Source organism: Aegilops tauschii, chromosome 7 (genome assembly GCF_002575655.3).
Source record: "Aegilops tauschii subsp. strangulata cultivar AL8/78 chromosome 7, Aet v6.0, whole genome shotgun sequence".
Taxonomy (NCBI): Eukaryota; Viridiplantae; Streptophyta; class Magnoliopsida; order Poales; family Poaceae; genus Aegilops; species Aegilops tauschii.
In genome coordinates this window covers 271,810,493-271,882,581 of record NC_053041.3, presented here as the reverse complement: position 1 = coordinate 271,882,581, position 72,089 = coordinate 271,810,493, and the positions used below count along the sequence as shown (strand labels likewise).

The 72,089-nt window shown below is 48.0% G+C and overlaps 3 protein-coding genes and 1 pseudogene across 3 annotated transcripts; all 4 read right to left on the bottom strand.

Moving 5' to 3' along the window:
• Window positions 1–39,253: 39,253 nt before the first annotated feature.
• Window positions 39,254–45,716, bottom strand: LOC120969388 (uncharacterized). Its single transcript, XM_045231765.2, has one exon. The coding sequence runs from the start codon at window positions 43,371–43,373 to the stop codon at window positions 42,666–42,668; it is 708 nt and encodes a 235-aa protein (XP_045087700.1). The 5' UTR covers window positions 43,374–45,716; the 3' UTR covers window positions 39,254–42,665.
• Window positions 45,717–45,755: 39 nt separating this feature from the next.
• On the bottom strand, window positions 45,756–48,092 carry LOC109771200 (uncharacterized; annotated as a pseudogene).
• Window positions 48,093–51,808: 3,716 nt separating this feature from the next.
• LOC109771201 (uncharacterized) lies at window positions 51,809–54,729 on the bottom strand. The gene has a single exon (XM_040396572.3). It carries the CDS (start codon window positions 53,151–53,153, stop codon window positions 52,446–52,448), a length of 708 nt encoding a protein of 235 aa, XP_040252506.1. The 5' UTR covers window positions 53,154–54,729; the 3' UTR covers window positions 51,809–52,445.
• Window positions 54,730–55,964: 1,235 nt separating this feature from the next.
• LOC109771205 (uncharacterized) lies at window positions 55,965–56,602 on the bottom strand. Its single transcript, XM_020329900.2, has one exon. It carries the CDS (start codon window positions 56,600–56,602, stop codon window positions 56,003–56,005), a length of 600 nt encoding a protein of 199 aa, XP_020185489.1. The 3' UTR covers window positions 55,965–56,002.
• Window positions 56,603–72,089: the final 15,487 nt, after the last annotated feature.

The window sequence follows — 72,089 nt, the reverse complement described above, 5'->3', positions numbered from 1 at the left end:
ATGTGGGAATTTTTTTTGAATTCTGTTTTGAGCGGTTGTTTGAAATTATTAATCGTTGTCCTAGCTAGAAGTTGGGTTGTACTTTTAACAAACTGTAAATGGGCTGTAGTAAATTCCATTAGAATTAAAAAATGGGTTGTACATTCTTACAAATCGTAAATGGGCTATATGTTCTCTGCCAAATCCGAGCTGTGAGCCTACTAAGTTGACGCGTACCAAGGGCTTTGTCAACTTAGTCAATATAAACGATTCTAGCTGCAGTGATCGTACGATGTCCATCCAACGGCCGTAGTGCTTCTTCAACCTCTGGTCTTCTTGCTCCAGCCGCCCAAAGCAGCGCCGGTCGTGTCGCGTGCTCCTGCCTCCCGTGGTCGGCTGTGATGCCGCGGAGGCCTCACCGCCCCGTACTACTCCCACCGCTGGCCAGGCCATCCCTCTACTCACCCACACCCCCTGTTATTCTGCGGCGACGACAACCTCACACCGCAGCCGAACCAGTGAACCCTCGTACTCCTCTCCGCGCGGGCTTCCACTGCTGCGTCTTCCCCGGCTCCGCGTCGTCCCCTTCCTAGGCCTCGCCGTCGTCCAGACCACCGCCCTGGTGCTCTCGGCGCGGCGTGGTCAACGTGGTCAACGACCGACTTCCATCGGAAGAGTACTGTACGTGGAGAGGCTGACAGCTAGGTCCAGGCGGCCGCAAGGAAGTGCCTCCTTATTACGCGCAAAATAATTATTCCTCCACCTGACAGCAGGGACCCACCGGACGGGCCACCTTATTTCATGAAAAAAAGTTTCCCCCCTGACTGTTGGGACCCACCGGACGGGCCAGCGTATTTTGTGAAAAAACGTTCCCCCCGCTGTCAGCTCGGACCCACCGGAAGTGCCTCCTTATTACGCACAAAAAAATGAATACTCCCCCTGCTAGCTGGGACCCACCATGGCGGGAGGCTGACTTGTGGGCCTATTAAGTTGACTGGGACGGGGGCCTTTGTCAACTTTAGTCAATATGAACGATTCTAGCTCCAGTGACCGTACGATGTCCATCCAACGGCCGTAGTGCTTCTTCAACCTCTGGTCTTCTTGCTCCAGCCGCCCAAAGCAGCGCCGGTCGTGCCGCATGCTCCTGCCTCTAGTGGCCGGCTGTGCTGCCGCGGAGGCCTCACCGCCCCCTACTATTCCCACCGCTGGCCAGGCCCTGCGGCGACGGCAGCCTCACACCGCAGCCGAACCAGTGAACCCTCGTACTCCTCTCCGCGCGGGCTTCCACTGCCGCGTCTTCCTCGGCTCCCCGTCATCCCCTTCCTAGGCCTCGCCGTCGTCCATCGCCCTGGTGCTCTCGGCGTGGCACGGTCAACGTGGTCAAGGAACGACTTCCATCGGACGTGGACTGTACGTGGAGAGGCTGACAGCTGGGTCCACGGCCGCAGCAAGGAAGTGCCTCCTTATCACGCGGAAAATAATGATTCCTCCACCTGACAGCTGGGACCCACCGGACGGGCCACTGTATTTCGCGAAAAAAACGTTTCCCCCTGACTGCTGGGACCCACCAGCTACATCTTCGCACGCAAGGAAGTGCGTCGGGCAAAAAAAAATGATTCGCCCCCCTGACTGCTGGGACCCACCAGCTACATCTTCGCAGGCAAGGAAGTGCCTGACAGTCGGGACCCACCTGGTCGAAGCGTACGTAGCGTTGTCATTCTGGTTGCGAACGTGTATGTACATATATACTGGTGGATGTAGAGGCGCGCACGTGTCGTAGTAGAGGCGCGTACGTGTCGTAGTAGAGGCGCGCACGTAGCATGTACACATACGTACAGCGGCCAGGGTGCAAGAAAGAAAATACGGCCACGTATGTGTACATACGGGCGGGGTCTCGAACGCCTACTCGCGCATACGTATGGCCAGGGCTCGTGTACATGGCTGGGTCGGAACGGAGAAACAGTGTCGTCGTCGTGTTCATGGGGAGGCAACGAAATGCGTTGTGTTCATGGGGAGGCAACGGAATGCGTCGTGTTCATCGGGAGGCAACGGACCGCGTGGGAGCCAACCGGCTGGGTCGGAACGGAATGCGTGGTCGTGTTCATCGGGAGGGCTTGGACGGAACAGGCGATGGAAACGAGGCCTGGCGTACCGCACAACGGAGGAAACGGACCTCCTACGTTCGGAACGGGGTCCTGTTGATCGGGAGGGGTCTGGCGTACCGCAAAACGGAGGAAACGGACCTCCTACGGTCAAAACGGGGTCCTGTTGATCGGGAGGGGTGTGGCGTACCGCAAAACGGACGAAACGGACCTCCTACGGTCGAAACGGGGGTCCTGTTGATCGGGAGGGGTGTGGCGTACCGCAAAACGGACGAAACGGGGGTCCTGTTCATCGGGAGGGGTGTGGCGTACCGCAAAACGGGACTCCACGGGATACTGTTCATCTCCATCGTCGACCTCCTCCAGCCTCCACGGGCTACCGTCGACCTCCTCCAGCCTCCACGGGCTCCTGTTCATCCAGCCTCCACCGCGTGCTACTCCACCGGCTACTGTTCAACCACCCCTCCACGGGCACCCCTCCACCATCTACTGTTCATCTAGCCCTCCACACCACGGGGTCCTGTTCAACCACCCCTCCACGGGCACCCCTCCACCATCTACTGTTCATCCAGCCCTCCACCACACCACGGGGTCCTGTTCATCCAGAGGCAACGCCACCGCTCACTGTTCATCCAACCCCCCCCCCCCCGCAACGCTCACTGTTCATCCAATCGATCGGCTTCAGTTAGCAGCAGTAGCGAAGGAATCGCTCGATCGGGTTCAGTTAACAGCCATCGATCGATCGCTCGGGTTCAGTAACGCGTAGCCTGCAGTGCAATCGCTCGGGTTCAGTTAGAGCCCAACGCCTCGCTCGGGTTCAGTTAGAGCCAACGCCTCGCACACACGCGCGTACATGTACGAGAGAAACGCGCATCGCTCGGCCCCCGACCTCCCACCGTAACCGGGAACTCCCCGAAATTTTCCTCCCCCTCGCTTCTACCACGGTTTTTTCCGTAATGGACGGCCAAAAGAATGTCATGCAGCTCCGTCTCCGGCCCGCCCAGGACGAAAAGCCCATTTTCTGTCATGATTTTTTGTCATAGAAGTAGGAGCCCACCACATCTATGATGATACCGGGTTTTGTCACAATTATCGTCATAGAAGTGTCATATGTATGACAGAAAAAAATTTCGTTCGGCCCAAAATGTCACGGATGTGTCTTTTTTTTGTAGTGGAAGACCTAGGGCACTTGAGGAGGCCCATTGTTGGAATATACAAGCCAAGTTCTATAATGAAAAATTCCCACTAGTATATGAAAGTGACGAAACAAGAGACTCTCTATCATGAAGATTATAGTGCTACTTTGAAGCACAAGTGTGGTAAAAGGATAGTAACATTGTCCCTTCTCTCTTTTTCTCTCATTTTTTTGGGCCTTCTCTTTTTTTATGGCCTTTCTCTTTTTTTTATTCCTCACTTGGGACAATGCTCTAGAAAATGATGATCATCACACTTCTATTTATTTACAACTCAATGATTACAACTTGATACTAGAACAAAGTATGACTCTATATGAATGCCTCCGGCGGTGTACCGGGATATGCAATGAACCAAGAATGACATGTATGAAAGAATTATGAACGGTGGCTTTGCCACAAGTACTATGTCAACTACATGATCATGCGAAGCAATATGACAATGATGATCGTGTCATGATAAACTGGATGGTGGAAAGTTGCATGGCAATATATCTCGGAATGGCTATGGAAATGCCATAATAGGTAGGTATGGTGGCTGTTTTGAGGCAGATATAAGGAGGTTTATGTGTGAAAGAGTGTATCATATCACGGGGTTTGGATGCACCGGCGAAGTTTGCACCAACTCTCAATGTGAGAAAGGGCAATGCTCGGTACCGAAGAGGCTAGCAATGGTGGAAAGGTGAGAGTGCGTATAATCCATGGACTCAACATTAGTCATAAAGAACTCACATACTTATTGCAAAAATCTACAAGTCATCAAAAACCAAGCACTACGCGCATGCTCCTAGGGGGATAGATTGGTAGAAAAGACCATCGCTCGTCCCCGACCGCCACTCATAAGGAAGACAATCAAAGAACACCTCATGTTTCAAATTTGTTACATAACGTTTACCATACGTGCATGCTACGAGACTTGCAAACTTCAACACAAGTATCTCTCAAATTCACAACTACTCAACTAGCACGACTTTAATATTACTACCTCCATGTCTCAAAACAATCATCAAGCATCAAACTTCTCTTAGTATTCAAAACACTCATAAGAAAGTTTTTACTAATCTTGAATACCTAGCATATTAGGATTTAAGCAAATTACCATGCTATTTAAGACTCTCAAAATAATCTAAGTGATGCATGAGAGATCAATAGTTTCTATAAAACAAATCCACCACCGTGCTCTAAAAGATATAAGTGAAGTACTAGAGCAAAAACTATATAACTCAAAAGATATAAGTGAAGCACATAGAGTATTCTAATAATTTCCGAATCATGTGTGTCTCTCTCAAAAGGTGTGTACAGCAAGTATGATTGTGGTAAACTAAAAAGCAAAGACTCAAATCATACAAGACGCTCCAAGCAAAACACATATCATGTGGTGAATAAAAATATAGCTCCAAGTAAAGTTACCGATGGAAGTAGACGAAAGAGGGGATGCCTTCCGGGGCATCCCCAAGCTTTGCCTTTTTGGTGTCCTTAGATTATCTTGGGGGTTCCATGGGCATCCCCAAGCTTAGGCTCTTGCCACTCCTTGTTCCATAATCCATCAAATCTTTCACCCAAAACTTGAAAACTTCACAACACAAAACTCAGCAGAAAATCTCGTGAGCTCCGTTAGCGAAAGAAAACAAAAGACCACATCAAGGTACTGTAATGAACTCATTCTTTATTTATATTGGTGTTAAACCTACTGTATTCCAACTTCTCTATGGTTTATAAACTATTTTACTAGCCATAGATTCATCAAAATAAGCAAACAACACACGAAAAACAGAATCTGTCAAAAACAGAACAGTCTGTAGTAATCCGTAACTAATGCAAACTTCTGGAACTCCAAAAAATCAGCCAAAATAGGACGACCTATACAATTTTTTTATTGATCATAAGCAATTGGAATCAATATTTTATCACGTTCTGGTGATTTTTAACAATTGTTTTCGTGAACAGAAAGTTTCTGGAAATTACAGCAAGATCAAATAACTATCATCCAAGAAGATCCTATAGGTTTAACTTGGCACAAACACTAATTAAAACATAAAAACACATATAAACAGAGGCTAGATCAAATATTTATTCCTAAACATAAGCAAAAAGCAAAAAACTAAAAATAAAATTGGGTTGCCTCCCAACAAGCGCTATCGTTTAACGCCCCTAGCTAGGCATAAAAGCAAGGATAGATCTAGGTATTGCCATCTTTGGTAGGCAATCCATAAGTGGCTCTCATGATAGATTCATATGGTAACTTTATTTTCTTCCTAAGGAAGTGTTTCATGCCTTTCTTTAATGGAAATTGGAATCTAATATTCCCTTCTTTCATATCAATAATTGCACCAATCGTTCTAAGGAATGGTCTACCAAGAATAATAGGACATGAAGGATTGCAATCTATATCAAGAACAATAAAATCTACGGGCACATAGTTCCTATTTGCAACAATAAGAACATCATTAATTCTTCCCATAGGTTTCTTAATAGTGGAATCCGCAAGGTGCAAGTTTAAAGAGCAATCATCAAAATCATGGAAACCTAGCAAATCACACAAAGTTTTCGGAATCATGGAAACACTAGCACCCAAATCACACAAATCATAGCATTCATGATCTTTAATCTTAATTTTAATAGTAGGTTCCCACTCATCATAAAGTTTTCTAGGGATAGAAACTTCCAACTCAAGTTTTTCTTCATAAGATTGCATCAAAGCATCAACGATATGTTTGGTAAAAGCTTTATTTTGACTATAAGCATGAGGAGAATTTAGCACGGATTGCAACAAGGAAATACAATCTATCAAAGAGCAATTATCATAATTAAATTCCTTGAAATCCAAAATAGTAGGTTTATTAATATCTAGGGTTTTGTTCTCTTCAGTCCCACTTTTATCAAATTTAGCATCAAGATCTAAAAACTCCGAATTTTTGGAACGCCTTCTAGGTAAAGGTGGATCATATTCAGTCCCATCATTATCAAGATTCATATTGCAAAACAAAGATTTAATAGGGGACACATCAATAACTTTTAGATCTTCATCTTTATTTTCATAGAAATTTGAAGAACACACTTTTATAAAGCAATCTTTCTTAGCACGCATCCTAGCGGTTCTTTCTTTGCACTCATCAAAGGAAATTCTCATGGCTTTGAGAGACTCATTGATATCATGCTTAGGAGGAATAGATCTCAGTTTCAAAGAATCAACATCAAGAGAAATTCTATCAACATTCCTAGCCAATTCATCAACTTTAAGCAATTTTTCTTCAAGCAAGGCATTGAAATTCTTTTGCGAATTCATAAATTCCTTAACACTAATCTCAAATTTAGAGGGCATCTTATTAAAATTTCCATAAGAGTTGTTGTAGGAATTACCATAATTATGAGAGGAATTACTAGGATAAGGCCTAGGATTAAAGTTTCCTCTATACGCGTTGTTACCAAAATTATTCCTACCAACAAAATTCACATCCATAGATTCATTATTATTCTAAATCAAAGTAGACAAGGGCATATCATTAGGATCAAAAGAAACACTCTTAATAGCAAGTAATTTCATAAGTTCATCCATCTTTCCACTCAAAACATTAATTTCTTCTATCGCATGCACTTTTTTATTAGTAGATCTTTCAGTGTGCCATTGAGAATAATTAACCATAATATTATCTAGGAGTTTAGTAGCTTCTCCTAAAGTGATTTCCATAAAAGTGCCTCCCGCGGCCGAATCTAAAAGATTTCTAAAAGCAAAATTCAATTCGGCATAAATTTTTGGTATAATCATCCACAAATTCAAACCATGAGTAGGACAATTACGTATCATTAATTTCATCCTCTCCCAAGCTTGTGCAACATGTTCATGATCAAGTTGCTTAAAATTCATAATATCGTTTCTAAGAGAGATGATCTTAGCGGGAGGAAAATACTTAGAGATAAAAGCACCTTTGCACTTATTCCAAGAATCAATACTATTTTTAGGCAAAGACGAAAACCAAGCTTTAGCACGATCTAAGCGGAAAAGGAAATAGCTTCAATTTAACAATATCATTATCAACATCTTTCTTCTTTTGCATATCACACAAATCAACGAAGCTATTTAGATGAGTAGCGGCATCTTCGCTAGGAAGGCCGACGAATTGATCTTTCATGACAAGATTCAACAAAGCAGCATTGATTTCACAAGATTCAGTATCGGTAAGAGGAGCAATTGGAGTGCTAAGGAAATCATTATTGTTGGTATTGGTAAAGTCACATAATTTGGTATTATCTAGAGCCATCGTGACAAACAAGCAATCCAACACACAAGCAGACAAAAAGCAAGCGAAAAAGAGGCGAACGAAAAAGAGAGGGCGAATAAAATGGCAAGGGTGAAGTGGGGGAGAGGAAAACGAGAGGCAAATGGAAAATAATGTAATGCGGGAGATAAGGGTTTGTGATGGGTACTTGGTATGTTGACTTTTGCGTAGACCTCCCCGGCAACGGCGGCAGAAATCCTTCTTGCTACCTCTTGAGCACTGCGTTGGTTTTCCCTTGAAGAGGAAAGGGTGATGCAGCAAAGTAGCGTAAGTATTTTCCTCAGTTTTTGAGAACCAATGTATCAATCCAGTAGGAGGCTAAGTGCGAGTCCCTCGTACCTACACAAAACAAATAAATCCTCGCAACCAACGCGATAAGGGGTTGTCAATCCCTACACAGTCACTTACGAGAGTGAGATCTGATAGAAATGATAGGATAATATTTTTGGTATTTTTGTGATAAAGATGCAAAGTAAAATAAAAGCAAAGTAAAAAGCAACGGAAATAACTAAGTGTTGGAAGATTAATATGATGAAGATAGACCCGGGAGCCATAGGTTTCACTAGTGGCTTCTCTCAAGAGCATAAGTATTTTACGGTGGGTGAACAAATTACTGTTGAGCAATTGACAGAATTGAGCATAGTTATGAGAATATCTAGGTATGATCATGTATATAGGCATCACGTCCAAGGCAAGTAGACCGACTCCTGCCTGCATCTACTACTATTACTCCACACATCGACCGCTATCCAGCATGCATCTAGAGTATTAAGTTCATAAGAACAGAGTAACGCCTTAAGCAAGATGACATGATGTAGAGGGATAAATTCATGCAATATGATAAAAACCCCATCTTGTTGTCCTCGATGGCAACAATACTATACGTGCCTTGCTGCCCCTACTGTCACTGGGAAAGGACACCGCAAGATTGAACCCAAAGCTAAGCACTTCTCCCATTGCAAGAAAGATCAATCTAGTAGGCCAAACCAAACTGATAATTCGAAGAGACTTGCAAAGATAACCAATCATACATAAAAGAATTAAGAGAAGATTCAAATATTGTTCATAGATAAACTTGATCATAAACCCACAATTCATCGGTCTCAACAAACACACCGCAAAAGAAGATTACATCAAATAGATCTCCACGAGAGAGGGGGAGAACATTGTATTGAGATCCAAAAAGAGAGAGAAAGCCATCTAGCTACTAACTATGGACCCGAAGGTCTGAGGTAAACTACTCACACTTCATCGGAGAGGCTATGGTGTTGATGTAGAAGCCCTCCGTGATGGATGCCCCCTCTGGCGGAGCTCCGGAACAGGCCCCAAGGTGGGATCTCATGGGTACAGAAGGTTGCGGCGGTGGAATTAGGTTTTTGGCTCCGTATCTGATCGTTTGGGGGTATGTAGGTATATATAGGAGGAAGAAGTACGTCGGTGGAGCAACAGGGGGCCCACGAGGGTGGAGGGCGCGCCCTAGGGGGTAGGCGTGCCCCCTACCTCGTGGCTTCCCTGTTGGTTGCTTGACGTAGGGTCCAAGTCTCCTGGATCTTGTTCGTTCCAAAAATCACGTTCCTGAAGGTTTCATTCCGTTTGGACTCCGTTTGATATTCTTTTTCTGCGAAACTCTGAAATAGGCAAAAAACAGCAATTCTGGGCTGGGCCTCCGGTTAATAGGTTAGTCCCAAAAATAATATAAAAGTGAATAATAAAGCCCAACAATGTCCAAAACATAAGATAATATAGCATGGAGCAATCAAAAATTATAGATACGTTGGAGACGTATCAAGGGGAACCGACATGTATGTATCGTTGCTATTAAGGATAACAAGATGGGTCTATTTCTACATAAATAGATCTTGTCTACATCATGTCATCGTTCTTATTGCATTACTCCGTTTCTCCATGAACTTAATACACTAGATGCATGCTGGATAGCGGTCGATTTGTGGAGTAATAGTAGTAGATGCAGACAGTAACCGATCTACTAATCTTGGACGTGATGCCTATATAATGATCATTGCGTGGATATCGTCACGAGTGTTTGAAGTTGTATCAATTGCCCAACAGTAATTCGTTTACCCACCGTTTGCTATTTTTCTCGAGAGAAGCCACTAGTGAAATCTACGGGCCCCGGGTTTCTTCTTTATTATATTTGCCTTCGCGATCTATTTTTATTTGCTTTTATTTTCAGGTCTATTAAACCAAAAATACAAAATACCTTGTTGCAATTTATTGTTATTTATTTTATCTCGCGTTCCCGCGAGATCTATTTATCCAATCTACTACAATTTTATCTACCTCTTACGTCGAGTTGCAAGTATTTGTTCTTTGTGCGCATGAGCTGTTTATGTGGTGTTGCGTGGTTCTCCTACTGGTTCGATAACCTTGGTCTCATCACTGAGGGAAATACCTACCGTTGCTATGCTGCATCATCCCATCCTCTTTGGGGAAATACCGACGTAGTTCTAGCAGACATCAGAGCCGCCTCATATGATCGGTATCAACATGATGCAATCCATGTTGTGTTTGTTGGGATATGATGAATTGTCATTTATAATTAGATTGTTCATGAATTTTATTGAATATCATATGGTTTCTTTCCTGCATAATTAAGTAGTCATATATGCTTTCTGATCTATGTGTTGTTCTTTGGCCTATTTCAATGCAGAGATCTTTAGAAGAAGTTTGTATGATAGTGGGTTCAATCTTGCTGTGTTCTATATCCTAGTGACAATAAAAGACAAGACACATATTGTATTGTTTGCTACTAAGGATATAATGATGGTTTCTTTGTCACACTTGAATGATAGTTTTACCATTTACATGTTGGGAATCGTAGCATAATTTAAAATTTTCCTACGCTCACCAAGATGCATCTATGGAGTCTACTAGCAACGAGGGGAAAGGAGTGGATCTACATACCCTTGTAGATCGCGAGCGGAAGCGTTCCAATGAACGTGGATGACGGAGTCGTACTCGCCGTGATCCAAATCACCGATGACCGAGTGCCGAACGGACGGCACCTCCGCGTTCAACACACGTACGGTGCAGCGACGTCTCCTCCTTCTTGATCCAGCAAGGGGGAAGGAGAGGTTGATGGAGATCCAACAGCACGACGGCGTGGTGGTGGATGTAGCGGGTCTCCGGCAGGGCTTCGCCGAGCTTCTGCGAGAGAGAGAGAGGTGTTGCAGGGGAGGAGGGAGGCGCCCAAGGCTTAGATCTTGCTGCCCTCCCTTCCCCCCACTATATATAGGGCCAAGGGAGAGGGGGGGCGCAGCCTTGCCCCTTCCTTCAAGGAAGGGTGCGGCCAGGGGGGAGTCCTTCCCCCCCAAGGCACCTCGGAGGTGCCTTCCCCCTTTAGGACTCTCCCTTCTTTCTTATCTCTTGCGCATGGGCCTCTTGGGGCTGGTGCCCTTGGCCCATATAGGCCAAGGCGCACCCCTTACAGCCCATGTGGCCCCCCGGGGCTGGTGGACCCCCTTGGTGGACCCTCGGACCCCTTTCGGCACTCCCGGTACAATACCGATAAAGCGCGAAACTTTTCCGGCGACCAAAATAAGACTTCCCATATATAAATCTTTACCTCCGGACCATTCCGGAACCTCTCGTGACGTCCAGGATCTCATCCGGGACTCCGAACAACTTTCGGGTTTCCGCATACATATATCTCTACAACCCTAGCGTCACCGGACCTTAAGTGTGTAGACCCTACGGGTTCGGGAGACATGCAGACATGACCGAGACGCCTCTCCGGTCAATAACCAACAGCGGGATCTGGATACCCATGTTGGCTCCCACATGTTCCACGATGATATCATCGGATGAACCACGGTGTCGAGGATTCAATCAATCCGTATGCAATTCCCTTTGGCAATCGGTATGTTACTTGCCCGAGATTCGATCGTCGGTATCCCAATACCTTGTTCAATCTCGTTACCGGAAAGTCTCTTTACTCGTACCGCAATGCATGATCCCGTGACTAACGCCTTAGTCATATTGAGCTCATTATGATGATGCATTACCGAGTGGGCCCAGAGATACCTCTCCGTCACACGGAGTGACAAATCCCAGTCTCGATCCGTGCCAACCCAACAGACACTTTCGGAGATACCCGTAATGCACCTTTATAGTCACCCAGTTACGTTGTGACGTTTGGCACACCCAAAGCACTCCTACGGTATCCGGGAGTTGCACGATCTCATGGTCCAAGGAAAAGATACTTGACATTGGAAAAGCTCTAGCAAACGAAACTACACGATCTTTTATGCTATGCTTAGGATTGGGTCTTGTCCATCACATCATTCTCCTAATGATGTGATCCCGTTATCAATGACATCCAATGTCCATAGTCAGGAAACCATGACTATCTGTTGATCAACGAGCTAGTCAACTAGAGGCTTACTAGGGACAGGTTGAGGTCTATGCATTCACACATGTATCACGATTTCCGGACAATACAATTATAGCATGAATAATAGACAATTACCATGAACAAAGAAATATAATAATAACCATTTATTATTGCCTCTAGGGCATATTTCCAACAGTATCCCACTTGCACTAGAGTCAATAATCTAGTTACATTGTGATGAATCGAACACCCATTGCGTCCTGGTGTTGATCATGTTTTGCCCTAGGGAGAGGTTTAGTCAACGGATCTGCTACATTCAGGTCCGTGTGCACTTTATAAATATCTATGTCTCCATTTTGAACACTTTCACGAATGGAGTTGAAGCGACGCTTGATATGTCTGGTCTTCCTGTGAAACCTGGGCTCCTTCGCAAGGGCAATAGCTCCAGTGTTGTCACAAAAGAGAGTCATTGGGCCCGACGCATTGGGAATCACCCCTAGGTCAGTAATGAACTCCTTCATCCAGACTGCTTCCTGTGCTGCCTCCGAGGCTGCCATGTACTCCGCTTCACATGTAGATCCCGCCACGACGCTTTGCTTGCAACTGCACCAGCTTACTGCTCCTCTATTCAATATATACACGTATCCGGTCTGTGACTTCGAGTCATCCAGATCTGTGTCGAAGCTAGCGTCGACGTAACCCTTTACGACGAGCTCTTCGTCGCCTCCATAAACGAGAAACATATCCTTAGTCCTCTTCAGGTACTTCAGGATATTCTTGACCGCTGTCCAGTGTTCCTTGCCGGGATTACTTTGGTACCTTCCTACCAAACTTACGGCAAGGTTTACATCAGGTCTGGTACACAGCATGGCATACATAATAGACCCTATGGCCGAGGCATAGGGGATGACACTCATCTGTTCTATATCTTCTGCCGTGGTCGGGCATTGAGCCGTGCTCAATTGCACACCTTGCAATACAGGCAAGAACCCCTTCTTGGACTGATCCATACTGAACTTCTTCAATATCTTGTCAAGGTATGTACTCTGTGAAAGACCAATGAGGCGTCTTGATCTATCTCTATAGATTTTGATGCCTAATATATAAGCAGCTTCTCCAAGGTCCTTCATTGAAAAACACTTATTCAAATAGGCCTTTATACTTTCCAATAATTCTACATCATTTCCCATCAATAATATGTCATCCACATATAATATGAGAAATGCTACAGAGCTCCCACTCACTTTCTTGTAAACACAGGCTTCTCCATAAGTCTGTGTAAACCCAAACGCTTTGATCATCTCATCAAAGCGAATGTTCCAACTCCGAGATGCTTGCACCAGCCCATAGATTGAGCGTTGGAGCTTGCATACTTTGTTAGCATTCTTAGGATCGACAAAACCTTCCGGCTGCATCATATACAACTCTTCCTTAAGGAAGCCGTTAAGGAATGCCGTTTTGACGTCCATCTGCCATATCTCATAATCATAGTATGCGGCAATTGCTAACATGATTCGGACGGACTTCAGCTTCGCTACGGGTGAGAAAGTCTCATCGTAGTCAACCCCTTGAACTTGTCGATAACCCTTAGCGACAAGTCGAGCTTTGTAGATGGTCACATTACCATCTGCGTCCGTCTTCTTCTTAAAGATCCATTTGTTTTCTATGGCTCGCCGCTCATCGGGCAAGTCAGTCAAAGTCCATACTTTGTTTTCATACATGGATTCTATCTCGGATTTCATGGCTTCTAGCCATTTGTCGGAATCCGGGCCCGCCATCGCTTCTTCATAGTTCGAAGGTTCACCGTTGTCTAACAACATGATTTCAAGGACAGGGTTGCCGTACCACTCTGGTGCGGAACGTGTCCTTGTGGACCTACGAAGTTCAGTGGCAACTTGATCCGAAGCTTCATGATCATCATCATTAACTTCCTCCCCCGTCGGTGTAGGCACCACAGGAACATTTTCCCGCGCTGCGCTATTTTCCGACTCGGAAGGGGTGACTATCACCTCATCAAGTTCCACTTTCCTCCCACTCAATTCTTTCGAGAGAAACTCCTTCTCTAGAAAGGACCCGTTCTTGGCAACGAAGATCTTGCCTTCGGATCTGAGGTAGAAGGTGTACCCAATAGTTTCCTTAGGGTATCCTATGAAGACGCATTTTTCCGATTTGGGTTCGAGCTTTTCAGGTTGAAGTTTCTTGACATAAGCATCGCATCCCCAAACTTTTAGAAACGACAGCTTAGGTTTCTTCCCAAACCATAATTCATACGGTGTCGTCTCAACGGATTTAGACGGTGCCCTATTTAAAGTGAATGCGGCAGTCTCTAAAGCATAACCCCAAAATGAGAGCGGTAAATCGGTAAGAGACATCATAGATCGCACCATATCCAATAGAGTGCGATTACGACGTTCGGACACACCATTTCTCTGAGGTGTTCCAGGCGGCGTGAGTTGTGAAACTATTCCACATTTCCTTAAGTGTGTACCAAATTCGTGACTTAAATATTCTCCACCACGATCTGATCGTAAGAATTTTATTTTCCTGTCACGTTGATTCTCAACCTCACTCTGAAATTCCTTGAACTTTTCAAAGGTTTCATACTTGTGTTTTATTAGGTAGACATACCCATATCTACTTAAATCATCAGTGAGAGTGAGAACATAACGATATCCTCCGCGAGCCTCAACACTCATTGGACCACACACATCGGTATGTATGATTTCCAATGAGTTGGTTGCTCGCTCCATTGTTCCGGAGAACGGAGTCTTGGTCATCTTACCCATGAGGCATGGTTCGCACGTGTCAAATGATTCGTAATCAAGAGACTCCAAAAGTCCATCTGCATGGAGCTTCTTCATGCGCTTGACACCAATGTGACCAAGGCGGCAGTGCCACAAGTATGTGGGACTATCGTTATCAACTTTACATCTTTTGGTATTCATACTATGAACATGTGTAACATCACGTTCGAGATTTATCAAAAATAAACCATTGACCAGCGGGGCATGACCATAAAACATATCTCTCAAATAAATAGAACAACCATTATTCTCAGATTTAAATGAGTAGCCATCTCGAATTAAACGAGATCCAGATACAATGTTCATGCTCAAAGCTGGCACTAAATAACAATTATTGAGGTTTAAAACTAATCCCGTGGGTAGATGCAGAGGTAGCGTGCCGACGGCGATCACATCGACCTTGGAACCATTCCCGACGCGCATCGTCACCTCGTCCTTTGCCAGTCTCCGTTTATTCCGTCGTTCCTGTTTTGAGTTACAAATATGAGCAACCGCACCGGTATCAAATACCCAGGAGCTACTACGAGTACTGGTAAGGTACACATCAATTACTTGTATATCACATATACCTTGGGTGTTGCCGGCCTTCTTCTTGTCCGCTAAATATTTGGGGCAGTTCCGCTTCCAGTGACCACTTCCCTTGCAGTAAAAGCACTCAGTCTCGGGCTTGGGTCCATTCTTTGACTTCTTCCCGGTAACTGGCTTACCGGGCGCGGCAACTCCCTTGCCGTCCTTCTTGAAGTTCTTCTTACCCTTGCCCTTCTTGAACTTAGTGGTTTTATTCACCATCAACACTTGATGTTCTTTTCTGATCTCTACCTCAGCTGATTTCAACATTGAATATACCTCGGGAATGGTCTTTTCCATCCCCTGCATATTGTAGTTCATCACAAAGCTCTTGTAGCTTGGTGGAAGCGACTGGAGGATTCTGTCAATGACCGCGTCATCCGGGAGATTAACTCCCAGCTGAGACAAGCGTTGTGCAACCCAGACATTCTGAGTATGTGCTCACTAACAGAACTGTTCTCCTCCATTTTACAGCTGAAGAACTTGTCGGAGACATCATATCTCTCGACCCGGGCATGAGCTTGAAAAACCAGTTTCAGCTCCTCGAACATCTCATATGCTCCATGTTTCTCAAAACGCTTTTGGAGACCCGGTTCTAAGCTGTAAAGCATGCCGCACTGAACGAGGGAGTAATCATCAGCACGCTGCTGCCAAGCGTTCATAACGTCTTGGTTCTCAGGGATTGGTGCTTCACCTAGCGGTGCTTCTAAGACATAATCTTTCTTGGCTGCTATGAGGATGATCCTCAGGTTCCGGACCCAGTCCGTATAGTTGCTGCCATCATCTTTCAGCTTGGTTTTCTCTAGGAACGCGTTGAAATTGAGGACAACATGGGCCATTTGATCTACAATACATAGTGTAAAGATTTTAGACTAAGTTCATGATAATTAAGTTCATATAATCAAATTATTTAATGAACTCCCACTCAGATAGACATCCCTCTCGTCATCTAAGTGAAACATGATCCGAGTTCAACTAGGCCGTGTCCGATCATCACGTGAGACGGACTAGTCAAGATCGGTGAACATCTCCATGTTGATCGTATCTTCTATACGACTCATGCTCGACCTTTCGGTCCTCCGTGTTCCGAGGCCATGTCTGTACATGCTAGGCTCGTCAAGTCAACCTAAGTGTATTGCGTGTGTTCCGAGGCCATGTCTGTACATGCTAGGCTCATCAACACCCGTTGTATTCGAACGTTAGGATCTATCACACCCGATCATCACGTGGTGCTTCGAAACAACGAACCTTCGCAACGGTGCACAGTTAGGGTGAACACTTTCTTGAAATTATTATAAGGGATCATCTTACTTACTACCGTCGTTCTAAGCAAATAAGATGCAAAAACATGATAAACATCACATGCAATCATATAGTGACATGATATGGCCAATATCATCATGCTCCTTTGATCTCCATCTTCGGGGCACCATGATCATCTTCTTCACCGGCATGACACCATGATCTCCATCATCATGATCTCCATCATTGTGTCTTCATGAAGTCGTCACGCCAATGATTACTTCTACTTGTATGGCTAACGCGTTTAGCAACAAAGTAAAGTAAATTACATGGCGTTATTCAATGACACGCAGGTCATGCAAAATAATAAAGACAACTCCTATGGCTCCTGCCGGTTGTCATACTCATCGACATGCAAGTCGTGATTCCTATTACAAGAATATGATCAATCTCATACATCACATATATCATTCATCACATCTTCTGGCCATATCATATCACATATATCACTTGCTGCAAAAACAAGTTAGACGTCCTCTAATTGTTGTTGCAAGTTTTACGTGGTTTGTAGGTTTCTAACAAGAACGTTTTCTTACCTACGTATGACCACAACGTGATTTGTCAATTTCTATTTACCCTTCATAAGGACCCTTTTCATCGAATCCGTTCCGACTAAAGTAGGAGAGACAGACACCCGCTAGCCACCTTATGCAACTAGTGCATGTCAATCGGTGGAACCTGTCTCACGTAAGCGTACGTGTAAGGTCGGTCCGGGCCGCTTCATCCTACAATGCCGCCGAAACAAGAAACGACTAGTAGCGGCAAGAAGAATTGGCAACATCAACGCCCACAACTTCTTTGTGTTCTACTCGTGCATAGTAACTACGCATAGGCCTGGCTCATGATGCCACTGTTGGGAATCGTAGCATAATTTAAAATTTTCCTACGCTCACCAAGATGCATCTATGGAGTCTACTAGCAACGAGGGGAAAGGAGTGGATCTACATACCCTTGTAGATCGCGAGCGGAAGCGTTCCAATGAACGTGGATGACGGAGTCGTACTCGCCGTGATCCAAATCACCGATGACCGAGTGCCGAACGGACGGCACCTCCGCGTTCAACACACGTACGGTGCAGCGACGTCTCCTCCTTCTTGATCCAGCAAGGGGGAAGGAGAGGTTGATGGAGATCCAACAGCACGACGGCGTGGTGGTGGATGTAGCGGGTCTCCGGCAGGGCTTCGCCGAGCTTCTGCGAGAGAGAGAGAGGTGTTGCAGGGGAGGAGGGAGGCGCCCAAGGCTTAGATCTTGCTGCCCTCCCTTCCCCCCACTATATATAGGGCCAAGGGAGAGGGGGGGCGCAGCCTTGCCCCTTCCTTCAAGGAAGGGTGCGGCCAGGGGGGAGTCCTTCCCCCCCAAGGCACCTCGGAGGTGCCTTCCCCCTTTAGGACTCTCCCTTCTTTCTTATCTCTTGCGCATGGGCCTCTTGGGGCTGGTGCCCTTGGCCCATATAGGCCAAGGCGCACCCCTTACAGCCCATGTGGCCCCCCGGGGCTGGTGGACCCCCTTGGTGGACCCTCGGACCCCTTTCGGCACTCCCGGTACAATACCGATAAAGCGCGAAACTTTTCCGGCGACCAAAATAAGACTTCCCATATATAAATCTTTACCTCCGGACCATTCCGGAACCTCTCGTGACGTCCGGGATCTCATCCGGGACTCCGAACAACTTTCGGGTTTCCGCATACATATATCTCTACAACCCTAGCGTCACCGGACCTTAAGTGTGTAGACCCTACGGGTTCGGGAGACATGCAGACATGACCGAGACGCCTCTCTGGTCAATAACCAACAGCGGGATCTGGATACCCATGTTGGCTCCCACATGTTCCACGATGATATCATCGGATGAACCACGGTGTCGAGGATTCAATCAATCCGTATGCAATTCCCTTTGGCAATCGGTATGTTACTTGCCCGAGATTCGATCGTCGGTATCCCAATACCTTGTTCAATCTCGTTACCGGCAAGTCTCTTTACTCGTACCGCAATGCATGATCCCGTGACTAACGCCTTAGTCATATTGAGCTCATTATGATGATGCATTACCGAGTGGGCCCAGAGATACCTCTCCGTCACACGGAGTGACAAATCCCAGTCTCGATCCGTGCCAACCCAACAGACACTTTCGGAGATACCCGTAATGCACCTTTATAGTCACCCAGTTACGTTGTGACGTTTGGCACACCCAAAGCACTCCTACGGTATCCGGGAGTTGCACGATCTCATGGTCCAAGGAAAAGATACTTGACATTGGAAAAGCTCTAGCAAACGAAACTACACGATCTTTTATGCTATGCTTAGGATTGGGTCTTGTCTATCACATCATTCTCCTAATGATGTGATCCCGTTATCAATGACATCCAATGTCCATAGTCAGGAAACCATGACTATCTGTTGATCAACGAGCTAGTCAACTAGAGGCTTACTAGGGACAGGTTGAGGTCTATGCATTCACACATGTATCACGATTTCCGGACAATACAATTATAGCATGAATAATAGACAATTACCATGAACAAAGAAATATAATAATAACCATTTATTATTGCCTCTAGGGCATATTTCCAACATTACATTATGTCGTCATGCTTATTGCAATGCTCTATTTGTTATGAATTTAATACCTTGAGATGCATTCTGGATAGCGGTCTTTGGGTGAAGTATTAGTTGTAGATGCAGTTGGGTTAACCGCCTACATATCACAGACATAATGCTATACGAAATTGTGCCACGAATGATCATAATCTTAAATATAAATATTGCAATTTAATTACGGCTCAACTGTAATTTGTTCACCACAACATATTTACTTTGCTTGGAGAGATGTCTGTGGTGATGCTATGGCCCCCCTTCTATTTTCACATAATTGCAATCGCCGTTTATTTTATTTTATTTTATTTTTATGAGGAAAATGTCAGATCTATTCATCAATTATCATGACAGTACAAAGAACATCAAAAATAACAAAAGTTACATCTAGGTCCGTAGACCACCTAACAACGACTACATGCACTAGAACGAGCCGAAGGCGCCCCGTTGTCATCGCCCCTCTCTTACTTGAGCTGGGTAAACCTTATTGTAGTAGACAGTCAAGAAGTCGTAGTACAAGACTCCAAAGGACCACCGCACCAGAACAACAACTCCACACGCCCTCCGACAACGCTACCATTTTATTTATGTCTTCTATTTATCAATTCCTACTATACTATACAATTTACTCTTGTAATTAGTAAGACAAGAAGATTGACAACCTTCTCGAATCGCCGGGACAAGTTTGTCTTGTGTGTTGTGTGCAGATACTGATCATTAGTCATTGCAGAGATAATTCTTACTGGTTCAATAAATCTTGGTTCTCAATCGAGAGAAATATTTATTGTTAGGTTTCATAACCCTTACACCTAGGGTTACCCAACCACTCCTACGGAAGAGCAAGCACCAACGTAGTCTTGTGTAGGTTCTTTCTGTGTTTCTAATTGGCACACTTAGGTGGGTGTCAAGGGAAAAACACATACATGATGGTAACTATTACTTGACCGATAAAATTTACTATTTTTTGACAAATGAATGCTTAATTCAATTTAAAGTAGGAGAATAATATAACGACCACTCTCCCTCGTGCAACCTAAGATTTGACAAAACAACTCCAACCTATCCTTCAGTCCCTCCGTGAAGACAACACACGGGCACAGAATACAACACATCCCCAACGGAAGATCTAAGAACATCTCCAACAGCCGCGCTATATAAGCGCCGCGCCGCAAATTTATGCCTTTTAGCGCGTGCGCAATCGCTACCCGAACTCCAGTGCACGCGCAATAAGCGCGCGGTCCGAATCGCCATCGCACGCCGTTTATTTGATGCGCCCACTTTTGCGCGCCACACACTCGAGCGCTCACGCCGTACTCTCTCCGCCGCGCCACTTTCGCCCCACCCGCGCCACCGCCGGCGAATTGACCCAATGGACGGCCGCGCCAGCACCCCTCTCACCCCTTTCTACACCTGCTACCCCCCCTCCCCCGCCGCCACCGCAAACCCTAGCGCGGGGAGCTTTGGCTTTGCCTTCGCCGGTGCTCCTCCAAGCACCGGTATCGCGCGCGGCCTTTTCATGCCGCCACGGACGACCTCGGCGACGGCTGGCGTCGCACCGGCGCCCGCCGTGAAGCCACGCGCACCCCTATCGAAGCTCCCAAATGCGGCGCGGGTGAAGAAGGGCAAGGTATCCGCGTAGAAGAACAAGGCAGCGGACGGCTCCTGTAAGCCGTCGAGGAAGAAGCTTGCAGGGCGTGCAACGGACGCGGCGGCTACCGAAGCGCCGGCGAGCTCACTTGAGCCGGCGGCCGACGCGCACAAGGTGTTCGATGAAATGCCCCCAAGGTATAAAATTTCGCCAACTTTTTGTTGTTGTTGTTTTTTGAATGCATACATATGGATAGCTTATTTGCTTCGTTGTATATACTTTGTAATTTCAACGATGAGGCATATATGTCAACTATGGGTGTTGGCTCCAACAATTCTCATTGGTCTCAAACCAATGACATGCATTTCGATGACCATGAGTTCGAGATGGACGAGGATGGTGAGGGCATCGTCGACGCACCGAAAGGAAGAGGAGGCAACTACACCAATGATGAAGACATCTTGCTATGTAATACTTCGTTGCAAGTGTCGAGGGATCCCTCCGTTGGAGCTGATCAAAGTAGAGATGCATATACTGGAACCGGATGAAGGAGCACTTTGATCTACGCAATAAAAGTGGAATTGACCGCTCGGACCGATCTCTTCGCTCCCGGTGGTCGACAATCAACCGAGATTGTCAAAGGTGGGCGACCGCACTTTAGGCGGTTGCCAAGTTGAATTCAAGTGGCACTAATGATATAGATAGGGTAAGTGCCATTTCTTCCATGTTCATCATGCTTCTTCTCGGTATTTGTAGTGCTAACTTGTTTTTTTATGTACCTCAATATTGCACAAAACTTGTTCAAAGGAGTGGAGAAGAAGAGCAAGAAAGGGAAGATCAAGACACGGAGACCATTTACCTTGCCTCATTGCTATGAAGCATTGAAGGATGATGAGAAATGGACGAAGCGTGATGATATCGATGATATTGATGAGAGCAACAAACGCAAGCGAACTATTGATTTGGATGACGACGAGGAGGAGGCATCAAGTGATGACGACAAGAGAAGCCCTACACCAAACTCGGTTTCATACTCGAAGCCAAAATGACCGGATGGATGTAAGAAAGACGCAAAAGAAAAGAGGAAGAAGAAAGGAGATGACGAGCTCAAAAATGCTATGGAAGCTATTGTGAAGGCAAGAAAGGAAGCGAACGAGGTGAGGAAGATGGCAAGGAACCAAGATGCCGCGACCGAGGAGAGGAGGTTAGCGGCCGAGGAGAGGAGGGTGGCTGCCGAGGAGAGGAAGGTGGCCATGGAGGAGCAAGCTAGGTTGTTGGAATGGGAGAAGTACTTGTTCTTCATGGACACATTTACCCTCAATGAGGTGTAAAAGGAGTACGTCAATCTTGCCCGTGAAGAAGTCTTGATCCAAAAAAGAGCCATGATTCGCAATGGAATGGGCGGCATGGGTGGCGGTGGCATGGGCGACATGAGAGGCGGTGGCATTGGCGGCATGGGTGGCGGTGGCATTGGCGGCATGGGAGGCATTAGTGGCTTCGGAGCTACCATGGACGGCATGGGTGCCATGGGTGGCTTTGGAGCTACCATGGAGACCATGGAAGGCATGGTTGGCTTCGGAGCTACCATGGGAGGCATGAGTTTTGCGTCTCTCATGGGAGGCATGGGAGCACCTCCGGGCGGCATGGGCGGAATGTCTTCCGGTGTGCCTCACACACCTTCGCATGATGCCATTGAAGATCTTGCCAACACCTTTCGAGCTTCACATGATGATGCGGCGCGCGACAATGAAGAGGAAGAGGAAGAATCGTCTTCGGAGGAGGATGATGAATCGGAGGAAGACGAAGACGAGGCTTGATTGTTGATGGGCCATTCGTTGGTGTGAACTTTTGTGTCATGAACTTGGTTTGAATTTTGAACTTGGTTGGATGATGTTGTGGGCATGAACTTTTATGTCATGAACTTGTTTGGGTGATTTAAATTATGCCATGTCTTTGTTTTGATGTTTGAAATATCATCTTGTCTCCAAAATGTAACATATGGCAAGTATCGGCTGCTCGCACGCGCTGCTTTTTAGAGCGCCTGCTGAAGCTACTCGCGCGCACTAAACTTTATAGCAGCCGCTGGAGCAAGCGCTCCTCGCCGCGCAAAAACAGGCAATCGACGCGCTGCAAACACTTTTTTAGCGCGCCGCGTGTTGAGCGGTTGCTGGAGATGCTCTAACAAAATGGTTGCCATTCTCTTGTCTCCTGATAAATTTGAGGCACACCATCTTTGAGATGTGTTTGAACCCTTCGATTTTAATGTTTTCAACTCTGTTTCAGATGAAACTTATAATTTCAAAATTTCCATCATTAAAACACTTTCTAATTTGAGGGTGCTGAGAGACTGAGTTGGCATATCACGCTTCGTAGTCGACGGGATCGTCTCCTTCCATTGAACGCACATCGCCGGAATGCCTGAAATAATTTGAGGAAAATGCAAGCACCGGTGTCAAGTATAGGACTTAAATCCTGGTGAGCTGGGATACCATTATCCTCCTAACCATCCAACCACAAATTGGTTCGCTCTTTTGTCTTCTTCTATATAGGATATATGATATGATGAATTTTTATTTGTACACAATTCTATAATGTGATTAGTTCAAAATTTTGATTTAGCATTCTACTCCCTCCGTGCCAAATTACCCGTCGCAGAAATGGATATATCTAGAACTAAAATACATCTAGATACATCCATACCTTCGACAAGTAATTCGGGACGGAGGGAGTATATAGGATATTTTGAATTTCCTGCAAAAAAGAATATTTTGAATTTATTTTACTACACAATTTTTATTAATGCGATTTTTTGAAGAAAAGCCATCAAATTCTTAAAAAGGGGAACGAAATCAGATGTAGTAAATGGGCCTCAAAGAGCGGGAGGCCTCATTTGGGAAAATCTTCTGTACGAGGCAGAGAGAGAACGCAGCCCAGCAGGAGGCCCATGAATCAGTTGGCTTCCCTCGTCTTGGCCGGTTCGTTTTCCCCAGCACCCGAACGCCGGGGAGGCCGAGAGGGCACGGGCAGGCGGAGACGAGTAAACACGGAGGGGAGCCGCCCACCGGGATCGCAGACCGCGGCAGAGGATCTCTGGTTCTCCGAAATTCTACCCCTGGGGAGAGGTATTCCTCTGAACCCTAACTTTATGGAGCCATCATGTACTGTTTGATACAAAATCAGTGCGTAGTTTCTTGGGCACTCGCAAGCTTTGCATCCTGTGCGGAGCTGAAATTAGGGTTTATGGATCGACAAGTGCACTCATTAATTTCGATTTCTACGGCGCCACATTCGGAATTTCGCATGCGTTTCTCATTTCATCAGTGTGAGGAGGATACAAAGTTCTAAACCGTACCATATTATAAACCATATGAATTTGGTGGAAAAGTTACGTTATTAGACAAATACTGCCTCCTATCTTCTCAATAAACAAAAGAATACAGTAGTACATCCAGACTGAATGCAGCCAACCAACCTGTCCAGCTAATTTATTCCACTAATTACAGGTTTTGACGTTTGCAGCTTGATCTGGCATACTTCATTTCAGTGTAGAAAGATCCACCAAACAATGATCATCGGGGGTAATCCCCCTTTTTGAAAAAAAAACAAAACAATGACCATGCATTAATTGTCAGCTTAATGAAGCTGTAGAAAATACGCATTTATTGATTAGTGAAAATCTACATGACCGAGCCTGTAAAGTTTGGTGCTAGTCTCTACCCTTTTGGGTCCAGAGAAGAACATACATTGAGAATCACGTCGACTGCATCAATCAATGTGAAGAAGGAAAACATTGCTGTGAGACTAATGCGGAACTTTTTTCATATTTGCATGATGAATTTTGAACTCTGCATTCACCACAACACAGTGGCACAATCATCGGAGCGGCGGCATCCTTTCAAGTAGAGGTCAGGGCATATTGGATGGCCTGCTGCGGCTAGTCCACAAAGTTTTCTTCGACAACAGGCAGCTTGGTGGTCGACTGAATCCACAAGGTGCCCAAGAAGGAGCAATTGATTAGGTGCTGGGGCCATTGTCTCCTCCAGTTAGTCCGAAAGTAAGCACCTATGGGCATGCTGCAACCCCAGCCACACGGCCTCTATGCTGTGCAACAACGGTTTTGGTAGGCAAGCCAAATAGTTCGCTCCCTGAAAGAGGGTGTTTATTTGGAAGTTAGCAGGAGAGCTGCTAAGATTCCATTAAGAAGAACGCCGCCGGTGAGAACTGCTCGGTTTATTAGCAGGTCTGAGAAGTACACTGGCTGTTAGCCGTCCAACACCTGACCAAGACATCTAGCGATGCCAGGAGCTGCACCTCGCGGAGCACCGACAAAACTTGGATATATTACCACATTGCCAGTGGGCTAACAACCTCCCTGACATCTATAGTCCAATGTCTGTCCATGAACTCCTCCTTGATGGTGCGACACTTCTGAATGCGCCCCGAGATGAGTGAGAGAAGCTCCAGGACTCGGAAATGGCCCTACCCTAAAGCCAACTTGAAAGTGCATTTCGGCCCCCTATTGGGTTTTGTTGATTAATGACGAAGCGCATTTAGGCCCCCTTTTGGGTTTTGTTGATTAATGATGAGGTAATTAAGAGGACTAGTTCATTTCAGGAACTTCATCCATTTTGGTGAGTGGAAACATCAGTATTAACCCTTACTTTTACCTTCACAAGTGGCTGTTCTTTGGAGCTCATAGTTTGTAATTTCTAGTCTTTTAGTGGATTAAAATTTCATATTGAGTTAATGACAGCCGTACTATCAAGAGGTGCATATGCAAAGTAGCTAGGGATGAACTATGTCTCAAGATCCACAACCAAATCCCGAACTTTTCCATTTCATCACCCATTTCCAAGTTTTCCAATTTCCTGCCATCTCCGAATATTTTCTATCAGGTACTATCAAGTCCGCGAGGAGTGAATGTCTTTGCTGAGCAAACCCGTTTCTCTATAAGTTTCCCACAACTGCCGAGATTTTGTTCCAGTACAACCAAACTTTTTAACTTGCCAAGACCATCTTTGTTAGCTATGGTACCTCCGATCATAACTTTGTCCGACACTTCCGAGCATCTCTCGGTTTGCTTCAACGCAACGTCTTAGCATAGGTCCGGTAATCCGAGCCAATATTATCTGATACCTCTGAGCTCAGACTTACCGTTTCTGCACCATTCTATGCCAAGGGTTGCTCTGTTAACCCTAGTACCTTCGAGATTTGTCTTTCCGGTACCACCGAGGAAGTTGCTCCCTCACACAGAAAGCTATTCTGTTGCCCAGTACCTCCTAGTTGTTAGAATTTGTTTTTATCTCTACATTGTAATCTCAACCAACTTCTATCTGTCTCACTCGTAGCTGTTTAGGTTTCCTTGTAATAACCGAATCCTGGCAGAAACTAGCGATCGGTTCCCTCTTGTAAGCCACGACAGGGCTGTTTTGCCTCGATCAATATAAACCAATGCGGCTCCTCATTGAGGAGCAGGAATGCCTCCCAATCTTACATGGTCATCAAAGCCACCTCTTCCCTACACATCTAGCCGCAGCAAACAAACCCAAAACCACAAACCACATCAACGCCGCCGCCATTGTCTTCATCAACGGCTGTAGCTCTCAACCTTGGTGCACCGCCATCTGAGAAGCTTGCAAGAGGAAACTTCATCCTCTGGAAGGCGCAGGTCCTCCCAGCCCTGCGAGGTGCGCAGGTGACTGGTCTACTAGACACTGACGCCGCACCGCCCAAGACGGTGGAGATCACGCAGGCGGACAAAACTTCGGTCATGGCACCAAATCCTCTGTATGGGCCCGATCGCCAAAGACCAGCAGGTTCTTTCATATCTGTTGAATTCCATGTCTACAGAAATCCTTGCGCATGTCGTAGGGAAGGAGACCACCTTTGATCTATGGACAACGGTGACAACCCTCTTCGCCTCCCAGTCACAATCTCGAATTACGAATCTAAGAATTGCAATCACCACCACCAAGAAGGGCACCATGTCGAGCACTACCTACATGGCGAAGATGAAGAGTCTTGGTGATGAGCTAGCAGCCGCTGGCCGCCCGGTGTCAGACCCGGAGATGGTGGATTACATCCTCGCAGGACTAGATCGTGACTACGATCTCTGTAGTTGTGGCCGTTGGCGCTGTCAAGAGCACGATCACCGCCGACGATCTCTTTGCCCAAATCTCTGCCTTTGATCAGAGAATGGAGATGTTGGGCGACGCCTCTTCAGGTGGTTTCCATCTGCAAACGCGGCTTACAGTGGCGGTAATCAAGCTCGTGGAAGACCTTACCGTGGGCGGGGAACAAGGGGATGCGGCCGTGGAGATCGCCGGCCCTCTCCTGCCGGCGGTGGTGGCTACAGAGGACGTCCACGACAGCAACAACCGCAGCAGCTGGCACATGATCAGCAGCAGGCACGTGATCAGCAGCAGCGCGACAACCCTGAGTGCCAGATTTGCTACAAGCATCATCTAGGGGGTGCGCGAGTCTACTGGTGGCGTTATGAAGATGGCGAGCAAGAAGAAAAAGGGGCGCATGCAGCCACCTATGGAGTGGATACCAACTGGTATGCCGACACCGGAGCCACCAATCATATCACGAGAGAACTTGATAAGTTGACAATGCGAGAGAAGTACAATGGAGGCGACCAAATCCACACGGCAAGCGGTTCTGGTATGGCAATTACACATGTTGGTAGTTCAATTGTTAAAAACCCCGTAAAAGATTTACATCTGAAAAATATCTTGCATGTTCCTGAAGCATCCAAAAATCTTGTTTCCGTTCATCGATTCACTCTTGACAATCATGTTTTCATAGAATTCTATCCTTACCTTTTCTTGGTTAAAGACTTGTCACGAGGAGAATCATTCTTAGAGGACGGTGCGTGGGAGGTCTCTACCCACTCATATCATCTTCATCATCACCATGGTCCAATAAACAAGCATAAGTTGTCACCAAGCCATCTTCAGCAAAGTGGAATAGTCGCTTGGGTCATCCGTCTTCAGTCATTGTTAGATATGTCCTTCGCAAGAATAAGCTCTCATATGAGCCTAGTGTTGAGTCAGTTTGTGATCCATGTCAACAAGCCAAAAGTTATCAGTTACCTTACCCCATCTCTACTAGTGTATCCACTGCATCATTGCAACTCATATTTTCAGATGTATGGGGGCCAACTCCCACTTCAGTTGGTAGATTTTCCTATTATGTAAGCTTTATTGATGACTACCGTAAATTTACGTGGATTTACTTGTTAAAGAACCGGTCGGATGTATTCCAAGTCTAAATCAATTTTCAAGATCTTGTTGAACGCAAACTAAACTCTAAAATCATTGCCATGCAACCAGATTGGGGTGGTGAGTATGAGAAACTAAATTCTTTCTTCCAAAAACTTGGTATCTCACATCATGTTTCTTGTCCTCATGCTCACCAACAAAACGGATCTGCTGAAGGGAAGCACCGTCATATTGTTGATGTAGGGCTAGCATTGCTAGCAAATGCATCCATGCCACTTAAATTTTGGGATGAAGCCTTCTTAACTGCCACCTATCTCATCAATTTGCCTCCTAGTAAGGTCATCAAAGTTGAAACACCCATCACACGACTCCTTGGTATTACACCAAATCATACATCACTTTGTATTTTAGGTTGTGCATGTTGGCCAAATCTCAGACCCTACAATACACTCAAACTTGCATTCCGCTCAAAACGATGTGTGTTTCTAGGATATAGTCCCATGCACAAGGGAGTAAAATGCTTAGATGTTCCTACAGGAAGAGTCTACATATCCAGAGATGTTGTATTTGACGAGTCCACTTTTCCATTTGAATCCCTTCATCCGAACGCCGGTGCTCTCCTTCGGAAGGAAATCCTTCTTCCCCAAAATCTTCGAAGCTTTGATCACGGGGGAGACAATTGTACTGACCAATATGATAGTAATACTACCAGTACCAGTTCTGCTCTTATGCCTGTGCAGGTCAACGTGAACAGTGGTGAAGACGGCAGTCAAAATGGTGGTCAGAATGATCAAAACCATGTTATATTTCATGTACCGCAAGAGGACGAACTGGGCGCAGAATAGGAAGTTGATCCGGCGGTGCCAGGAACCCCTGTGCGCCAATCAGCCTCTGATCGCGGGGCAAAATCTTCCTCGGACCGGCTTCTGGACAGACGCGGGCACGATCCATCGCCAACCCAGTCTCGCGTCGCCACGTCACCAGCAGGCGCGACAGGATCCCCCTCGCGATCCGTCCGCATGCAGCCTTCGGTGGATACCGGATCGCCTGCGCCCACAGACTCGGTGGCCACCAGTGCATCCAATGCAGGCGTGGCCACACGTGACTCCATGGGATCCTATGCGCCGATGCATGCAGCAGATTCGTTCGGATCTTCTGCGGCTGATTCTCCTGTGCGCCAACCAGCTTCTGAGCGTACACAACCAGCAACATCTACACGGGTTATGGCCCGTTTACAAAAAGGTATAAGGAATCCCAGAATTCGTACTGATGGCACTATACCATATGTCATGTTGTGTATCTCAGGTGAACCAACAACGTTGAATGAGGCACTTGATGATCCGAGATGGAAGAAAGCAATGAATGAAGAATATTTTGCGCTTATGAAAAACAAGACCTGGCATCTTGTGCCTAATCAGAAAGGTAAAAATATTATTGATTGCAAATGGGCGTATAGGATAAAAAAGAAGGCAGATGGATCCATTGACAGGTACAAGGCACGTTTGGTTGCAAAAGGTTTTAAACAACGCTATGGTATAGATTATGAAGATACCTTTAGCCCTGTTGTGAAAGCTGCGACTATAAGACTTGTTTTAGCTATTGCTGTATCCAGGGGCTGGAGTTTGAGACAGCTAGATGTACAGAATGCGTCCTTGCATGGCGTTCTGGAAGAGGAAGTTTACATGAGACAACCACCCGGATATGTAAGTAAGAAAACACCACATTATGTGTGTAAGCTTGACAAGGCAGTCTATGGGTTGAAACAGGCACCTAGAGCATGGTACTCTAGGTTGTGCTCGCAGTTAAGATGTCTTGGTTTCATTGCATCAAAAGCTGACACATCTCTGTTCATTTATAACAAGGCAAAGGTAGTCATTTTTGTGCTTTTATATGTTGATGACATCATTGTTGCAAGTTCCTCACAAAATGCTACTAATGCCCTTCTGCATGACTTGAGCTCAGAATTTTCTTTGAAAGATCTAGGAGATTTACATTTCTTCTTAGGTATTGAGGTCAAGAAAACCCAAGATGGCATAGTACTGAATTAAGAAAAATATGCAAATGAGCTTCTAGCTCGTATGGGAATGAAAAACTGCAAGCCTGCATTTACACCATTATCCTCTTCAGAAAAACTCTCAGCATATGAAGGAGAGCCCCTTCAGGACGAAGAAAGTACAAGGTACAGAAAAACTGTGGGGGCATTACAATACTTGACACTCACACGTCCAGATATTTCATTTGCTGTTAACAAGGTTTGTCAGTACTTGCATTCTCCTACCACTGCTCATTGGACAACTGTCAAGAGGATTGTGAGATATGTGAAGCATACTGGGGGATTAGGACTTAATTTCAGATGTTCTAACTCCACACTTGTCAGTGCATTTTTTGATGTTGATTGGGCAGGTTGCAGTGATGACGGAAAGTCAACTCGAGGTTTTGCAGTATTTTCTGGCTCTAATCTCATTTCTTGGTGTGCAAGGAACAGACAACAATGTCAAGATCAAGCACAGAAGTTAAGTATAAATCTTTGGCAAATGCAACTGCAGAGATCATTTGGATAGAGTCACTACTTGAAGAATTGGGAATTAAGTCAAATCGTATCTCATGTTTATGGTGCGACAACTTGGGAGCAACATACTTATCTGCAAATCCGGTTTTTCATGCAAGAACCAAACATATTGAAACTGATTTTCACTTTGTGCGAGAAAGAGTTGCAGAGAAGAAACTTGAGATACAGTTCATTTCCTCCAAGGATCAAGTAGCTGATGGAGTCACCAAGGCACTACCAGCAAAACCATTCGAAGAGTTCAAGAGGAATCTAAACATAGGATAGTTGAGATTAAGGAAGGGTGTTAGAATTTGTGTTTATCTCTACAATGTAATGTCAACCAACTTCTATCTGTCTCCCTCTCGTAGCTGTTTAGGTCTCCTTGTAATAACCGAATCCTGGCAGAAACTAGCGATCGGTTCCCTCTTCTTGTAAGCCCACGGCAGGGCTGTTTTGCCTCGATCAATATAAACCAACGCGGCTCCTCATCGAGGAGTAGGAATGCTTCCCAATCTTACACTAGTCTTCTTCATCCTTTGGTTATTCGGATTTTCATGGGGGTTACTGGACAGCTTGGTACTTTATAGTGCATATTACTTCCTGGAAAGGACATTTTCTCCGCCTGGCCGTTCAAATTTTGAGCGAGTCCAGTACTTTTGGGTTTTCCTACCCGGTACTACTCGGCCAGTTGAATATGCAACGGTCAGATTTCTTGTTTTCCTATGAATAGGACCCCATACCCCTTGAGTGGGTAAGCCATTTCAAGTGAGATTTTTCAGAAGGTTTGAAGGCTGAACTCTACCCTCTCTTGGAGCCCTTGCTTAGTGCTCCATCTCTCTTTGCTCCATCTTTTGATTCTTAGCGACATCCTATGGGTTCTTGAGAGAGTTGATTGAATATCTTTTGAGGACTTCATCCAAGTGACTTTCCTTTGTTACTCTTGGAGTGTGTGCGCCTTGTACATGATTAGGACTCACTTGAGAGCCTTCAAGGTATGCAGGAATCAATAGTTTGTACAAGGCCTGATGATCTTCTTCGTGAAGATCAATCCTAATTGAGGCTTTGACCTTTGTGGTGTCAAGCCATTGTGGCATATAATTGGGCAAGATGCTTTGTGGGATCTTGGTGGTTGAACTTTCTGAGGCCTTGGTGAGCATTAGGACTTTGTGTCCAAACCTTAAAAAATGAGTAGGATTGCGCCAAGACTCTAAACCTCAGGAAAACATCATCGCGGTTGTTGTGTTTGCAATCTCTTTTCCCTTACTCTTACAGTCTTACTTGGAAGTTTGGCTTCCGCACTCGCACTTAGTTCTAGATTTGCATGTTTAGGTTCCTTTAGGAAACTCGAGTAGAGAATTCAAAACATGCCAACTAGAATTGGACTTAGATTTTGAAGTGTTTATTCACCCCACTATAGACCATAACTACGATCCTACACAACTGTCATCTTGAAAGAGAGCAGACGTTTTCTTGCCTGCTTATCTCCGGAGGAATGCATATCTAGCCCACGTTATGGACGGAAGAGGTTGGTGAGCCTCCTCTAGATCCAACACACTTAGAGGCTGATTGTCGTCTATGCAAAGTCCTGGATGCAAGGTACATAACTCGTAGGGTGACACACCTTGGCCCAATTGGCATGAGAATGTCTGTCCTTAGCAGTCACTCTGCCTTTCTAGAGGAACCCCTGGAGGACCTTATCTACCTGCTTCTAGGCCTTCAGTTGATGGAGCAAAATGACTGCTTGGACCAACTTGTCTAGGGTAAGTCGACATGCCTTTGTCGTTGTGGCTACCTTCCAAGGATGATGCCGGTTGGCAATTCGGTCGATGAGGAATTGTAAGGTCATGATAGACGTCATCCGAATGTGAGGGGGATAACGAGGTAATTGACTGGAAAGGGAGCCAATTGGTAACCCATTATAGATGCAACATCTAGGGCCTACCCAGAGCAACCGACATGGGACAAGAAACACATGAAAAAATTGGTGCGCAACCCCGATGGGTGGCTGAAGAACATGAGAAAACCGCGGACAACGAGCAACTCTGTCATGTGTGGGTGACACAAAATGACAACATTGTTTGCGTAGGGGGAGTCGTTGGCCACCGACAGGCCCCGGGGCATGAGGCATGGTTCTACGTACCTTGGCCATGAGCCAGTATAGGAGCCAGTTTAGGGCACCAGTGACCAACACAAACGACATTGGGGACAAATGGTGACCGTGGAGTAGACTCTTGTGGTAACACACCAGTGAACCCGACTCACCCTTAAGCAAAGGCAGCCATCACATTGGTGTTCAAGGTTCCCCAACAAGTATGTTGGAATTATGTCCGGCCAAGTTCCTTGCCGCGCAACACGTGTCTTGCCACTTCAAGACCTCCTTTGGAAGAGGTGCATTGAGGTCTACCAAATCCTCTTAGAAAATCTAGGCCTAATGAGAACTCACATTGCTTGCCATAGCAAGAAGCCAGTAGACATGCCCAAAGGATGTCTCCGGCATGGTTGCATGGTTTGAGACCACCACAACAACAACCATCGGGGTATGGATAACATTCTTCTGCTTCCTATAGGAGGAGTGTTGGTTGGAGAACGCCGTGTTTGTGTCCCCTTCACCCTCCTAACCAATCTTTGACTGTTCAGAGTGCGTTTGTTGTGGGCAGGAGCATCCACGATAACTTCATGTTGTTTAGCAGACCGTGCGGTAGCTTCATAATCTCAAGGTCTATCGTGTGCTCCTCAAGCTGGATATAGCGCAAGCCTTAAACTTTGTCTCCTGGCATTTTCTTCTAGACGTCTTACGTCATCTGGGGTTCGAACCTCCCTGAAGGGAGTGGATTTCCATCCTGCTTGCCACGGCTAGTACCCGTGTTCTCATCAATGGCCAGGTCTGCCTATCCTAGACGCGCGAGGGCTTCGTCAGGGCGACCCCCTGTCGACCATGCTATTCACCCTGGTCATCAACGTCCCCAACCCACATGATCCAGCGGGCTGTCCAGGTGGGGGTTCTGCAGTGCCTCACGGCACGTCACTTCGCGTGTAGCGTCTCGCTCTATGCAAACGACGTCGTCATCTTCTGCCACCCTAAGGAGCAAGACCTCATTGCCACTCGCGGCATCCTCGGCGTCTTTGGCATTGCATTGGGCTACACACTAACTTTGCCAAATGTTCAACCTCCCCTATTCAATGCTCCCCTCCCAAGCTTGCGGCCATTCTGAGCGGTATGGCATGCCCGATCGCCCCATTCCCGAAGACCTATCTCGGTCTTCCACTCTCCATCTGCAGGACCTCAACTTCAGCTCTGCGACCGCTTGTTGACAAGCTTGGGAAGAAGATTTCAACATGGTGGGCCTCCATGGTGTATAGGGGCGAGTGACTAGCTCCAGTGCGACATGTTCTCTCCGCCATGCCGGTGCACATTATGCTCGTGATGGCCCTCACCCCTCCAGTCCTTGAGCGGGTCAATAGGCTCATTCGTAGCTTCATATGGCATGGGCGCAAAGAGGCGAACGACGAACATTGCCTTGTCAATTGGCCTAAGGTGTGCGCCCCGTCTCCTTGTGGGGCCTTGGAGTGTGCGACCTTGAGCGCTCCGACGCCGCGCTCCGGAAATGATGGTTGGGGCTCAAGTGTACAGACCCCCCCCCCCCCCCCCCCCGCCCATGGTGTCATTTGCACATACCATGCGACAACGGTGTTCAGGCCATTTTCAGGGCTTCCACGACTTGGACGATTGGGGATGGCCAGACTCATCTCTTCTGGCAGGATCACTATGTTGATGGGGCTTCCATTGCCGAGGTAGCTCCGCTCATCTTCGACCTCGTACCGCAGAGGGTGCGCAAGGCACGGATGGTACATGACGTCCTTCTCAATCGCACCTGGATCAAGGATATCCGAGGGGTTGTTGGCCCCATGCCCCTCACAAAGTACGTCCATCTTTGGCGGTTGTCGCGGTAGTTCAACCTTACAGAGGCACCGAATTCCCTTACCTGGCGGTGGACCACTTTTGGTGTCTACACAATTGGTTTTGGCTACCTTGCCTTGTTTGAAGGATCTACCTCTATGCCGCACTGGAGGTTGTACTGGTGATCATGGGTTCCCCTAGAGCGGTGCTGGACCAGGGCAACCTCCTCATCTAGAGCACCACAAGCCATGGCAAGGGCACTTGGTTCCTTGGGTGTGTCGTCATCGCTGGAGAGCCGAGCGGTGAGAAGAGCTTCTTCGAAGTCACACTCAGCTTGGCAGTGTCAAAGCGGATGGCCTTAGCCCTGCGAGCACGCACAACCATGGGGACAAAGCACTAGGGCTCCTTTGCCGCTAGGCGATCGCTATGATGCACCTTGTGAGCAGTGTCAATGACGTGGCGAGCGCGGGCACAGGTTCTGTGGGCGATGACGTCGTGGGGCAAGTTGTCAGCCATGTTGGCGTTGGCGACATCAGCCGAAGGAACTGGCATAGCGAGGTCTGCAGCGCGATGGCATGGGAAGAAGGTCATGAGCTCGCGGACTTGGGGGATCGCTGGCGCCAACACATGTGCATGAGCCGCCACAAGGGATGGAGAGTCATGAGCATATTTCAATCCTTCAGGTCTCTCTTTACGGACTCCTCCCATGTCAAGTTTGGTCTCCCCCGATCTCTCTTGACATTATCAGTTGCTTTAATCTTCCGCTATGCACCAGCGCTTCAGGAGGCATGCATTGTATATGCCCAAACCATCTCAGACGATGTTGGACAAGCTTCTCTTCAATTGGTGCTACCCTAACTATCACGTATATCATCATTCCGGACCTGATCCTTTCTTGTCTGATAACATATCCATCTTAGCATGCATATCTCTACTACACCTAACTGTTGGACATGTCGCCTTCTAGTTGGCCACCATCCTGCGCCATACAACATCACAGGTTGAATCGCCGTCCTATAGAACACGCATTTTAACTTTTGTGGCACTCTTGCCACTTCGTCCATCCGGCTTTGATTCGACAGCTCGCATCTTCATGGATATCACTATCATTCTGCAGCATCGCCCCCAAATGTTGAAAGGTGTCCTTCTGAGGTACCATCAGCCCATCAAGGCTAACCTTCTCGTACCTAGTAGTACTGAAATCACACCTCATGTACTCAGTTTTAGTTCCACTAAGCCTGAAACCTTTTGATTCCGAAGTCTGTCTCCACAACTCTAATTTTCTATTAATCCTCATCCTCATCCGACTACGTGACTAGCACCACATCATCCGCAAAGAGCACACACCATGGGACATCTCCTTGTATATCCCTTGTGACCCCCAAGCACCCCTTCAAAGCTTGTGTTAGATGTACCCACATTGCCATTGAGGTCTCGTAAGAAGAGCTCCTCAACAATGATCCATCACCAAAGCGAAAAGATAATGGCTCAAAGCTGACCCTTGGTGCAGTCCTATTTTAATTGGAAAGTCATCAGTGTCGCCATTACTCATTTGAACACTTGTCACAACACTATCGTACATGTCCTTGATGAGGGTAACATACTTTGTTGGGACTTTATGCTTCTCCAAGGGCCACCACATGGCATTTCATGGTATCTTATCATAAGTCTTCTTCATGTGAATGAACATGATATGCAGGTCCTTTTACTCCCTGTATCTCCATAAGTTGTCATACCAAGAAAATAACTTCCATGGTCGACCTCCCAGGCATGAAGCCAAACCGATTTTTGGTAACGCCTATCATTTTCTTAAGCGGTGCTCAATGACTCTATCCCCTACCTTCATTGTATGGCTCATCAACTTAATTCCACTTACAACTTTGAATATCCCCCTTATTCTTGAAGATTAGTATATACTCCATGATTTGGGCACTAAAGATGAGGTTGAAAAGCATAGTTAGCCATACTATGCCTATGTCTCCAAGGCGCCACCACACCTCAATGGGGATACAATCAAGGTCCATCGCCTTGCCCCCTTTCGTCCTTTTTAATGCCTCCTTGACCTCAGACTGCTGGATCCATCTCACAAAATATCTGTGGGTATCATGAAAGGTGTTGTCCAACTCAATGGAAGAGCTCTCATTCTCTCCATTGAACTGTTTGTCAAAGTACTCTCACCATCCATTCTTGATCTCCTCGTCCTTCACCAGAAGTCGATCTGCTCCATCCTTGATGCATTTGACTTGGTTGACATCCCTCGTCTTCCTGTCTCGGATTTTGCCCATCTTATAGATGTCCCCTTTGCCTTCCATCGTGTTTAAATGCTGGTCGAGGTCCTCCAACACATTGCTTCACTCACACCTTGTTTTGCGGTCTTTGCCACCTTGTACTTCTCTATGTTGTCTGCACTTCCTATCAAGGCGTAGGTGCCTGAAATATTATTTCTTCTCCTTAATAGCATTCTGGACATCATCGTTCGACCACCAGGTTAGCTTTGCTTTTACTTCCCCTAGTCACCCCAATCTCCTCTGAAGCCACCTTCCGAACGCAAGTCGCCATCTTCATCTACTTACTGTTGCATCACCTCCTTTCTCCCAAGAGCCCCTCTTAACAATCCTCTTCTTGAAAGCCCGAGCTGCCTCTCCCTTGAGCTTCTACCACCTCGTTCTAGCGACTTTTGCGCGCTTATCCCGCTGAACTCCGAAAGCGGAAGCCAGCCACCACAAGCTTATGTTGAGGGACAACACTCTCTCCAGTTATAACCTTACAATCTAGGCAGGCACACCTGTCTTCTCTCCTTGAGAGGACGGAATCAGTCTAGCTAGAGTGTTGACCGCTACTAAAAATCACCAAACGGGATTCTCTCTTACTAAAGAGGGTGTTCCCCCACGATCATGTCGTAGGCTAAAGCAAAGCTTAAGACATTCTCTCCTTCTTGATTCTTGCTGCCATAACTAAAGCCCCCAAGCACCCCTTCAAAGCTTGTGTTAGATGTACCCACATTGCCATTGAGGTCTCGTAAGAAGAGCTCCTCAACAATAGGTACACTCCTAACCATGTCCTCCAACCTTCCGAGAGTTCCCTCTCAGTGCTCTCATTGTGGCCTACTTGCTGTGCATACGCACTGATAACATTGAGAACTGGGTCCCCAATGACCACTTGACCCCCCAAGAAGGAAAAATATTAATGTGGAGAGGAGCAGCCGTGCAGGCGCAATGCCTATCTTCAGCCCGGATGCAGACCACTGCTTCTACAAGATCAAGGCCTCCATAGTTTTTTGGCCTGTCAAAGTGGAGTATGCCTCTGTATAACCAACCATAGCTCTTTTCCTTTTTTTCTTCCTTTTAGCATCTTGTACTGTTGGTACATGAGGAAATGGATCAGTTCGTAGTTTTTGTCTTCTTGAGAACTTTACCATCCTGTTCAGAATCAAAGTTATACTTTATTGAGATACACGAGCTTTCTTGGATTTGAATCTCTGTGACACATAGCATGCTTTCTACACAATTAAAGATGCTTCAGCAAATGGTATTAAATTGTTGAGGAGACAAGGAGTTATGATTCTATAGCCTTTGCTTTAGCCATTGAGTTTTTTTTCCGATAAAGGGCACTTTTATATTAACTCAAAATGTAGCATCAAGAGGATACACCGCATGATGAGCTTACACCCGGCCTCTGCATTACTAGGATGCATGCAGCCTAACCAAGATTACAGTTTTCCTTCTGAAGCTGTTTTAAAGCTACATCGTCTCAGTGGAAAAGTTGATTTAGTGCAATGATATGTCCAGACTCTGCAACCATGCAGCTAGCCAACTCAGCCAGCTAATATGCTCTGCAAATTACTAGTTTAATGGTGGGGTTCAGCTTGATCTAGCATATTTTATTAATGTAGAGTTGTAACGCCCACGATGCGGCTATATCTCCCACGTGTCGAGGCACGACTTAAGAGGCATAACCGCATTGTAGGTTTTGTCGCAAGAAGGGTCATCTTCACACAATCCCATGTAATGAACAAGAATGGGATAAAGAGAGTTGGCTTACAATCGCCACTTCACACAATACATAAATAAATTCATACATCATTCAAGATACACACATAGACCGACTACGGTCAAATCCAAATGAAAAGAAGATAACCCCAAATGCTAGATCCCCGATCGTCCCAACTGGGCTCCACTACTGATCAACTGGAAACGAAACATAGTAACGAACAAGGTCTTCATCGAACTCCCACTTGAGCTCGGTGGCATCACCTGCACTGGTATCATCGGCACCTGCAACTGTTTTGGTAGAATCTGTGAGTCACGAGGACTCAGCAATCTCACACCCGCGAGATCAAGACTATTTAAGCTTATAGGAAGGATGAGGTAATGAGGTGGAGCTGCAGCAAGCACTAAGCATATATGGTGGCTAACATACGCAAATAAGAGCGAGAAGAGGAGCAACGCAACGGTCGCGAAGCTAGAAGTGATCAAGAAGTGATCCTGAAGCTACTTACGTTCAAGCATCACACTAGACCGTGTTCTCTTTCCGGGCTCCGCCGAAAAGAGACCATCACGGCTACACACGCGGTCGATGTATTTTAATTAAGTCAAGTGTCAAGTTCTCTACAACCGGACATTAACAAATTCCCATCTGCCACATAACCGCGGGCACGGCTTTCGAAAGATAATACCCTGCAGGGGTGTCCCAACTTAGCCCATTATAAGCTCTCACGGTCAACGAAGGATAAACCTTCTCCCGGGAAGACCCGATCAGTCTCGGAATCCCGGTTTACAAGACATTTCGACAATGGTAAAACAAGACCAGCAAAGCCGCCCGAATGTGCCGACAAATCCCGATAGGAGCTGCACATATCTCGTTCTCAGGGCACACCGGATGGGCAAGACGTCGGGTTGGCATAGACCCTGGTTGCCCAGGGGGCGCCGGACATCGCCCAGTTTGGACCAGCACTCGAAGGAGCACTGGCCCGGGGGTTGAAATAAAGATGACCCTCGGGCTCGCGAAAACCCAAGGGAAAAAGGCTTGGGTAGGCAAATGTAAAACCAAGGTTGGGCCTTGCTGGAGGAGTTTTATTCAAAGCAAACTGTCAAGGGGGTCCCATAAATCACCCAACCGCGTAAGGAACGCAAAATCAAGGAACATAACACCGGTATGACGGAAACTAGGGCGGCAAGAGTGGAACAAAACACCAGGCATAAGGCCGAGCCTTCCACCCTTTACCAAGTATATAGATGCATTAATTAAATAAGAGATATTGTGATATGCCAGAATATCCATGTTCCAACATGGAACCAACTTCAACTTCACCTGCAACTAGCAACGCTATAAGAAGGGCTGAGCAAAAGCGGTAACTTAGCCAAACAACGGTTTGCTAGGAAAGGTGGGTTAGAGGCTTGACATGGCAATATGGGAGGCATGATATAGCAAGTGGTAGGTAGCGCGGCATAGCAATAGAGCGAACAACTAGCAAGCAAAGATAGAAGTGATTTCGAGGGTATGGTCATCTTGCCTTAAATCCCGCAAGGAAGAAGAACGAGTCCATGAAGAAGACAAACCGACGTAGTCGAACGAATCCTCACAACTCCGGAACGAAACCGAAGCTAACGAGAGAAGCAAACCGGAAAGAAGCAAACAACATAGTAAACAACCATCACATAAACATGGCATGATGCACAATCAAGTATGATGCATGTCCGGTTTAAATAGGTATGGCATGGCAATAGTGCACAAACAATACTACAAGTTAAGTGGAGCTCAATATGCAACGAGTTGCATATTGACGAAACACCACATTCAAGTTATTTAGTTCGCTCTCGTTTATGTACCCAACAATGTTAAATGTCATTAAACATGGCAAGGAGTGAAGCATAAGTAAACTAACTATTTAGGCAAGTTTAAATGAGGCCGGAACAACAAACAACAATTCCAGAAAATCCTCATGTCCATATTTTTGATTTGGTACTGTTCTGCCATAAACACAATTTTAATGTTGTTAAACAGCAAAATAAAGTGCACCATGTTAAACTAGGCATTTTTCTACCCCATTTACATATAAAGTATATTTAAAATGGAGCTACGGTTATTTAGTTATGAAATAAATCATTTTAACATGGCATTTAAGCAAATTTAATCAAACAGCAAGTTTAAACATTTTAAACATGGATGAAAGTTGGATATTATGAAACTAGATGAAATTCTAAGCATTTTACATGTTTAAATCATTTTAATCCAATGCACGGTTGTGGAGTTATTATATGCATGAACATGGAGGGGTAAACTGTAAATATGCAGTTTTCTGGATAATTGGCAAATTCGCAGAACCTAAAAAAAACAAACAGGCTGAAACTGGAGGGGCTGGGGAAGCTCACCCATGGGCCAAGCCCAAGTTGGTGGAGCGGTGGGGCAGGCTGGATCTGGAGACGCGCTGCAAGGGCACGCCTTGCGGTCCACGAGATGGAGCAGGGGAGGTCGATGCGGTCAACGAGCGGGCGAGCGGGCAGCAGAGGAGGCCGAGGCGCCATGGCAGGGGAACGGCGGCAGCAGGACTGGGACGAGCACGAGGACGACGCCGACGAGCTCCACGGCCACGGCGGACGGCGGAACTGGACGGACTCGAGGGCAGGGAGGCGGCTTGGCGACGCGGGACTTGAGGCGCAGGGGCGAGGCGAGCTCGAGCAGATCCGGCGGGTGGCGCTGCTCGGAGGTCACCGGACGAAGCAGGACGACGGCGGCGAACGAGCGCGAGGCAGAGGAGGCAGGCATGGCACCGCGCTCTGTTGAAGCAGGGGAACGAGCGGGCGACGCGGTGCTCCGGCGAGGAGAAGGAGGGCGCCATTGTCTACTGCTGCTCCTGCGTGAAGAACACAGGGAAAGGGAGAGAGTTTAGCAACGGGAGAGAGAGGGATGCCGAGGGGGAGGCAAGGGACGGCGAGGCTCGGCCTGGACGTGGTCGCCGGAGGGCGCGTTGGAACGGGAGGAGGGGCGAGCACGAGGGAGCGAGAGGTTCGCGGGGCCTCTGCTTGCGGGAGGCTGGGAGCGAGGCTTCGGGCGTGAACGGCGCCGGGGATGGGGATGGCGCGGGCATAGCGAGAGACGGCCATATCCGCGGGCGCGTCCAGAGTCGGTGAGGGAGGTGGAGGGATTGGTTTGGCCGGCGCGAAAATTGCGGGAGGTGGTCGGAGGCTGCGGTGGCGACTGTGGTTGGTGGTTGGATCGGGAGGATCCCGATGAAGATGCGAGAGACTGGCGGCGGAGGAGGGATTGGATGGATGGGACTGCCTAGGCTAGGGTTTGACTGTTTATATAGGTAGAGGGCGGATTTTGGATCCTCCGTTTAAATCGGACGGTCAAGAATACAAGGTTAGGGGAGTCCAATAGAGAAACACAGATATTTTATAGATGTTTGGGGATGATCCGGACCCAACGGTGATGACTGAGCGGTTCGGGTTTGGGACAGTTCGGACGCGCACGCGAGGGGCTTGACGAAAGGCCGTGGAGACAAGGGGGGAAACGAAGAACAAGGTTGGTCTCGGAACGGTCAACGAAAGCAAGGGGGACGCCGCAACTACGAGGGGATGCAAGTTTTGAAAAATGACGGCAACGAAGTGCCGATGCAATGCGGATGATGCGATAATGAATGCAACAAACAAGTAAAACACATGGCAACAACGAAAATCATGGAAGGCGTCTGGAGCGTCGGTCTCGGGGCGTTACAAGAGTAGTTCCACCAAATAAGGATCATATACTAATTTTGAGCTTAAAGAAGGTTTGATGTTGAATACACAAGTAAATGCATTTATTAGCCAGTGTAAAATTTACATGGCTGAGCCTTAAAAGTTGGCTGCTAGTCTCTAATTATTTCTTTCCAGAGAAAAAGAATGCATAGAATTAAGAGAAGGAAGAAACTCCCATGTAACTGCTTAAAGTTAAGAAAAGGGAGAAACTACCATGGCTCATGTGTAACTTATTTCATGTGCACATTCTACATCTTGAACCGTGTATGCATCATACAAAACAGAGGCAATAATAACATCATTGCATAATATCACCATGGATCTCAGAAGCATGCGAGGGTTGAAATCACAGTATGAGTTCGATCAAAACTTTTGTTTCCTTTCTGTATGGAGTATTCTGTACATTTCTACATATATACACACACTGAGAAAGATCAGCAATCCTTTAAAAGGTGGAAGCCAATCGCACGGTGCAAGAGTAGCACATGTTGAAGAGTATCTATGAGCTAAGAATGTTTAGGAGAGTAACTCTGCTCTGGAGCAATCTCCGGAACAGAATTCCTGATCCAGCCTCAAGATCCCCGACACTGCACTCTAGGACCTGCAACTGCTCCTCCTTGCAAACAACCGAGTTCTTCTTCTGGAATGCCTTGGAGACGAGAGACCATTTTGGCACTGCGATTTGCTTGGACAAGAGGTGTACTGTTGACTCGAGGAGAGAGGTAGTGATCTCCCTAGCCTCGCTCAACAGCCTGACCATCCTGCAGTCCTCCTTGTCAGATGTAACCTTCTTCGTGGCCTTCTTGAAATGTTTCTTCGCCTTCTTCACTAGGCGGGTGTAAGACTGGATCTTGACTTGAGCAGCGGTGTCATCTCCTTTTCTGCTCGCCACTTGCAGATCTTGGATAATGGCCTTCAACTCGGTGAAGTCCTCATGCATGGCATTGCAGAGATCTAGTAGCTCAAGGGAGCTCTCGGTTTCACCTTCCAACATCTTCCTTTGCTGGGAAGAGCAAATTTGGTTGCTAGGAAGGCACAGGATCTCTTCAATGGTGCTGTAGATATCTCCAAGCCTCCTCAAACCATCAGAGATTGTCCCGATGGTCATGGAGGGTGAAGAGATGCTTGCCTCTAGGCTGTGCAGCTCCTCTTCGACCTTGGTGTGAGGCCTAGAAGGCAAACTAACTGATCTAAGATGGCAAGCCATATCTGTTGCTAAGACTCTTTCCTCTGTGTTGAGTACTTGAGGTTTGAAGGTATGAGAATGAGCGAGCGCCTTTCGGTTTGATGTGTTTAGCCTTCTTCTGAGGCCTATTTATACAGAGGAACTGTATGATACAACACCATTTGAATGGTAGACACAAGGAATCATGCCAACTCATCTCCACAGTTTTGTATATCAAGTTTGTGAGATCTGGTGCAACATTTGGAATCTTCGCCCATGTGTAGTTCAAATTCTTTAGTGCAGTAGCTATTCTTCCAATGAGATATCACATTGTCATGTTCCTTTAATTGGCGACAAGAATCAACCGGATGGTTGGCTCTATTGGTGGATCTTGACATAATTGCGTGCTAAAAAATGTTTATTTTAGTTGCATACGTGTTATCTAGGTATTGTGCTGTTTTAAATTTATTATGTAGGTATTATATGCTGCACAGCTCATGCTACCTGCGTGGCCAACTTGGAGTGTTGGAGCTGGCTTGCTTTAGCCATGGATAGCAAAATCACTGCACAATGATCCTTTGGCTGTTGTTGTGATAACAAGTAGCATCTGAATAACATGGCCATCTTGTAGTGACGCATTTCAAATTTTGATTTGAAACAGTATGCTGTTAGCTTGTATGATGGTCAGCAACGATGAGCATTTCTGAGTAATACTATTTGTATATTCTGAAGATCCGTCTGAGTTAAATGCTCCAAAGTTGTTCTTTCTTGAAGACATTGTCCAAGCTATCTTCACAGCAGCATAAACAGTAAACTGATCCTCTAAAAGGTGGGTGCCTATCACAGTGAACCGTAGGCAATTTATCATCCATGTACAAGCTTAGAGCATTCAGAAAAGAAACTCTGCTCTGGATCAATCTCCTCAACAAAGTCTAAGCACTGCCCTCAAGAACAACGAAACTCCAGTTTCAGTAATTGCTTCTTGTTGCATGGAAGTCTTTTCTTGTGGAACTTGGAGACAAGATACCACTTGTTATAACTCGGCATCACAATTTGCTTCAGTAGGAGCCGCGTGGATGACTGAAGCATCGAAGTAACGACCTCTCTTGCTCCGGCCAACAGTTTGACCAGCCTCCTTCTCAGCTGAAGGGGATTTCCATTGATCTTCTTCCACTGTTTTTGTGCCATCTTGGTCAGATGAATGAAGGACTGTATCTTGGCCTGAGAGCCAATGTAATTTCCCAAGTACCTGTCTTGAGCTTAGAAAAGCTCTCTAGGATGGCATTGCAGATGTCGATCAGTGCAAGAAAGTGCTCGAGCTCGAGCTCCACAGCTTACCTTTGTTGCTCTGCCAAAGATAATTTGGCTGCATATGATCTCCTTGATGCTATTGTACACAAGTACACACCTCCTGAAGTCATCGAACATTGTTTCAATGGTAGCCAAAGGTGAAGAGATGTTCGCCTTCAGAGAAAAGAAGTTTTGCTGGCTAGCAAATGGCTGGAATGGGTGATGGTGTGGTGTGCTTTCTATGTATCTGGAAATGGAAGAGATATTCAGAGAAAAGAAATTTTGCTGCAATGGTGGTTAACCGGTGCTGTTTGCCTCTCTATATAAGCACAAGCTGACCTTGTAGACAACAAGAATCTCGTCGCTGATGGGGTGCTATGCCGCTGCCACCCATCTCCACGACAAGCTTATTTTTCTTTTGTATGTCTGATCAGTGTAAGTAGCATCTCCAACTATTCGCCTCTGGTTGAGCTTATGAGCACCTTGTCATGTCTCCACTCTGGGCAGCAAACTCATCTGCACGAGCGTGCAGTTTGATGTCAGATCCAGATCCAGATCATGAGATTGGTGAGCTGGTGAGAGAAAGAGCTAGCTGTTGCTTATTGGTGGTGGGGAAACAGTTGACTTCACCTTTGAGCTCCAACGCGACACGATGTGTTTGTCTGGTGAGGATCGCTGGCATGTTTCCACTAGGGCTATTAACTACCTCATGTGATCCTTTGCAACCTAAGGGTGCATTAGGTGCTCCTAACTAGGCCTAACACGTTCTCGTGTCTTAAGCTACTGACAGCAATGAATGGCGCGGCAGTTTACTCAATTATTGCTTGTTATCGTCATTCGTGCATGCTCAAATAGTTTTTTAATTGGGAATCCTAATCAAGTAGTTTTGCATCCATTTCTATACTGGTTGATCAGCAAATATCAGTTCTTAAGTAGTGCTCAAATAGTTCTTTGATTGGGAATGCTAATGCAGGTCTTAACATTCAATAAGAAAACTAGTCTGTGTGAATTAGATTTTCCCTGAATTAAGAACTTAAACTGAATTCCTGATTGAGACGTTTAGACATCCTGTTTTTGTTTGAGGTGGCATTCTACTGCTGTGGTGATATGTTGGACATTCAGTTGATCTTTTCTGTGTTTTACTTGGGTGAAACCCAGTCAAGTCCCCACGGGCATTCATATAATGAGACTGGGAAGTGACCCTGTTATCAATAGAGAAACTGGAATTAAATAGCTACAATTTTTGGGTGATTGATTATTTGGTTGCGGGTTCTACAGAGCATGAAAAAAAGGCACCATGGGGCATGTGTGAAATTAAATACTCAGGTTGACAAGTTGAAATGGACAAAAGTTTTGTTTTTGAGCTGTGTGATTTTCTGTACATTATTTCTCTTAAATACATCAGAAAATTGTTTTCCATGATCCTCCAAAAGGTGGACACGAATTAGAGGGGGTTAGAGTTGTTGCACTAAGTCGATCTCTCTATAAGCTAAGATTGTTCAGAAGAGAGACCCTGTTATGGATCAATCTCCTGAAGCGAAGCTGAAGTCTACTCTCAAGATCAATGATGTGCAACTCCTGCAACTGCCCCTTGTTGCACACAAATCTCTTTTTCTGGAACGCCTTGGAGACAAGAGACCAACAACAACAACAACAACAAAGCCTTTAGTCCCAAACAAGCTGGGGTAGGTGAAACCCATAAGATCTCGCGACCAACTCATGGCTTTGGCACATGGATAGCAAGCTTCTACGCACCCCTGTCCATAGCTAGTTCTTTGGTTACGCCCCAACGAAAATCTTTTGGGTTTCATCTCCATAAGAGTGGCTGAGTTTTTACGCTGGCTCGCCAAGCCTATCACAACCCTCCTTTACCCGGGCTTGGGACCGGCTATGTTGAGACAACATAGGAGGAGTTGGAGACAAGAGACCACCTACTAGAAAATTTTGGTATTGTAATCTGCTTCAACAAGAGATGCAACATCGACTCGAGTATCACGACGGCAATGTCTCTCGCTTCAGCTGTCATCTTGATGGCGCTGCATCCCTCCATGTCTGCTGATGCTTTTGCACAGCCTCTGAGCCTTTCTGGCCAAGCGGGCGTAAGACTGAACCTTGGTGTGGACTGTCGCGCCATCCACTCTCTTGAGGGATAGTTGCACCTCCTCGACACTCGTCCTGAGCTCCGTGAAGCTCTCCTGCATGACGCTGCAGAGGTCTAGCAGCACTAAAGAGCGCTCAAGCTTGTCCTCCACAGCTTTCCTCTGCTGAGTCTGACTGCTGCTGGTCAAGCATGTGAGCTCGTCGATGCAGCTGTACATGCTCATGAGCTCTGTCAGACCACCACACACTATCTGGATTGTCACAGAGGGCGAAGACATGACCGCCTTAAGGCTCTGCAGCTGATCTTGGATGTCGGTTCCATCTGAGAGAGGGTTGGAAGGCACGCTGGCAGAACGGAGATGGCAAGCCATGGCTATGGAAATTACAGATTTGAGATTGTTTGTCCTCTCTGGAAATGGAAGAGGAGATGAAATGCTGGTGATGGAAATGAAAATCGGCTCTGCCTCTATATATGACGAAAGAAGACATGGGCGACACATTTTTCTCAACTTCCAACTGATTGCAAGAATTAACTAGTCTCCCATGAAATGAGCTTGACCTTCACGACAAGGTGCGTCGATAATTGTGAATGAAAGCCTGTGATGCTGGCTGGCATGTCTCTAACTAATCTCAGCCACTGCTGGCAGTGACGATCTGCAGCTGTGAACAAGCACATACGTTCAGTTTAATTCCAGGAGATCAAGACGATGAGATCGACGAACATGGAACGAAATGATGGAGAAGTAGTGAGATTGGTGGTTGGTGCCTTTCCCCCGAGCCGCTCCTGCGAGCGGACGGGGGAACCAGCGGCCGCCGCCTCCCACACCCTCCCCTCCGCCCCCCTCCCTCGCCGCCGCCTAGAGGCGCCGCCGGGCAAAGCCCGACCAGCTTAGGCGGTGGCGGGGCCGCTCCTTTCCCCTCCGTGTAGGACAGTTGGCCGCCGGAGGCGCTGGGCTACGGCGGGGCTCAGCGGCGCGGCGTCAGGCACGCGTGGGGGCTGTGGCGCGGCCTCTCCCTGCTGCTTGGTGGCGGCGCAGCGGCTGCTGGTGAAGCGGTCCAAGGTGGTGACGGGGCTTCTTCTCCGGGTGGTTTTGCATGCGACGGCCCGGTCAGATCCGGCCGGATCTGCTGCTGGTGACCCGTCTGGCGGCGAGGGCTGAGGCCAACAGGGGCCACAGGCGACCGGTGCTGCCGTAGTTTGTCTGGCGGTGGTGGTGTGTGCGCGTCCCGGTGTCTGGTCGGGCCCCTCTTCCCCGGCATCTGTACGATGGCGTGCGGCGCGGGAGGGCTTCCCTTGGGCCCATCCCTGGCGATGGGGGCGGCAGATCTACCCCCGTTCTTCGGCGGACAGGCGGCTGTTGGTGGTCTCTCACCGGTCCGCGCCAGTACCTGTGTTGGGGCGAAGCAGGGTGCTTCGGGGGGGGGGGGGGGGGGGGGGAAGGCCGACAGGAGGGATGGGGGCTCCGACGTGGTTGAGCCGCCCGTTGCCGGCACAGGGGGTGCCGGTCGTGGCCGTGTGCCGCTCCTCCCCCTTCCTCCTTCCCCGGCATGGTGCTTTCTGGTCGCTTTCCTGGTGATGCTTGAGGCGGGACGGTCGTTGCCAGTTCTGGCGGTGGTTGGGGTTGGCGGAGCTGTCCAAAGCCATCCCCTTTGATGGTCTTGGGGTGGTCTGGGTGCAGGGCGGCGGCCCTGGCGGTGGGAGACGTGTTGGTCTTGGGCAGGTTGCGCGGCTCGTGTGTGAGCGAGCAGACATGGCCACTCGGGCGGCATGGATGCGGGTGGTTGGCAGAACGGGGGTGCGTCGAAGGGATCAGAGCAACGGGGTACATCACTTGCCCAGTCTTTGGACTGGCCGCCGCCGGCAGTGACCGCGGTCATCATTTCCTCCTTGCAGGCACCGTCGCGGTGCTCTCACTCCCTTGTGTTGCTCCGGTTGAAAACTTGATCTGCGGGATCGGATGGTGGCGGCTTCCGTGGTCGTGCCCTTCTTGGAGGCACCGTTTTAGAGTCCCCGCTCCGACATTGGCCGTCTCGCCCTCCTCGGTGGATCGCACTTGTGGTGGTCTCCGTCGGCTCAAAGCGGTTCTTCTTTGCTCATTTGTAGTGTGCTTAGTAGTCGTTGGGGTGGTGTGTCAGTGCCCGGCACCTTTGTATCTTGCCTTGGGTGTGTGTGTTGAGTGTGGTGTTGGCGTTTCTTTGTATCGGTGCTCTCGGATGTTGCGATGTTGGTTGATTTATAATATAAAGCGGGGGAAACCCTTTTTCGTCGTTGGTGCTTGCTTTCTGGTGGAATTCATAAGTTGACTCTCTTCACTTCAGGGGCAAACGTCGAATGCGGTGTTAATGGTATCTGCTTTCCTTCTTTGCTTTGGGGGGGAGTGATTTGTCATATGTCTCTCAAGTGTCTAACAGCTACAAGCTCTTTGCAAACAAAAAAACTTCCCACTGAAAGTAAGATGCACCCTCACCAATAGGTTAACTGCCAGTGAAAAGAAAAAGGCCGTGAAATTCAGAGTTGCCCTATTTTTCTGGGGTTCTGGAGGACGGCAACGATACTGCTTTTCTTCTTCTTTTCTTTTTTTGCGATGGAAAATGGGTGGCAATTTGATATGGGGTCTTTGGACGATTCACAAACCGAATGTATAACATAAATTCCTATAGCATTCAAACGAAACCACGCGGCACAAAATTGAATATACTCCTTTTGCAGCGCCAGATAGTGTTGCTGGAGGGACTGAAGATTGATGGGCTGGTCAGGATTTTGACTGTTAACTGTTTCTCAAACCTGTGTCCCCAGCTCTTTGTACTTAACCTGTACCTTTCGTTTGTCTCTGGTGAATAGCTGCTGCTGCGACTTTGCATGATGATGGCCTCTCTGGTAGTTAGTGCCACTCATTCGTGCGGCATCGCTAGCTGGCCCTTATCGACGGCAAATCTCGAGACCATCTCTGTGCCGTGATTATTAATTCTGTTTTCTTTTGCATTTGGTGCATCCGTGTGTCTACTAACTAAGATTGATTAGCATCATGCTGTCGTGCTACTCCATTATATTGGTTCCGCACACGCCATCAATTACATGCACAAACTCCTAGCGTGAGAAGAAATATTCGCACGTACTCATTGCAACTCTGAATTAATAATATGAAGTTGGGATCTTTTAAAAAACATGAGTGCAGATCCTGCAATCGATAAAGATCATCAATATAACCTAAAAAAAACTAGAAGAGTCTGGTAGTTTTGTTCTGTAGTAATGATCTCACCTAATCAGACTAGATAATGGATGTGGATGAGCTTTACTGTCATTGAAGCAGTGTCACCTAAGACAGTCTGATAAGTTTTAACATGTGGGACTTTTGAGCAAGTACTCCACTAAAACAGGATTGGTGGGGTGTGTGCGTGTGGTGTGTGCACCCCCCTAATATGGACCACTAAAAAATGTTACTAGTACCGTATCACATGGTAAGGCCCCGTGTCGCTCCCCCTCGAGCGGCCCAGGTGACGGTGTCCCAGCTAAGGGGCCTCTCACCATGTTGACTCCCGCCCTGGTGGGCTGCGCCGGGGACCCCTTGTCGGTTTCGTCCTGGGCCGCATCAGGCAGCCCATGGTGTATACAAGGAAGATCCAGAAGACTTGACGTATGCTCCAAAACGCTGGATTCATGGAGGACTCTGCCTCCCCATACGTAGCCGACTAGGATCTTGTACCCTAGGACCTCCATGTATCTATATAAACCGAGGGGCCTGGCTCGTAAGAACACATTACAATTTCTTGGTAGTTTTACCTGTACTCTATACATACTCCGACGCCATAAATCACAAGCATGACATAGGGTTTTATCTCCTCGGAGAGCCTGAACCTGCATAAAACTTGTGTCCCTGTTATCATCGCTCCAAGACATCTAGCTTATGATCCCCTACCTAAAGATCTACCGGATTTAGCTCCGCCACGGGTGCCAAACCCTAGCCGCCGGCCATCCATCGCGGCGGCAACGGGCCCTTATCTCTCGCTCAGGCATGTATAGGGGCAGCACGGGACGTTTCAACCATGCTGAGGAGCAGAGCCGCGTGGCGCGGAGGCGCAAGGAGCCGCGGTTCATTGGTGGTTTTACCCAGGTTTAGGCCCTTCTGATGGGTAATAGCCCTAGTCTTGCTTTGTGTATATTGATACGAGCTTACCACATATATATTGGATATCCCCTACCTGGAAATTAAGGGCTCTTGAGGCCTTATATAGGCATCCTCCTATTAGTAAACTAGGAAACTATCTTCGGCTATCCCCCACAATCCGATCTCGTATAGTTACAAGGAACATATCTCCCGCAACAGTCTGATCCGAGAAATAGTGTCCCTTTACTTATCTCCTCCGAGTTTCTCCTTTGGTGCATCGTGTTGTGGGCAGGAGAGTCCATAGACACTTGCTAGTCGACTTAGTCTATCGACACTCATAGATAATCATTGACACCTAAGCAACCTTGGTAGAAAAGCTTAAAACTTGACCAGTAAAATTTGAGTAGATTTTTAATACGTCTATACAGAAGTACCTCTTTGCAGTTCAGTTGAAGCCTCCGAGCTGACCATTTGGCGACTCAAAGTTGTACAAAAGAGTGTGTAACGACCAGATTTCTGGGTCTAGCTTATATATACCCTATCCCACCAGTTCAGAGTTTCATTCCAAATATTCACTTAAGAGAAAATATTCAAGTCTTATGCTGAGCCAAATAACATTCTACTCCAACATTCATGCCAAACCTTTAAATATGTCCTCTACTTCTTGGTTCAAGCCAATCTTTCAGCCACCCAACCTCTCCAGTCCAAGGCTTCACCCCATGAGGGTTTGAGCATGGACGAGATTATCTTTTGAAGCATAAGCAAGAGATTCATCACCGCCACGATTATCTTTTGAAGCCACCGTGGTATGCATCTAGTTAGCTCTTAGTTCTCTGTCTGTTGCCATGCCTTGTGACCTAGCTGGGTTGTACCGCCTGAGCTGACGAGTGATTATATGAGCCAATGCAAAACTATTGAGTCGTCAAAGTTCACATCTTATCATGTTATTCTAAATCCACGCGCTCAGTTCAATATGTGCGCTGCATATAATTTCTCACTCACTGAACTTAATTGGTTGGTGTCAGTAATGAAGGTAGTGCGCAGCCACGCCATATTGCACTGTCATGTATGTGCTCAAATGATATGGATACCAGTACTGAGTATCATTAGAAGTACACAAGGATTCCAGAAAATTTTCAAATTGTTCTGCAACCACCACAGCCTTGCCAACAGAAAAATTGAAGTTGTTATCTCTTTCACTGCAATTGTGTTTTAAATGCTGGGTGCAAACGAAAACAATGCAATAACAGGCCAGGCTGTGTGTCCGTGAAGAAAATCTGGCCAGCATGTTATCCATTTGCAGGCTTGCCTTGTAGTTCGGACCTGGCATGTAAGGGAAAGATGCTAAAACAAAATCATGAGATTAAGCAGGTGTGAGGCAACGTGGCCACATTAATATACAAGGTACAAACAAGCAGGTAGTTATGGACCAGCGCGGAATCTCAGAAGCATGGAAAGGTTGAATTCACAGTATGAGTTCGATCAAAACTTTTGTTTCCTTTCTGTATGGAGTATTCTGTACATTTCTACATATATATACACACTGAGAAAGATCAGCAATCCTTTAAAAGGTGGAAGCCAATCGCACGGTGCAAGAGTAGCACATGTTGAAGAGTATCTATGAGCTAAGAATGTTTAGGAGAGTAACTCTGCTCTGGAGCAATCTCCGGAACAGAATTCCTGCTCCAGCCTCAAGATCTCCAACACTGCACTCTAGGACCTGCAACTGCTCCTCCTTGCAAACAACCGAATTCTTCTTCTGGAATGCCTTGGAGACGAGAGACCATTTTGGCACTGCGATTTGCTTGGACAAGAGGTGTACTGTTGACTCGAGGAGAGAGGTGGTGATCTCCCTAGCCTCGCTCAACAGCCTGACCATCCTGCAGTCCTCCTTGTCAGATGTAACCTTCTTCGCAGCCTTCTTGAAATGTTTCTTCGCCTTCTTCACTAGGCGGGTGTAAGACTGGATCTTGACTTGAGCAGCGGTGTCATCTCCTTTTCTGGTCGCCACTTGCAGATCTTGGATAATGGCCTTCAACTCGGTGAAGTCCTCATGCATGGCATTGCAGAGATCTAGTAGCTCAAGGGAGCACTCAGTTTCACCTTCCAACATCTTCCTTTGCTGGGAAGAGCAAATTTGGTTGCTAGGAAGGCACAGGATCTCTTCAATGGTGCTGTAGATGTCTCCAAGCCTCCTCAAACCATCAGAGATTGTCTCGATGGTCATGGAGGGTGAAGAGATGCTTGCCTCTAGGCTGTGCAGCTCCTCTTCGACCTTGGTGTGAGGCCTAGAAGGCAAACTAACTGATCTAAGATGGCAAGCCATATCTGTTGCTAAGACTCTTTCCTCTGTGTTGAGTACTTGAGGTTTGAAGGTATGAGAATGAGAGAGCGCCTTTCGGTTTGATGTGTTTGGCCTTCTTCTGAGGCCTATTTATACAGAGGAACTGTATGATACAACACCATTTGAATGGTAGACACAAGGAATCATGCCAACTCATCTCCACAGTTTTGTATATCAAGTTTGTGAGATCTGGTGAAAACATTTGGAATCTTCTCCCATGTGTAGTTCAAATTCTTTAGTGCAGTAGCTATTCTTCCAATGAGATATTACATTGTCATGTTCCTTTAATTGGCGACAAGAATCAACCGGATGGTTGGCTCTATTGGTGGATCTTGACATAATTGCGTGCTAAAAAATGTTTATTTTAGTTGCATACGTGTTATCTTGGTATTGTGCTGTTTTAAATTTATTATTTAGGTAGTATTATATGCTGCACAGCTCATGCTACCTGCGTGGCCAACTTGGAGTGTTGGAGCTGGCTTGCTTTAGCTATGGGTAGCAAAATCACTGCACAATGATCCTTTGGCTGTTGTTGTGATAACAAGTAGCATCTGAAAAACATGGCCATCTTGTAGTGACGCGTTTCAAATTTTGATTTGAAACAGTACGCTGTTAGCTTGTATGATGGCCAGCAACGATGAGCATTTCTCAGTAACACGAATTGTATATTCTGAAGATCCGTCGGAGTTAAATGCTCCAAAGTTGTTTTTTCTTGAAGACACTGTCCAAGCTATCAGCAGCATAATCAGTAAACTGATCCTCTAAAAGGTGGGTGCCTATCACTGTGAACCGTAGGCAATGTATCATCCATGTACAAGCTTAGAGCATTCAGAAAAGAAACTCTGCTCTGGATCAATCTCCTCAACAAAGTCTAAGCACTGCCCTCAAGAATAACGAAACTCCAGTTTCAGTAATTGCTCCTTGTTGCATGGAAGTCTGTTCTTTTGAAACTTCTTGGAGACGAGATACCACTTGTTATAACTCGGCATCACAATTTGCTTCAGTAGGAACCGCGTGGATGACTGAAGCATTGAAGCAACGACCTCTCTTGCTCCAGCCAACAGTTTGACCACCCTGCAACCCTGCTTGTCAGCTGAAGGAGATTTCTTGTTGATCTTCTTCCACTGTTTTGGCCCCATCCTGGTCAAACTGATGAAGGACTGTATCTTGGCCCGAGAGCCAATGTAATTTCCTGACTGCTTGCCTTGAGCTTAGAAAAGCTCGATAGGATGGCGTTGCAGATGCCGATCAGTGCAAGAGAGTGCTCGAGCTCGAGCTTCACAGCTTACCTTTGTTGCTCTGGCAAAGGATAATTTGGCTGCATATGATCTCCTCGATGCTATTGTACACAAGTACACACCTCCTGAAGTCATCTAACATTGTTTCAACGGTAGCCGAAGGTGAAGAGATCGTCGCCTTGAGAGAAAAGAAGTTTTGCTGGCTAGCCATGGCTTGAATGGGGGATGGTGTGGTGTGCTTTCTATGTATCTGGAAACAGAAGAGAGATTCAGAGAAAAGAAATTTTGCTGCAATGGTGCTTAACCGGTATGGTTTGCCTCTCTATATAAGCACAAGCCTTGCAAAGGCTGGCCTTGTAGACAACAGGAATCTCGTCGCTGATGGGGTGCCGCGCCGCTGCCACCCATCTCCATAACAAGTTGATTTTTCTTTTGTATGTCTGATCAGTGTAAGTAGCATCTTGAACTATTCGCCTCTGGTTGAGCTTATGGGCACCTTGTCATGTCTCCACTATGGGCAGCAAAATCATCTGCACGAGCGTGCAGTTTGATGTCAGATCTAGATCCAGATCATGGGATTGGTGAGCTAGTGGAGAGAAAGAGCTAGCTGTTTCTGATTGGTGGTGGAGGAACCTTTGAGCTCCAACGCAACATGATGTATTTGTCTGGTGAGCATCGCTGGCATGTTTCCACTAGGGCTGTCAACTACCTCATGTGATCCTTTTTGCAACTTAAGAATGCATTAGGTGCTCCTAACTAGGCCTAACACGTTCTCATGTCTTAAGCTACTGACAGCAATGAAACGCACGGCAGTTTACTCGATTTGCTTGTTCTCATTATACGTGCATGCTCAAATAGTTCTTCAAATGCGAACCTTAATCAAGTAGTTTTGCTTCCGTGTGTATTCTGGTTGATCAGCAAATATTAGTTCTTAAGTAGTGCTCAAATAGTTCTTTCATTGGGAATGCTATTGTAGGTCTTAACATTAATAGAAAACTAGTCTGAGTGAATTAGATTTTCCCTGAAAGAAGAACTTAAACTTAATTCCTGATTGAGATGTTTAGGCATCCTGTTTTTGTTTGAGGTGGCCTACTGCTGTGGTGGTATGTTGGACATTCAGGCGATCTTTTCTGCGTTTTACTTGGGTGAAACCCAGTCAAATCCCCACGGGCACTCATATAATGAGACTGGGAAGTGACCCTTTATCAATCGAAAAACTGGAATTGAATAGCTACAATTTTTGAGTGATTGATTATTTGGTTGCGGGTTCTACGAAGCATGAAAAGAAAGGCACCATGGGGCATGAGTAAAATTAAATACTCAGGCTGACAAGTTGAAATGGACAAAAGTTTTGCTTTTGAACTGAGTGATTTTCTGTACATTCTTTCTCTTAAATACATCAGAAAATTGTTTCTATGATCCTCCAAAAGGTGGACACAGATTAGAGGGGGTTAGAGTTGTTGCACTAAGTTGATCTTTCTACAAGCTTAGATTGTTCAGAAGAGAGACCCTGTGATGGATCAATCTCCTGAAGAGGAGCTGAAGTCTACTCTCAAGATCAGTGATGTGCAACTCCTGCAACTGCCCCTCATCTCACGCAAATCTCTTCTTCTGGAACGCCTTGGATACAAGAGACCAGCTACTAGAAAATTTCGGTATTGTAATCTGCTTCAAAAAGAGATGCAACGTCGACTTGAGTATCACGATGGCAATGTCTCTCGCTTCAGCTGTCATCTTGATGGCGCTGCATCCCTCCATGTCAGAGGCAACCATGCTGCTGATCCTTTTGCACAGCCTCTGAGCCTTTCTGGACAAGCGGGCGTAAGACTGAACTTTGGTGTGGACTGCCGTGCCATCCACTCTCTTGAGGGATAGTTGCACCTCCTGGACACTCGTCCTGAGCTCCGCGAAGATCTCCTGCCTGGAGCTGCAGAGGTCTAGCAGCATGAGAGAGCGCTCAAGCTCGTCCTCCAGAGATTTCCTCTGCTGAGTCTGACTGCTGCTGGTCGAGCACGTGAGCTCGTCAATGCAGCTGTATATGCTCACGAGCTCTGTCAGAGCACCACACACTATCTGGATTGTCACAGAGGGCAAAGACATGGCCGCCTTCAGGCTCCGCAGCCGATCTTGGACGTCTGTTCCATCCGAGAGAGGGCTGGAAGGCACGCTGGCAGATCGGAGGTGGCAAGCCATGGTTATGGAGATTGGGATATGAGATTGTTTGTTCTCTTTGAAATGGAAGAGGAGATGAAATGCTGCTTATGGAAACGACAATCGGCTCTGCCTCTATATATGATGAAAGAAGACGGGAGCGCCACATTTTTCTCAACTTCCAACTGATTGCAAGAATTAACTAGTCTCCCATGGAATGAACTTGATCTTCATGACAAGGTGTGTCTATAATTGTGAATGGAAGCCTGCGACGCTGGCTGGCATGTCTCTAACTAATCTCAGCCACTGCTGGCAGTGACGATCTGCAGCTGTGCACGAGCACATACATGCAGTTTAATTCCAGGAGATCAAGATCACGAGATCGACGAGCATGCGACGAAATGATGGAGAACTAGTGAGATTGGTGGTTGGTGCTTGCTTGCTGGTGGAAGCATAAGTTGACTCTCTTCACCCCAGGGGTAATCGTGTGTTAGTGGTATCTGCTTTGCTTCTTTGCTTTGACTCTCTTCACTCCAAGAATCTTTGGACGATTCACAAAATGACTATAGAACATAAACTTCTGTACCATAGACGTTGAATATACTCTACCGAAAAAGGCTTTCGCCCCGCTTTATATATAAAGCACCGATCATCAAGCATCCAGTACAAACGCACGCCACCGCAACACACGCACACACCCAGGGCAGGATACATAGGCGCTGAGCGCAACAACACCACTCCTAGCACTACCACCACTAAGAGAAGTAGCCACATATGACGAACCATGCGCTCCAAGGCGGCGCCTTCAGGAAGGGTACGACACCGGAGCGCCGCCACCGCCCGATCCAAGGATCAGAGTTTCCCCTAGAGTCACATGACGGACAACGAGAGCCGTGACGACGCCTTCAGGAAGGGAACGATCTTCGCCGCCGCCGGTCTGTCCGAAAATAGAACAGGTTTTCACCTCGGCCAACACTCACCGCCACCGAACGCCACACCCCGGCAACCACGCCGCCCACACGGCTTTGCCCGTCAACGCCTGCCGGCGGCGGCGGGGGAGGGAGGGGGGAGGGGAACGGGAGGAGCGGCGGCTAGGTCCCCCCCCCCCCCCCCCGGCGCGCGTGGGCGCGTCGCGGGAGGGACGGGAGGGGGGGGGCTCTCCTTACAGTTGTCTCTTATTTCTGTTCTGAATATACTCTTCTGCAGCAAGAGAGAGTATTGCCGAAGTGGGGAGAGCAACTGAACATTGATGAGCTGGTCAGATTATCGTAGTTAACCTGGATGATGCTTAATTATCTGAAAATCGAATAGCTGGATGCTGCCTTGTCTTTGCATGATGATGCCCTCCCTGGTAGTTAGTGGTATTCATTCGTTTAGCATTGCTAGCTGGCTCTTCTAGGCAGCAAATCTCAAGACCATCCCTGTGCCGTTATTATTAATTCAGTTTCCGGTTGCATTTGGTGCATCCGTGCGTCTACTAACTAAGATTGATTTGCATCATGCTGTCATGCTACTCCATTATATTGGTTCCGCACGACCATCAATTATATGCACAAACTCCTCGTGAGAATACACACGTACTCATTGCAACTCTGAATTAATAATATATGAAGTTGGGACCTTTTTAAAAGCAAGAGGCAAAGCTAGAGATGGAGTCGGCTCCAACGGCTCCTGTACGGCAAGGCGACCAGGGTGGCGACGGCGTGGGTGCTGCAGATCCGGGCGGCCATGGCTCGGATGACGCCGGCGGAGAGGCCGCGTGGTCGGTGGTCCGGCAGGCCGCGGGGCCGGCGCGCCCTGCGCCGCGCACGGGGCAGTGCCAGTGCGAGGCGTCGGCCGGCGGCTGGTCGGGGAGCCGGTTCTGGGCTCTGGCCGGCGAGAGTTCTGACGAAGAGATGGAGGAGATGGCCGCGGCTGCAGTCGTGGGGGGCGGCAGGGCGCCGTGTTCCGTAGGCGATTTTGTGGCGCGGACGGAGGAGCTCGGCGGATCCTTCAAAGCTGGGCGGTGGAGGGCATTCGCGCCCGACGGGCGTGGGTCCAGGCGCGCTGGGGCGCAGCTCTGGGCGCCCCCACGGGGAGCTCCGTCGGGGGCTGCTCTGCGTGGCCCTTCGGGTGTGGAGGCGGACCAGGGGCTCCTCCTCAGGGCATCTCCGAGGCCACTCCGGGCGGCGGCGTCGGTGCCGGAGGAGGCGCGGGCACCTGTGCCTAGGGTTGGGACAAGGGTGCCCCTTGGGCTGGTGGGCCAGTCTGCGTTGGTGGGCCGCATTCCTGGGCCTGAGACCTCGGTCGCTTTGGTGCCGGTCCAGCCACGAGCTGTGTGTCCGGAGGTGGCTGCAGCCCATCCGATGCAGGGGGAGGTCGGCCGACCTAGCCCAGGCCCAACGCCGCGAGTACTTAAGTGGGTGTGGCTCCGTCGGGGAACCCTAGACGCCTCACTAGGGTTTCCAGCCACCAAATCGGAGGTGCGGCGCTTCGGCAGATCTGCCCGCACCCTCTTTCCTTGTTGCCCTCTCCCCCCCTCGTGCGCTCCTTCGCCGAGGTTGTGGCGATGGGCTCCAAGGCAGACCGCAGGGCGGAGAAGCGGGCCATGGTGCCCCTGGATTCGGCGGCGGAGAGGCAGCGGAAGCGCGAGTTGTGGGCGCAAGCCAAGGCGCAGGGGGTGGAGCGGGCCGGCGAGGAGGGCGAATGGGGGCCACCGCCTCCATGGTGACTCAAGGAGCAGGAGCGCAAGAAGAAGAAGGAGGAGCACAAGAAGCGTGGGCTCGAGCTCAAGCGCAAGGAGATACCGCATCCTTTCTGCGGTGACCGCGTTGGCGACCCCTACGCCAAGCAGAAGAAGAAGCACAAGTCCACGGGGGCGGCGGCCTCCAAGAAGCCCCTCGCGCAGCTACCGGTGGGGCTTTCCTCCTCCAAGGGCACAGCGGCAGAACCTATTCCAGTGGAGGAGGTAGACGGCCCGGAATGTTTCAAGTGTGGGCGCACCGGCCATTTCCAGAACACCTGCAAGTTCAAGCCGTTGTGCGTGGTCTGTAGCCTAGAGGGCCACGCTTCCGCCCACTGCCCCTCCTGTGGGAAGCCCTTGCTGCTCCAAACCATGGGCCACGCCATCCCCGGGGAGGGCTTCTTCTGCCTGCAGTTTGCTGAGGACGCGGACGAGCCGCATGGCATGCTTGGGGCCAACACGGCCATTCTGTCCGCGGCTCCGGGCAAGCTCTCGAAGGCGCTCCTAGAGGTGGAGCTGCCGCACCCGTTCGAAGGCGCTTGGGACTGGCAAGTGATGCAGATCGACGACGACACGTACTCGATGGTGTTCCCTGACCCGGCCATGCTGCGGATGGCTACTCGCAGCGGCAAGCTCTACCTTTCCATCAACAACATCACGGTGAACATCAGCGACGCTCTCCTCGATGAACCCAATGGCGATTCCTTGCCAGAGGTATGGGTCAAACTGTTGATGGCGGCTACCACGATGATTGGGAGGCCCGTGGTGGTCGATGAGTTGTCCCTGATCCGCTTCGGGCCGGTGCGCATGCTCTTTGCATGTCGCAACCCGGCCAAGCTGTGGGGCTCTATGCAGATCTGGTTCAATGGTGCTGGCTTCAACATCAGGTTGGAGCCAGAGCTTGCACAGCCTTGTTAGGCGCCCCCTGCTCTCCCCCCGCCCCCTTCCCCCAACCATGGCAAGGGCCCAGACAACAACGACGACAAGGATCAGGGCTGGGACAAGGATCAAGATGCAAGTATGGAGGATGATTCCATTGATACTGCGGCCTGGGACAAGCTCGGCATCAGGGGTCCGGGCCCGGCGGTGGATCCGCCTCGGCAGGGCGATCTGGTGGCTGCTATCAAATTCATGTGATACACATTTTGCTCTCTGCGGATCACACTCAGCTTACTACAACTGAGGGTAGGATTGGTTGCACAATGCATGCTATCCATTTGTTATTGGTGATAGGAAGATGGCTCAATCATTGAACTAGCATTGAACAACCTAGAGCTGCCGGTGCTGTCCAATGGCATGCAGGTGTCGATCCCCAATCAATACAGCTCGAACTTGGGCTCGGTGACCTCGCCGCCTGCGCCGGCGCAGGACAAGGGGCTCTCGGCCGCGTACGACATGGTGGTGCCGGGGGCGATTGCACCCCGCTAGTGTTGTCTGCCAGTGCCTCGCTGCTGCCCTCGGCACGGTCTCCGGCGTCGGGTGGGCGCAGCAACAGTCAGAGCGGCTCGGTGCGGCAAGCTAAGAAGCCGGCTGCCCGCAAGGTGAGCGCCGAGGCGGTCAGGCCCATGGAGCACCTGGGGGCGCCGGCTACCCCGCGCCAGACGGTCGTGGCGCTGGCGGCCCCCACTGCCCAGCCTCTCGATGAACAGCTGCTCCAGGAGGCCTCCAAGACGGCGGCCATCCCTAAGGCCAAGCGCTCCAAGGCGGTGCCGGCGGCTCCGGCGCGGGCCAGTTCTCGCTCCAAGGGCGCCAAGGGAAACATGCCGTCACTTCAGCGCGCCCAACTGCTTCAAGCTCAGAAGAACCTGGAGATCTCAGGTAACCCCCCCCCTCGCTTCACGGTCCTTGATTCTTTTTCTGATGATCACTTGAGTGAGGTTTTGGAGGAGAGCGGTGTTGACACTTCCTGTGTGTGTGTGTGGGGGGGGGGGGGTGGGGGGGAGGGCGAGCTGATCTCGCTGATCCGTGCCAACAAGGTGGCACAGGCCGCGCTGGCGGCAGTGGCTGCAGTGCATGCAGACCAGAGTGCAACAGAGGCAGGGGCCGAGGCTGCACTCGTGGTCCGGCCCGATGAGGTGGAACAGGCAACAGGGGTTGCCTCCCCTCCCTCGCCTTGCCGCAGCAGGTGAGGCGTGTGGCCAAGGCGATATCCTCCAGGGGTATCCGTCTTCGCAATCGTATCATCTAGATGCGTGCTTTGTTCTGGAATATCCGTGGCTTCGCCCACGCGGGGCGTCGCACCCAGCTAAAGGATTACATTCGCAAAGAGGACATTGATGTAGTAGGTTTGCAGGAAACGATCAAAGCGGAGTTCCGTCACCACGATTTGTTAGCTATTGACCAGCTGGAGCGTTTCGTTTGGCATCACGTCCCCGCGACTGGCCACTCGGGCAGCCTTCTTTTAGGTTTTAGTGTTTCCATCTACGAGGTTCTCTCCTGGGATGCGGGCACCTTTTTTCTTGCCGCTTGTATCCGCATTCATGCGTCCATGCGGGAGTTGGAGGTGATCCAGGTCTGCGGCCCTGCTGATCACTCGCGCTGGGCGGAGTTCTTGGGAGAACTCCAAGCTAAGGTTCACGCGGTCACCACAGCCGTGACCCCGGTGGTGGTAGGGGTGATTTCAACTTGATCCACTCGGGTGCGGCCAAAAACAACTGGCCTCGGTGGCCTTGTTTAACAACGCAATCGCCTCTATGGCCCTTAGGGAAGTGGCCAGATCGGGTGCTTGATACACATGGACAAACAAGCAGCTTGCTCCGGTGCGGTCAGTGCTGGATCGAGTGTTTGTTTTGCCCGATTGGGAGGTGCTCTTCCCTCTCAGCTCGCTGATAGCCGAGACTCGAATCGGGTCTGATCACGTCCCCTTAGTTTTGTCCTCAGGGGAGGACCGGATCCGTCGCAACCCTCGTTTCTTCTTCAAGACGGCTTGGTTCGAGATCCCAGGGTTCGACGCCATTTTTAGGGACAAATGGACGAACTGTGTGTGCCAAATAGGGCCTTAACGTGGGCCTATGGAGTTCTGGAATGCGGTAGGCGACCGGCTTCGCGCTAGGGGTTGGGGAGCGAACCAAGGCCGTCATGACAAGCTGCTCCGTGTGTGCCTTGTCGAAGAGATTGCACGTCTAGATTCCCACGCGGATGCCAGAGCCTTCTCAGAGCAGGAGTGGGCGCATTGCTATGCTCTGGAAGGGCAAGTCGAGGCTTTGTTTTGCGCGGAAGAGGAGTACTGGCGACACCGTGGTGGTCTTAAGTGGACAGTGAAGGGGGACGCCAATACTAAGTACTTCCACGCCTACGCAAACGGTAGGAGGCGGAAGTGCGCGATCATGCGGTTGCAGTCAGAGCAGGGGCTGCTGCTGCTCCAAGTGGATATTATGCGCCACGTATACGAGTTTTACACCCGATTGATGGGGGCTGGGGAGGACCAGAGGGCTGGCCTTCGTGAAGATGTATGGGCGCCTTCTCAGCTTGTTTTGGATAGTGAGAACGAATCGGTAGGGCTTGCATTCCCCCCAAAAGAAATTGATGATGCGCTTATGAATATGAAAACGGATACAGCACCGGGCCCGGACTGGTGGCCGGTGGCAATATTCAAGCACTTTTGGCCATTGCTCCGAGGACCCATTTTCGAGGTTTGCAATGGCTTTATCCGCGGGACAGTAGACATCGCTCGCCTAAACTTTGGTATTCTTTCGCTGATCCCCAAAGTGGCTGGGGCCGACAATATTCGCCAATTTAGACCAATAGCGCTCATCAACGTGCCTTTTAAGATCTGCGCCAAGGCATGCATGACTCGCCTCGTCCCGATTGCTCACCGTACGATTTGCCGCACACATACTGCCTTTATACGGGGCCGTAACATTCTGGAGGGACCGCTGGCGTTACAGGAAATTTTACACGAGCTCAAGCGCGCTAAAGAACCGGCCATCCTGCTAATACTCGACTTTGAGAAGGCTTACGACCGAGTAAATTGGGATTTCTTGCGTCAAGTCCTCCTTAGTCCGGGTTTTTCGGCAGTTTGGGTTCACCGAGTGATGCAGCTGCCTCGGGTGGCCAAACTGTGATCTCGATTAACGGGGAAGTAGGGCACTTCTTCCGTAACAGACGTGGACTACGGCAGAGCGACCCCATATCCTCGATTCTGTTTAACTTTGTGGTCGATGCTTTGGCGGCTATGCTTCGTAAAGCGACTGAGGCTGGCCACATAAAAGGGGTGGGGGGACACCTCATCCCGGGGGGGGGGGGGGGGGTTTCTCATTTGCAGTACGCGGATGACACGCTGCTACTTCCACAAATGCGAAGTTCTTTCCATGGGGGTGGAGCCTGCCGAGGGGCAGCGCATTGCGGACTTGCTCAATTGCAAAGTAGGGAAATTCCCTTTTACCTACTTAGGTCTGCCCTTAGCTACCAAACGGCTAACGATAGACGAGTGGGAACCGCTATGTGCCAAGGTAGGGGGACGGGTGTGCCCATGGTGCGGCAAATTCCTATCATCGGCAACGCGGTTGGTGCTCACTAACTCGAGTCTATCCTCGTTGCCCATGTTTGCCATGGGCCTCTTCCTTCTAGCCGAAGGGGTCCATGCCAAAATGGACACGCCGAGTTCTCGTTTCTTTTGGGAAGGAACGGGCCCGAAACGCAAATACCACATGGTTAAATGGGCGGCTGTTTGCCGGCCCAAGGCCTTGGGAGGCCTTGGGATTACCAACACTAGACTCCTAAATATCGCACTCATGTGCAAATGGATCTGGAAACTGTCGCAAGGGGTGACCGGTTTGTGGGCGGACCTCCTTCGCGCCAAATACTTCCCCAATGGGAATTTTATTGAAGGGGCCATGAGGGGATCACCTTTCTGGAATGATATCCAATCTATTAAACCGGCCTTTGCCATGGGGGCAAAGTTTGCCGTCGGCAACGGTCGTTCAACTCGGTTCTAGTTAGACCGTTGGGTGGGCTCATAGCCACTCTGGCAAGAATATCAGGACCTATACACCATAGCCATAAACCTGAGCCAGACGGTGGCGGATGCGCTGGCCTCTTCCCCTCCGGCCGTTCACTTCCGTCGTGAGCTCAATAACCAAGAGAGGGCGAATCTCGCGGTTATGCTCGACTCTGTGAGCTCATACCCGCTGTCCATCGGACCGGGTTCCGTTTCGTGGTCCCTTACTGGATCCGGCAAATTCACGGTCAAGTCCTTATACTACAAACTGTGCTAAGGGCCGACACAATTGGTGGCTAGGGGCCTCTGGAAGGCGCGTATCCTTCTCAAAGTCAAAGTTTTCCTTTGGCAAATGTTCGGCAATAGATTTCCAACGTCTGTGAGTGTGGCTAAACGTCACGGCCCGGCTTCGGGCCCATGCGCTCTTTGTGGTTCACCCGAGGATGCCAACCATGTATTCTTCAACTGCCCGCTAGCTAGGTTCGCCTGGAGTGCGGTGCGTGAGGCGGCAGGAGTTCCGTGGGACCCTCGGTCCTCCAATGAACTAGCCGGCCTGCTCGATTCGGTTCAGGGGCAAGGCAAACGAGTGATGTGGAGCTGTGCAGGGGCACTTCTCTGGGCTCTTTGGCTGACCCGGAACAAGCTAACTATTGAAGGGATTTTTCCGTCACATCCGGCTAATGTGATCTTTAAATGCAACTTGTTTCTTCAGCAGTGGAGTCCGTTGGGGAGGCGCAAGGATGCTGAGCTGATGAAGCATGCTCAAGTTCGTCTTCAGCAAGTCTACGTGATGGCTAGGGAGCCAGCGGCTACTACCTAGTGGAGTAGCCCCTTTTGTTTTTCCGCGAGCCTGCGTGCTCTGTCATTTGGCCAATGGCCCTATATTCGCTCGCTGAGAACCCCATAACCTTTCTATCCGTTTGGGCCTGAGGGTTTTTGTTTGTAAGACGTGGTTGACCCTGGTATGCTGCCTATGTTGTGGGCTTTATTAATTTAAAGTTGGACGCATCTAGTGTCTACGTTCTAAAAAAACCTTTTTAAAAGCACGAGTGTAGATCCTGCAATCGATAGAGATCATCAATAACCTACTTTGTATTTACCGAAAAAGGCTTTCGCCCTGCTTTATATATATAAAGCAACGACCATCGACCACTCGATACAAACACACGCCACCCCAATCCACGCACACACCCAAGGCAGGATACATATGAGCTGAGCGCAGCAACACCACCCCCTACCACTACAAGAGCTACCGGGGTCCTCAACCGTGAACACGCCACCGTGAGGAAGGTCACGGTAACGGAACGCACCACCACTCGATCCAAGGATCAGGAACCCTGGAGCAACGCGGCGAGCGATGAGAGCCGCGTCGGCGCCTTCAAGGGGACGAAAATCGCCGCCGCCGGTCTGCCCGAAGACAAACAGGTTTTCACCCCGGCATATGGTACAAACGTCGTACAACCGCCACCGAGCATCACCCCCGGCCACCACGCCACCCACACGACCATGGCCACCGGGCAACACCTGAGCCACGGGCTTCGCCCACGAGCCCGCGCTACCACTACCAGAGCTGCTGCCCTGGAATCCAAGACCGCCCCACCACCCGCACCATGGTTCACTGGCGCTACTGTCGGGAAAACGCTACCTTTGGGCAAGTACGGGACCCAGCCGACCGGAGCGGGGGAGGGGAAGGCCACCGGCAGCTGTCGGCCAAGCCGCAGCCACCTTGCGATTTCTCAAACTGGGTCCGGCCGCCGTCACCATCCCCGGTGATAGCAAGACCAATATAGGCACCCCTGCATCTCCTTGGAGCGCCCCTGTCCCCGAGGCCAGCCAAGGACGAGACGCGTCAAGCCGTCGTGCACACCCGTCGGGCGCGCCTCCAACCGCAGAACCAAGCGCCCCATCAGGCAGGAGGAGAGGGTCGAACCTCTGCCACTGCGCCACCACCCTGGCCAGCCGAGATGGCCCCGGTCGAGGCAGCTAGCCGCAGCCCTAGCCGCCCGCGTCTCGCGCCGCCCACCGGGCTAGATCCGGCCGAGGCCGCCGCATCCAGCCCCCGAGCACGCTCCGCCGCCTCGCAGCCCGTCAGGCACCAACCAGTCCCGCACCCATCACTCTGTCGGCCAGCCGCCGTGTTGCTGCGCCCCATGCCCGTTGGCGCTAGCCCCTCCGAGCAGGGAGACGATGAAGCCCCGCCGCCGCCGGCCCAAACCGGGCTTTGCCCGACCACGCGCTCTGGCGGCGAGGGAGGAGAGAGTCCCGGTGGCGAGATCTAGGGATTCCTCCCAGTCGCCATGCGGGGGCGACGAGGGAGGGAGGGGGAGATTTTCGGTCACTTTGTATTTGCAATCATGGCCTCGTGCTTTCCCTTGAAAACATAATAACATTCTTGTGAGATTCAGAGTCTGATGAGGACGGTAAAGTATCTTCCAAGTATATCCATTTTGCGGGGAAATCTTACCTTTATTTTAATTACTTGTGTTTATCGTTAACCTCAAGTAAAAGAGTCTGGTACAGATGCCGGGGCTTCTTCTTTTCTTAAGAAAAGTAGAAGAGTCTGGTAGTCTTGTTCTGTGGTAATGATCTCACCTAATCGAGTAAATTACAAAAAACTACCACGATTCAAGCAACCTTCCCCGGAACTACCACTTTACAAATATTGACAGAATCGAACCTATTTCACTCTATTTTTTTGCTAAAAACTACCAGTTAAAGTTAATAACTGTTTGAGTTCAAACTAATGGTGGTTATGACATATATGGCCCAGCTATCAGAGCCGATGTGGCACAAAGTCTTGTTCTGCACCGCTATGTTGACCGTTATGACATGTGGGACCCACATGCCATTCCCAGTTAAAGAAAGCCAACAATCCCCTTGGCGAGATGCACCTCGCAAAGGCCTGACGTGTGCCTCACGCCATTGCCGGTGAGCCATCTCCTGCCCAACCCGACGCATGTCTTGCTTAGGATGCATCTTATCCCCCAGTCGTTCTGGTAATTCGAAACAACATATAGTTGTATATGTGTTTTCATGAATAAGCTGGTTGTGATTGTGGTAGCAAAAGTGGTGTGGTTGCGTGCAACTCGGGGCCCTGAATTGGACGGTGTTGCTGGGGTGGAGGGACACTCACGGCGAGCACGAGCATTAACCTGCCAAAGTTGGATAATGACCCCCCATGCTTCTCTCCTCGTTCCGCAACAAGGAACTCGATGCCTACGACCTCACTGCGTAGGGAAGGATTCAGGGGGGCGAGACCCCTCTAACGATTTCCTCCTGAATAGCGATTAGCAAAAGAGAGATGCTATGCGGACGGTGGACGGAGGATCATTTATACAGAGTTAACGGACATGCACATGTGGAGGTTTAGGATTGAAAAAGAGTAAAATACACCACAACTCCTAAAACTATTCGAGGGGTTCCAAGTTAGTTCTAATGCTATGAAAATGCATACAATCCTCCCGTGGCACCATATCTCATTGAACTAATGCCTATTCAAAAGAATAGTTCAGGAAAGTTCAATTTAGGTACAACGATGGGAAGTGAAAATGGACCCCTCAAAATGCTAAGGACATGTGTTGGATCAAGCTTTAAGCCTCCATTTTATATTTGAGTGATCCAAAATCACATTGAGTCCATAGGTATGCCAACACTATCAAGAGGGGATGAGGTTGTGATGAGTCTCTTGCTCAAGTGCTTAAAAATCAAACTCCAAAGGCCTCACGTCATTTCACATTATTCCACTATCACAAACCAAACATGCAACTCGGACTCACCGAACCCATACACATCGGAATCACCGAGCGATCACTCATATAGTTGTTGTCCTAAATCCTAGAATTTTAGTCTCACCGAGTTGAACCTTCAGTCTCACTAAAGAGCACTTGCCAACCTTCTGTTGCCTACTAAAATTCATTAGGAATTTCCGAACAGTTTCAATCAGTGACACAAGTGCGAAAACCATGCAAAGGAGCAGATCCGCGCAACACGGAGGTACAAGGAGTCGCGGTTTGTTTGTGGTTTTACCCACGTCCAGGTCCTTGCGATGGGTAAGAGCCCCTAGTCCTACTTTGTGTATATTGATACCGGCTTACAACTTACATGTTGTAGGTAGATTGGATATCCCCTACCTTGAAAGGACTCCACATGCCTTATATAGGCATCCCCCTATTAGTAAACTAGGAAACTATCTTCGGGCTATCCTCGATGATCCGATCTTGTATAGTTACACGGAACATATCTCCCGCAAGAGTCTGATCCGAGAAATAGTGCCCCTTTCCTTATCTCCCTTGAGTGTCTTCTTTGGTGCATCGTGCTGTGGCCCAGAGAGTCCATAGGCATTTGCTAGTCGACTTAGTCTATCCACACTTGTAGGGTATTGCCCTGTGATATCTCATCCATAATCATCGACACCTAAGCAACCTTGGCAGAAAAGCTTAAAACATGACCACTAAAATTTGAGTAGGTTTTTAATATGTTTATACAAAAGTTACCTCTTTGCAGCTCAGATGAAGCCTCCGAGCTGACCATTTAGTGACTCAAAATTGTACGAAAAACTGTGTAACGGTCAGATTTCTAAGACTTATGCCGAGCCAAATAATATTCCACCAGTTCATTGAAGAGTTTCATTTCAAATATCCACTTCTAAGAGAGAACCTTCAAGTCTTATGCTGAGCCAAATAATATGCTACTCCAACATTCGTGCCAAACCTTTAAATATGTCTTCTACTTCTTGGTTTCAAGCCAATCTTTTAGCCACCCAACCTCTTCAGTCCAAGGCTTTCACCCCATGAGGGTCTGAGCATGGAGGACATTATCTTCTGAAGCACGAGCAAGAGATTCATCATCAAGCAATCGTATCTTGTTACTTTTGGAGGGTGTGTATCTCCTAGATTGGCTAGGTATGTTTGGAGCCTTCAATCTGTAAATGAACCAAGAAGTTTGTCAGGGCTAAGAGATCGCCTACCTCCTAAACACCTATCTCGAGTGAGGCTTGACCATGGTGGTTTATAAGCCATGGTGGTATAGGTTGGTAAGCGCTTTGTGGGTCCTTGGTGGGCGATGCTACCGAGACTTTCACCTTTGTGGTATGCCGTCTTAGAACCATTGTGATTTGAACCTCCCCCAACATTGAGTATGATAGCGCCAACCATTGTAACCTCGGGAACAATCAGGGTTTGGGATCTCTCTCCAAAACTCTCTTACCTTACTTGCACCTTTTGCTTACTCTTTCATAGATTTGCATGCGTATGGTGTTCTTAAGCATCCTTTAACTAAGCTTAAAATTTGTGAAGATTTAAATTGACTAGATTTTAGGTGGTTACTTCTGTTAGTCTATTCAACCCCTATAGACTCCAAACGATCTTACACATCCTCTGACAGGTTTGAACAAATCGCACCAATACAACGTGATGGCAACACGTGTTGAACATGTGTTACACCACATGTTACCCCTAAATGTGGCATGAGATAACCTCTGTAAAGGATAACCGCTAACTAGCGATTGTGATGAAACTACGACATTCAAAACCAAAATTGATGTAATGTAAACTTAAGAAAACAAATTAATCTCGAAAACTATAAAAACCAAGGAAATTCAATAAAGTGTTTCACATGACTATATGGGCCAAGCTAGACCACCCCGGGCTCACACAGGGACCTCCCAAAATTTGAAAGGTATGTATATACTTGGCCGAAGTTAACAGATCCTAGTTGAACTAGCCCAAACGAAAGCAGGTACCCCTACTGTAGGATTGAGAAGATAGGTCTAGAGGGGGGGGGGGGGCTGAATAGACACTTATTGAACCAAAGGTGCAGTTTTTAGTTTTCTTGAAGTTTAGGCAGATTTTGGCACTAGTTAAGATACAACCAGTACTTCCTACACATGCATATCTAGAGATAGGGCAGCGGAAAGAATACAACATGCAATTGTGCGGAAAGTAAAGGGGTAGAGATGGGAAGATCAAACGCAATGAAGCCATGGTGGTTTTTGGCGTGGTTACAATAGGTGGTGCTATCGTACGTCCACGGTGATGGAGACTTCAACCCACGAAGGGTAACGGCTGCGCGAGTCCACTGAGGGCTTCACCCACGATGGGTCCACGAAGAAGCAACCTTGTTTATTCCACCACGGGTTACGTCCACTAAGGACTAGCCTCACTCGGGGTAGATCTTCACGAAGTTGGCGATCTCCTTACGCTTACAAACTCCTTGGTTCAACTCCACAAGATCTTGGTGGCTCCCAAGTGACACCTAATCAATCTAGGAGACACCACTCTTCAAAAGGTAATAGCTGTTGTTGTTGATGATGAACTCCTTGCTCTTGTGCTTCAAAAGATAGTCTCCTCAACACTCAATCACTCTCTCAAAGATTTGGCCTGGGTAGGAGAAGGATTGGAGCGGAAAGCAAATTGGGGAGGCTAGAAATCAAGGTTCAAATGGTTGGATTGGAATCTATTGATCTCAACACATGACTAGGTGGTTCTCTCTCAGAAAATGAATGGTGGAAGTGTAGTTTCGTTCTGACGGCTCTCCCAAAGAGTAAGTGAGGGTGGAGGGGTATAAATAGCCTTCACCAAGAATCCAACCGTTACAACCTTTTGACTCAACTGGGTGACACCGAAATGAAATCTCGGTGAGACCGACCTGTGTAAAAGATTTGAACGTTAGGTGTCTCGGTGAGATCGAATAGAACAACTCGATGAGACCGATGTGCGATGACCTAAGCAAGACCTCATCTCGGTAATTCTGATCAAACCAACTCGGTAATTCCGAAATGGTGTGAGAGGGTTATAGAAACTTGGTCAGTACAACTCGATGAGACCGATCGTCATCTCGGTGAAACCGATTTGTTAGGGTTTGGTTGTGGCTCTATCTAGGATCAACTCGGTGGGTTCGGATGTGGAGATTTCGGTGGGACCGAGTTGGGCTTTTAGGGTTTGGACAGATAGGATTTGGAAAAGGTGGTTGAGGGTTTTTGGAGCAATATCTTCAAGCACTTGAGCAATTGAGTCATGATCGAAAACTCATCCCCTTTTAATAGTATTGTCTTTCCTATGGACTCAATGTGATCTTGGATCGCTTAACCAAAAATGTAGAGTCTTGAAGCTTGTCCCAATAGATGCTTAATATTTTGAAGGGGTCCACAATCTTATGTCTTTGTCATGCCAATGTTGAACTTTTCTGAAACATACTAGATGAAAATATTAGTCCAACAATATGTATGTTAACATGAATTACCAAAACCATCAAGGGAGCAAATGTGCTTTCCCCTACCTTCACAAAAAGAAGCCTATCCTAAAAAAATCCTTTCCGTCCGAGAGGGCTTCGAAAGACGAAAAGTTCTGCTAAGAAAAAAATGTTGGAAGTTAGAGAAAAAGAAACAGTGTTGTCGCGTCGGCACCGACCACCACCGGCGCGAGATTATCTTTTGAAGCACAAATAAGGGATTCAGGACCGCAACTATATCTTGTCACTTTTGGAGGGTGTGTGCCTCCTAGATCAACTACGTGTGCTTGAAGCCTTCAAGGTGTGAATGAACCAAGAAGTTTGTGAGGGCTTGGAGATCGCTTACTGCGTAAACATCTATCTTGAGTGAGGCTTGACCGTGGTGGTTCATAAGCCATGGTAGTATAGGTTGGTAAGCTCTTTGTGGGTCCTTGGTGGGCGACCCTACCGAGACTTTCACCTTTGTGGTATGTAGTCTTTGAACCTTTGTGATCTGAACCTCCACCAGCGCAGAGTACGATAGCGCCAATCTTGGAAACAATCAAGGTTTGCAATCTCTGCCAAACTCTCTTACCTTACTTGCAAGTCTTGCTTCCACACTTTACTCTTTCGTAGAACTGCATGTGTATGGTGTTTTTAGG

Excerpts from the sequence above, each read along its gene's own strand:
- LOC120969388 (XM_045231765.2), bottom strand. The coding sequence starts at position 43,373 with ATGGCTTGCCATCTTAGATCAGTTAGTTTGCCTTCTAGGCCTCACACC.
- LOC109771201 (XM_040396572.3), bottom strand. The coding sequence starts at position 53,153 with ATGGCTTGCCATCTTAGATCAGTTAGTTTGCCTTCTAGGCCTCACACC.
- LOC109771205 (XM_020329900.2), bottom strand. The coding sequence starts at position 56,602 with ATGGCTTGCCACCTCCGATCTGCCAGCGTGCCTTCCAGCCCTCTCTCG.